The 62,737-nt window shown below is 34.2% G+C and overlaps 4 protein-coding genes across 4 annotated transcripts; 2 read left to right on the top strand and 2 right to left on the bottom strand.

Annotated features, from left to right (window-relative positions):
• Window positions 1–12,768: 12,768 nt before the first annotated feature.
• Window positions 12,769–23,368, bottom strand: LOC123666845. Its single transcript, XM_045600868.1, has 3 exons — window positions 23,269–23,368; window positions 14,885–14,984; window positions 12,769–14,131 (listed from the first exon to the last, which is right to left on the bottom strand). The coding sequence occupies exons 1-3, from the start codon at window positions 23,285–23,287 to the stop codon at window positions 13,810–13,812; spliced, it is 441 nt and encodes a 146-aa protein (XP_045456824.1). The 5' UTR covers window positions 23,288–23,368; the 3' UTR covers window positions 12,769–13,809.
• An 11,529-nt stretch (window positions 23,369–34,897) lies between these two features.
• Window positions 34,898–46,552, bottom strand: LOC123667162 (serine hydrolase-like protein). The gene is made up of 5 exons (XM_045601131.1): window positions 46,356–46,552; window positions 42,692–42,853; window positions 39,083–39,190; window positions 36,132–36,408; window positions 34,898–35,224 (listed from the first exon to the last, which is right to left on the bottom strand). Exons 1-5 carry the CDS (start codon window positions 46,405–46,407, stop codon window positions 34,912–34,914), a joined length of 912 nt encoding a protein of 303 aa, XP_045457087.1. The 5' UTR covers window positions 46,408–46,552; the 3' UTR covers window positions 34,898–34,911.
• A 1,764-nt stretch (window positions 46,553–48,316) lies between these two features.
• On the top strand, window positions 48,317–49,456 carry LOC123667039 (RNA exonuclease 4-like). The gene is made up of 2 exons (XM_045601042.1): window positions 48,317–48,725; window positions 49,184–49,456. Exons 1-2 carry the CDS (start codon window positions 48,387–48,389, stop codon window positions 49,322–49,324), a joined length of 480 nt encoding a protein of 159 aa, XP_045456998.1. The 5' UTR covers window positions 48,317–48,386; the 3' UTR covers window positions 49,325–49,456.
• Window positions 49,457–60,741: 11,285 nt separating this feature from the next.
• LOC123667273 lies at window positions 60,742–61,599 on the top strand. Its single transcript, XM_045601231.1, has one exon. It carries the CDS (start codon window positions 60,742–60,744, stop codon window positions 61,597–61,599), a length of 858 nt encoding a protein of 285 aa, XP_045457187.1.
• Window positions 61,600–62,737: the final 1,138 nt, after the last annotated feature.

Here is a 62,737-nt window from a genome sequence, read left to right as displayed (position 1 = left end):
GAGGGCGGGCAACTCGAGCAGTGAAGGTGAGCGTTAATGCGCATCTCAAAGAGGGCCTCCTTAAAGCTACACCTAGGTCGGAAGTCCTAGGAACTAACTGCTCCGAGTTTCTCCCTCTGCCACACGATGCTAATCATCGAATGCTAAGAAGTTAGTCTCCCACCTTTAACTAATAACTATCTCATGTTACCTTATAATATTATTAACCAGCGTGACCTCATTCCAACATATATTTTAGCTCAACAACTGGACAGATATTAAAAATGATTTCACGAAGAAAATCCTTTTTTTTTTTAATTGCAGGGGAACGCATTTATAAGTGATATCCAGGATGCCCGGGTAGGCAGTCCTAGACCGTATACCGACCAAACCCCACCCCTACCCACTATATAAGCGAAGTTTCACGTCATTAGCTTCATTACGCTTCGAGTAATTGAACCGTAAACATCACCGTGTCTGAGTCATCACTGCACTTAACGAAGTTTGAGCATCGCGCCGTCATCAAATTCCTCGTTAAAAAGGGGAAAACAGCATAAGAAATTTTTGAAGAAACTTCTAGTGTATACGTAGAATCTGGACCATCGTCAGCCACGGTTAAACGATGGACACGCCTATTCCAACAAGGCAGAGAGACTCTGGAAGATGACCCCCGCTCGGGTCGGCCGAACACCGCATCACCGATGAAAACATCGAAAAAGTAAAAAAATTTTTGTTCCTCGGTCACAGACTGATGCTACCATTATAAATCCTGCTTGTTGTACCTCAATAATAACATTTTTTTATCTGTTTAGCCAACTCTGGCCCTTTTGTGGCACTGGCTGAAAATGTATAATAAATGGCTTGTTTGAAGTTTTTAATCAGACCACGCACCATAAAGACTTGGGCGTGGTCAGCAAATTCCGGTTGCCTTTGCTGCCATTATCTACTACCCCTGTAATTTTATCTTTTCTTTCATTATATATTATTTGTGCTTTTAATGATACTTCATCAAATAATAATATGCACAATCTTTCTGAAATTTTCATTTTTTCAGCCTTATCTTTTAATTGGATAAATATATTTTTATTTACCCCCGGGTCGAAGATTGCATTTTTGAATCAGTTTAGCGATTGTCTCATTTGCGGGCAATATAAATATTTTTCTTAAAAATCTATATGCCTTTGGGCTCTGTTTAAAAATCGATAATGCTGCAATTTTTCTTGTAGCGAGAATTATCGTCCTTTATCCTTTTTTTTTATCGTCTCGCAACTGTATCGACATTAACAGTTTTGCCGTGCTTGAGCAATTCTCAAGTACATCTAGTACTGTCGGATTGGCAACAAATTTTTTCGCTGCCTTTATTTCAGCTGTCTGCTTTTTAATTTTATTTTTTAATTTTTTTTTTTTGACAGCCATTATTTTCATCCATACATTTATTTCTGGCCTGGAGAGCTTAAAGGTCCTAGCAGATATTTTCCTGCCTGAAAAGTAGGAAATGAATTTTGTATGAGTATAAAACTAAATTTGTTTTAAATAACTGTTAACTGTGTTGTAATGTTTTACTTGCGAATTTGAATAATAATTATACACAGTGTACACAGATAGTCATAATTTTATGTATACAATAAACAATAAGAATGTAAAAAAGAAACACAGGACACACAGTAGTCAGACAGGAAATGCTGACCTCTAGTTATCCTATGGCAATAGTTCTATTAGAGAAATAATTTTTGAACACGGATGAGTATTTTCGGAGATTATACCTGTCCACATTTTACCTCTTTATAATATAGAAAAAAACATTATAAAGACTTAAGTGGTTTGAAAAAGGAAATCTCCAGAATCCAGTTACAAAAATTCTGTCATTGAGAGAAAATTAAACTATGAAGTGACTGATATAGTATACCTCTTTATACCGGAAAAATTAACAGTTCCAGAGGGAATCTTCATGCGGGTGGACTTGCGCCTGTGCCTCTGTGTGTTTGAGCTCAAACACACATGAGCAGGAGGAGATCAAGCTTATTTTGTATTATATGATTATAAAACTTACCTAAATTTTTTTCAGTCCTTTGAGAAGTAGAAGGTAGCACTTGCTCACATACCACTCTTTCCAGATCTGAAATATGAATAAATCATTATAACTCAAGGCTGGTCAATTGTGCGTAGGCATGAATCATGAAATAACATTAGGGAAAACTGTTTGTAATATAAAGTATTTAATAAAATGTTTGTAATATAACCAATGAAAGATTTTTTTTTTTACCAAAGTCAGATAATATTTACTTAACCATGGATTTAAATTGACATCTAACAGTTTTTGTATAGAGTAACTGTCAAAAATTCAAAAATTATTCACAGAATAAGACTGTTTTGTATATATGTTTATACTATGTATAAAAGTTATGTCGATTTCGACCTTTGTGATGGTGCCAACTTTGAATCTTTTAAAATATAGACACAAACACAAAATAATTTTATGATATTGTATTTAATGCTAAATAGTACTTACCAATATTTTCTACAATGCTTGTAGATGTATACATCAACTGCTGAAGTGATTCGCGAGCTGAAATAAAATATATACAAACATATTTAAGTACCTTTATCTTCATTTTACTTGGTATGATAAAGGCCATTGTGACTGTTCGCACCATATTTTAAGATTCAAATAATGCGACATATAAAATTTAAACTGCATGCTGCGATCAACATTGAAACATGTATTTTGATACAGAACCCTAGAAGAATAATATAATAATACCTGTAGAAGTTGATGGAATTGGCTGATTTACAAGTTCTTGCAAAGGTTTTCTTCCAACACATGGTATCTTTGGTTGTGATAATCGATTGAAACCTAAAAAAATAAATAAAGGAATAACTGCATTAACAATTTTGCTCAGATGCTTTAGTTTTGTAATTAATTAACGCAACAGTGGCCACTCATATATAATTATGTGGTCAACATGTTTATAATGGTATGAAAGTCATTTAATTTGATTAAGTCTAGGAACTATACTAAATATGTTTAGTAGTTAGTATAAAAGACATAATTTTATTTATACAAAATATTATACATATTTACAATTCACAACTTAAGAACTAAATATTTACAGATAGTTTTGGTATAAATCATGTCCGCGTAGAATTGTGCCAAGAATGCTGGCAGCATTTCCCCGTTGAATCGCTATGCCGATTTTCTGGGCAAAAAATGCACCAGCCCTCTTGTCACCAGTGGAGGCAATAAGGCGAGGTGTTATTTCATTTAAAAAATTTTTAGCACTGCTACTCCAAGGTCCAAGTGTTTCGACTGCAAACGGCACAAAGATGTAATTTGGAATTAGTGACGAATATTTGTGCCGTTTAGTCGTTTCAGCTTTTTCCGCTGCGGCTCCCGCTTTCAAGGCTGTTTCCCTGACATGAGACGGAGCAAGTGTGTCAACGCAGGTTGCGTCCCACAAAAGCGCCCGTCCCCTTTCCCAGGGAACCAACGTCAATCCATCAGGTCTCTTGCCATCATTGCGACTAATTCCGGTTGGCTCGATAAGAGCAGGAACGTCGATGGTGGCAAGAGCTCTTTTTATGGTATCGTTTAGGGAACCGTGGCGGGAAAACCTACCTGAACTCTTGTTACAGGAAAGGCCGTGTAGTCCGAAAGAATCGACCTCTTTTCCGCACGGACATCTGTGTTCAAAGCACAGTGGAGCTCCCAACCGGAGACCGAGAGCAATTCTAAAACTTTCATTGTCTAAAAGTGTCCCAAGATTTTTTGACGGCATTGCGTGTAACCAGTGACCTGACTCTTTATTTGACACAGCTAGAAGCCTGGCACGGTTTTTGTCACTTGTAAGATTTTGCGTCAAACTTATATGAGTATTGTGAACTATTGGTATATCCCAAAGTTTTTGTTTTGTAACGTCCTTCGGGATATCGCCATTAGGACACATTAACTTCCAGTTTTCTATTGCATCTGTAGCATCTGTAATTTGGACTGAATTAGATTTTAAGATGTCAGAACATAAACCCTTGATACTATGCACAGAAGCAAGAAACGCAGGAAGAGCGACTCTAGAAATTTTTCTCACGCCGATGCCACCATCTCTAATATTAGTATTAGTAATTATATTCTTATAATTTAATTTAGTGTGCATTTGTAAGTTCCAAAATATCACCTCCAATTGAATATAACCACGTATTAAATCGTAATTTCTTTTTCAGGGTTCGGAAATCCATGAAGAACTGCATGTATGCCTGAAACTAATTATGCAATTATTGATGTATATTTCTGTCAGTCAATTATTGATGTATATTAAAATGTGATATGGTGACATACCTCTGCTGTCCTTGCACCCAGGAACGCAGCAGTGCTTATCCGATGACATGATTCTTAAAGTAAGGAAGTCTTTTATCTCAAACTTAACTACACACACTTCACACTGTGTGAACTTCCAACTTCCAACTTCCAACACCTCTAACACCTCCAACACCTCCAATACCCCCAAAATCTTCAACGCCCCCAACACCCCCAAAACCTTCAACATCTCCAATACCCCCATAATCCCCAACACCTCCAACACCCCCAACACCCCCAACACCGCCAACACCCCAACAACCCCAACACCTGCAACACCTCCAACATACCCAACACCCCCAACACTTCCAACACCTCCAATAACTCCAACACCGCCAACACCTCCAACACCTCCAATACCTCCAACACCGCCAACACCTCCAAGATCGCCAACACCTCCAACACCCACAACAACCCCATCACCTTCAACACCTCAAACACACCCAACACCCCCTACACCCCCAACACCTCCAACACCTCCAACACCTCCAACACCTCCAACACCTCCAACACCTCCAACGCCCCCAACACCTCCAACACCTCCAACACACCCAACACACCCAACACCGCCAACACCTCCAACACCCACAACAAACCCAACACCTTCAGCACCTCAAACACACTCAACACCCCCTACACCCCTAACACATCCAACACCTCCAACACCTCCAACACTCCCAACACACCCAACATTTCCAACACCTCCAATATCTCCAACACCGCCAACACCTCCAACACCTGCAACACCCCCAACACCTCCAACACCCCAAACACCTGCAACACCCCCAATGCCTTCAACACCTCCAACACCTCCAACACCTGCAACAACTCCAGCACCTCCAACACCTCCAACACCCCCAACACCTGCAACACCTGCATGACCTGCAACACCTGCAACTCCTGCATGACCTGCAAGACCTGCAAGACCTGCAACACCTGCAAGACCTGCATGACCTGCAAGACCTGCAACACCTGTTAGACCTGCAAGACCTGCAACACCTGCAAGACCTGCAACACCTGCAAGACCTGCAAAACCTGCAAGACCTGCAACACCTGCAACACCTGCAAGACCTGCAAGAACTGCAACACCTGCAAGACCTGCAGGACCTGCAACACCTGCAACATCTGCAAGACCTGCAACATCTGCAAGACCTGCAACACCTGCAAGACCTGCAACACCTGCAAGACCTGCAACACCTGCAAGACCTGCAAAACCTGCAAGACCTGCAACACCCGCAAGACCTGCAACACCTGCAAGACCTGCAACCCCTGCAACACCTTTTTTTACGCTGGAAAATGCATTTACGCACTGACCCCGCCACCGAGCTTGGCAGCGGGAGTGTGGGGGTCCGGGCGGTAGGTGCAATGCCGGACTACCCACTAAAAACCAGCGGTGCCTTCGTCGTCCTAGTGGGGCGCCACGGTACCACTACCACACACATGTCACATGGTATTCGCCATGACGCCCCGACGTATGACCGCAAGTGCTGCGCGGCCGCCTTCGCTTGTAGATTGCTCTCGGGCACCGGCTGTCTTCATGAACTCGGTGGCGCAACCAGTGGTCCTGGCCACCGCTTCTGCTACCATCTCCTTAGAGACGGAGTCATCCAGCCCAGAAAGTCGGAGACTCGCGAGCTTCATGGGCTGGACGACCCTCGCCGTGCCCTCAAGGACGCGGTCCAGCTCTTGTGCCAGACGCTGCGCCGCTTCTGGTGTTTGTCCCTTTGCCAATTCCAATAACCTGGCCCCGTTTGCGGCACACCGGATACTGAGACCTTCCTCGATGCCAAGGTTAGCCAGGTTAATTGTGTCGGCAGCCCGCTTCATAATGTGGCTGTAGGTAACACCCTCCTCCTTTGCGAACGCCTCCAGTGTGACCATCACTGCAGGTCGTCGGGGGGCTGCCAACCTAGGCTTTTTGGGCCTCTTCTTGCTTCGGCTCCGCTTTCGCTGCCCTGCGACTGGCGCAGCAGTGACGGCATCTAGGGCAGGGTCCTCTTCTTTTTCGCTCTCTTTGGCTTCTTCGGAGACATTTTTTGGCATTCACCGTTATCTTATTAGTTAAGTAATAATTATACAAAACGTCTAGTTCAGCATGCACACGCACCGCGCTAGCGACACTGTCACTGATTAAATCGAATAGTCTGCGGCTAACCAACCAACATAATTGTGTTTGCTTGCAAACGAAAAAAAACCGACTTCAATTACATCGACAAGTAATACAACGTAGATCGACGAAAAAATAGTCAAGCAACTACGCGTTATCAAAGATTACTCAAAAAGTAGTTATCAGATCTCAATAAAATTTATATGTGACCACATGATGAACATCAGCTTTCGATTAAATTAAAAATTATCAAAATCGGTATATCCAGTAAAAAGTTATTGCGGGTTTTCGAGAGTTTCCCTCGATTTATCTGGGATCCCATCATCAGATCCTGGTTTCCTTATCATGGTACTAAACTAGGGATATCCCATTTCCAACAAAAAAAGAATTATCAAAATCGGTACACCCAGTAGAAAGTTATGCGGTATAATACAACATAGGTCGACGAAAAAAGCGTCAAGTAAAAACGCATTATTAGATATAACTCGAAAAGTAATTGTTAGATCTCAAATAAATTTAAATGGGACCAATTGGCACACACCACCTTTCGATTAAAACAAAATTTGTCGAAATCGGTCTACCCGGTCAAAAGTTCTGATGTAACATACATTAAAAAAAAATACAGTCGAATTGAGAACCTCCTCCTTTTTTGGAAGTCGGTTAAAAATAAAGTTGATCAACTAAGTTGTAAACGTCCGCACACGTACGCAATTTAGTTGTTCGGTTGTCGGCCAACTTAATTGTAAGTGTGCGGGAGCACTTATAGTTTATATAGACGAGCAGAAAACTAATATTTTTCAAAATCATCCATAATAGTATATGAAATCAATTAAAAAAAAACATTGCACACACTACCGTTTATTTGACACACACACACATATTATACTCTTTTGTTGATTGTCGAAGTCTGTACTTCTGTAGTCAAATTGAAATTTTTTGTAAACGAAATTGTTTTGAAAACGAAATTTTTTTCTTTGATTTGTTTTTAATTATGGTCGAATTTCGACCACTAGTTCTTATAAAAATAACACGTCATGATATACTGACTAACTGAATGAATCATCATTATCAAGCGTAAACTATGTAGTCAGGTCCGTGAACTTTGGTAAGTAGGTACAGAGACTCACAGAGTCACTACTCACTACTGTAGACTGAGAGTACGGAGACACTACTAACAAAGTACTTAGAAATTCTATACCCTTAAGGAAGTGAAACGTGGTTAAATTTTTGTACAGAAATACGCCATTTTTAAATATAAATACATGAATTATTATTTATATATGTTGCAGTCAAAACTCTTAACCAGTCAAAAGCACTATTGACTAGCAAAATCAGTCAGAAGTACTTTTAACCGTTTGCTTTAGTCAATAATACTTTTGACTAAAATAACAGTTAAAAGTACTTTTGCCCAATGGAGCTGGTTAAAAGTACTTTTGACTAAATGATTCCGTCAAAAGTGGTTTTGATTGGTTGTATCAGTCAAAACTCTTAAAAAGTTAAGGTGGTCGATAAAAATAACGACAAACGCACATATCAACTTTTATATTACTCATTATTAGTGGAGAACGTGCTGATATTAGAACAAAAATGAGTGACTACAAAAAGAAAGAAGGCTTTTTGCAAAGAATTTTAGCGATGGAAGATATGAAAGATAGTCATTTCAATGTGATGACAGAAGAAAAATTTAAAAAGTTTGCAATGGATGTGGAAAACGCGAAATTTAATGAAAAGGAAACACCATTACAGTACAGTAGACTACAACGCTTTAACACATTGAAGTTTGTGGTATAAAAAATTAGTTACAAACACAGAACCTGTCAAATATTTTTGCCGGCTGAGGAAATCTACGACATTATTGATGCTGCTCATATTTCTATAGGGCATGGTGGTCGCGATAGACTTAAGAATGAAACGGCAAAAAAGTACGCTAATGTTACAAAAGAGATTATTAACATATATTTATCAATGTGCGAAGTATGCTAAAGGAAGAAAAGCAAGAAAAGGATGGGTCAGGTTTAGAAACCGATCCTGCACGCTGAAATGAACAGCCGCTGCCAAGTCGATCTGATTGACATGCAGTCGCAAGAAGATCGCGGGCATAAATTTATTATGGTTTATCAGGATCATTTGACTAAATTTATTCACATCTAACGAGTTAATAGTGCTTTTGACTGACGCTTTTTTGCAGTTAAAACTACTTTTGACGGAGAGCGTCAGTCAAAAGTATTTTTAACCGCGAATTTGCAGTCAAAAGTACTAATAACCAATAATTTTCAGTCAAAACCACTTTTGACCAACTTCTCCAGTCAAAAGTACTTTTGACTGATTTCACTAGTTAATAGTACTTTTGACTGGTTAAGAATTCTGACTGTAACATATATAAATACTAGCTGATTTGGCAAACGTTGTCTTGCCGCTAAACGCTATTTAAAAATAGGAGTTGATCGTAGAGGGTTAAAAATTTAAGTTCGTATGTATTTTTTAATATTGTATCATAAAAAATAAATAACTTAGGTATTTAAAAATTAAAAAATATATATTTAGGGGTGGACTACCCTTAACATTTAGGGGGATGAAAAATAGATGTTGTTCGATTCTCAGACCTACTCAATATGCACACGGAAGAGTACAAACACCGCGACACGAAAATTTTATATATTATATCTACGTATTTCAAGATTATATAATAGAAATTTTATCACTAAGAATACGGAATCGGGTAAAATTATTTATAGGATTTTATCATTTTTTAAATTATAAATAATCTTTGGCCAGGTTTTTTTAAGCACTGATTAAAAATAAAGAACGAAATATCTCTTGTAAGCAATTCTACGCCTAAATACATCTTTCAACTTTGTCCATCAAACTTAGTTTTAGCCTTTGAATAAATATGAAATAAATAAATATTTCATATTTATTATATTACCTAAAAGTAATATTTTAAATCAGTTACCTACTATATTAAAGGAACTCTGTAAGCAGCTTTAGTTTATTAAATAAAGGCCACCTATATTTTTTTTTGACCTGCGTATAGTCTTCTTTATCAGTCTGTTTGTTTCTTTTTACAAAATAAAAAAAAAAACAACCGAACGCATTTTCATTTGATTTTTACTAACGGACAGAGTAATTTCTCAGAAAGTTTTGAGTTATTTAGGTACAATTTATTTAGGTTGTGTAAATTGTTTGAAATAAAATAAATAAAAACTTATACGATACTAGCTGACCCCGCAAACGTTGTTTTGCCATAACACAAAATTTCAAATATTTTTCTCAATTTGATCGCAGCACCAACTGTCGGGACAAACTGAAATTAAAATATTTGATGCTGCGATGGTAGCGCAGTCTACCGGATCCAATGTAAAACATTCCAAAATTAACAACTACTGATAAATGAAAAATTAGTTAAATCAACATTTTCCAGTGGACCAAATTCTGAATCTAAACCATCCTCGAATCCCCTTGAACTCACACAAAAAATTTCATCAAAATCGGTCCAGCCGTCAATGAGGAGTTCAGTGACATACACAGGCACAAAGAAATATATATATATATATATATATAAAGATAATTAATAAGATTCGAACAGCAACATTAAAAGTTGAAGTACATGGCAAGGACGTCATTAGCAGGTAATAAGGTGACTGCATAATGCGAGATGCATTTTCCTCCTATGTAGGTAGGTACTGCGTCAGTAATTACGATAATTTAATGCAATGTCATAAAGTTTAATCAGTGATATTTTATCGTAGATATTTATAAATTAATTGTATTTAATGTGGATCTATTAAATTGTATTTATTTTGCAATTTATCTTTTATAGTATACCAATGAATATTTAATATTATCTATGTATATAAATGAAATTAATAGCGGAAACGTGTATACGCGCATAACTTTCGAACAACAGCTTTAACTCGAATAATTTATTTTTCTTTCGTGTTTCCTATTGTCAAGACAGTATTTTAGATCAAGAGCCCGGGAGGGTCAGATTTTTGTAATTTCATAAAATACTATAAAAAAAGGAGGTACTTGGTATCTGACAAAGCTACTATGAGTTTAACTTCATGTTTGGAAATTGCTTCTACCTATGTTGGAAGCATGAAAAAAACTAGGATGATTTAGACCAGAGACAGGTCCTGGAGTGGAGACCGCGTCTTGGCAAACGCATTGTGGGACGTCCTCCGGCCTGTTGGACCGACGATCTACGTAAGATTGCCGGTGTGGGCTGGATGAGGATTGCGGATAACCAGAACGTCTGGCGCGAACTTGGGCAGACCTATGTCCAGCAGTGAGCTGTAATAGGCTGAACTGATACTGACTGAACTGCTAAAATCCACCCTTTCTGCTGGACACTTTTTCATCTAATCTTCAATACAATACGGTTTCCTTTACTTCTATTCTTCATAAATTAAACAAAGGATCTTAAAGTTGATGATGTTTGGGTGCAGGTTCAAAAATATGGTCTTCTATAGGTTGTTAAAAACATTATTTTTATTGTTTTTAACAAAATATCTGATGTATGATCTGTGATAAGAGATAAAAACTTAGGTAGGTATAATATACTTTTCTATTTCACCATCAAATTCCACGTTATCTATCAGATATATCTATTCATAACCTTTGGATAACTACGGCTCTGGTATAGTGGTGCGTGTGGTTTAAACACCGGTTTACGGGTTCGATTCCCGCTCGGAATGGATGTTTGTATTTCTACAAATATTTCCCGACTTGCTCCGTACCTCGGAGAGCACGCTTAGCTGTCGGTTTCGGTTGCTATTATAAATACCTGATAGCGATCTTGACTCATAGTAGGGAATATATCTGGAGCAGCGTGGTGGATTAAGCTGCAAATATTCTCCTACATGAAGAAAAAAGCAATGCCCACCAATAGGATGTTTTTTTTTCTTTTTTTTTTATACAATTTATATACATCCACGGGCTTTTGAACCCATGTCCTTTTTTATTCTAAAAACATGCAATTTTTATTTTTATTTCTTTTTTATTTCAAGGTAGGCGTTACTCAGCAACATCGCTGTTCAAGTTAGACTAACTTAATGTCTCCAAAAGAGACGTGAGTCCACCGACCGGTTCTTATTCTAATTTATGGTACAATTTATCTATGTTTTTTTTTTGTTTTTTTTTTATTTTTTATTATTAACCAATATGATGTTACAGGCTGAATTGTGTGTGGCCTTTGAATCTAAACGTTGCAGATCAGCGTTTCCTATTCGTCGGGGGTGACCAGTGCCCGGGCCTTTAAAATAAACTACCGGGTGGCAACATTCCTCCCTTGTTTAAAAATAATACCTGCTATTGATTTTTACTATTGATAAATGTGTTTATTATTTTACCTAATGGAACCAGCTTGGGTTTAAAAGTATTAAGTGAATCAACAAGGGTACAGTATGTTAAGTACCGGGCGAAGGCACAATAATGTTTGGGAAACACTGTTGTAGATGAAAGGCCAGACCTTAAGGGTTCGTGTTACCTCCTACTGATAAAGTCTATCAATAATTTATGTGCTAGAATAAACTTTATCAGCAACAAGAGAAACAGGCCCTTCATCATCATCATCATCATTACAGCCTATACAGTCCACTGCTGGACATAGGCCTCCACAAGTTTACGCCAAAAATAACGTGAACTCATGTGTTTTGCCCATAGTCACCACGCTGGGCAGGCGGGTTGGTGACCGCAGTACTGGCTTTGTCGCACCGAAGACGCTGCTGCCCGTCTTCGGCCTGTGTATTTCAAAGCCAGCAGTTGGATGGTTATCCCGCCATCGGTCGGCTTCTCAAGTTCCAAGGTGGTAGCAGAACTGTGTTAACCCTTAGTCGCCTCTTACAACACCCACGGAAACAGGCCCGTAATAAAATATAATATTTGTATCGCCTTTTAACCGTTCTCGTGTCCTTGTTGTGTCCTTTTTATAAAAATTGCACTACACGAAACTTCCGTCAGTATTCAAGTCCGCATTCCAAGGTATTATTAATTATTGTAAAACGAAAAAAGTACTCTCATTACAAAGAAATTAATCATTTGTTATTCATGACTAGATCGAGTAGAGAATATTTTTTTGAGGTGGGGTCTAGCAGAATATATTGATAATCAAAATCTGGAGCAATCTGATTGGGGATGTAGTTATCTCAACCTTATAGAAGATCACGGAAATACAAATAACATACAAATAACACGGCTTTCAAATAGGTATAGTGTTTGTGGTGAGTAAGGTGGCCAGCGTTCCTGGGGGGTATGGGGGGGAAGGTCCCGGATCCCAAGTCTAGTTCAGGTTTAGAAAAAGATATTTAAAAAAAGAAATAAAACTATAGGTACGATATTTAGTTTAAACTTTTATTTATCAAAATTATAAATAATATTTACAATTCGTAACAAAATAATTATGTACTTGATATGACCACGCGGTGGCAGTGGTTAAATAATCATCACAATCATTCTCACAATTATAAATCAGGGCCTGTTTTACCGGTTGTGAATTACGCTATTTGACGGATGACGGTAACCAACAGATATAAGCTTAAGATATATTATACTTTTTACCATTGAATTCTACTATACTTATAAGATATTTTTATCGCGAATGTACATTAAAGAATTCTAGTTTAATAATTGAGAATTGAATATCTCCTGCTGGTTAAGTCTGTTCGTCCACAACCGATGAAACCGTTCCTTAGTCGGATATATGAAAGATGACAAGTGTACAGATTAAAAATACAATAAAAAGGTAGCCATTACTAATACAGATTATTTTAGAAGTTTGTGTAGAATGTATAATGTCTATGAATGACACTGATGAAAAATGCTCTGGGAAAAGTATAAATTAGGACAAGCGTAAATTATTAATATTTCAATTTACAAATAATAACAATAGTTTTTAACTATGTAATACTTTGGTATTTTAACAAAAACACACACACGCACACACAAGTACATTTAAAGATAAAATCTACTAATTTAATATCACTTATTCGAAACGTTAGAAAAGTAAAAAAAGTCTTTCTTCATTAATATTGTAGTGTTTTATGACCATTTGGACAGTCCATTAGGAATTTAGGACTGACATTTTAATGTTGTGGAGTAAATCACAATCGTTAAAAGTAGTAACAAACTTATAATAGTATAACTTTATACACAAAATCATTTTAAAAAAATTGGTTGTCTGTAAAGTTGGTTTACGGACGTTAGCTTAACGTGACAACGTCATAACAAAACATCTCCTCGGACATATAGGCCAATCGAGTGATAGTATCACTGAGCGTAACGGGGCAATGAGCTTAACGCAATGAGTCATCCTTTTTGGTGCATACCACCGGCGTTCATCGATTTATTAGACGTTATCACGTCAATAAAACAAAAATCACAATTTCGATTTTGTATATTGATGAAAATGTTTCCTTCTACCATTTATCAATTTTAATAAAACGCTATCAAAATTAACAAAGACGTCCTCATCTTTGACTAAACTTAAAAATACGTTCAATTCATTATTCATAAAATTCTTGCTATTAATATTTTGATTCTTACTAAATAAATAGCCTTCTATTAGTAAATCGTTTATGGTAATGTATTGGGCATCAGTGTTGTCGTTTTGTTGTTTGCTTTTCAACAAATCATTATGACTACTGGTGCAGGTAAAATGTTGTGGATGACCACCATTGCAGGTACAATATTGTGGAGACCTGAAATAAAATAAAAATAATTATATTAACATCTTTTATTCTAAATTTTATTCTAAATAATTTTGTAGTTTCGGCATGACGCGGTGAAGATACATACACACCGAATAATATCTTTTTGGTTGAATATGTCGTTAATTTTATAAATTTACTATAATAGCTTCTTTATAGCTGACTCGGCAAACGTTGTCTTGCCGCTCAACTCTATTTAAAATAGGGGTTGGTGGTAGAAGGGTGAAAATTTAGGGTTGTATGTATTTTTCAACGCCAAATCATAATAAAATAAAAAATAAATAATTTATCTAAAAATTAAAAAAAAATTGGGGTGGACTACGATTAACATTTAGGGGGATGAAAAATAGATGTTGTTCGATTCTCAGACCTACCCAATATGCACACAAAATTTCATGAGAATCGGTCAAGCCGTTTCGGAGGAGTTTAACTACAAACACCTTACAGTTGCGTGTTACGAAAAAAATTTCAGAATATTTTCAATATTATATTTTTTCTTGATATAATTTTATTGAAGTTATATTTCTTTTAGCGCGTTAGGGAAAAATGATGAGAGTTATTTCTTATGATGCGCGCGCACAACGTTATTGAAGTTAGCTAATCAACGAAACAGAAGTTAGCAACGTGAAATTAGCTAGCCAACGAAATATAACTTCTTAGGTGCGTATAAGTACACACGCACACACACACTATTTTTAAATGTTATTAATACATAAAATAAACTGTATTATATTCAAATATTACCTTGTATAACAATATCTGCTGAATTTACAAATCCAGCTGTCAAAATCTGTGTGCATTTCCTGCAAACCGCTGAGTTGTGAAGCTGCTGGGCTACAAACATCTGAAACAAATTAAATAACAATAATTTATGAAAATGTAATAAAACTTATCTCCCGCCAGACGCTTCATCCTCGTAGATTACATGATTCTTGAGGTTTTATTTTCTCTCGTTAGAATATAACCTACGTCACACAATGATAATGTAGAAGTCTACTGGAGAAGGAGTTTATTTTTGAAGTAAAACGGACGTAGGACTTAGGGGGTAAGCTGGTGAATACGTGACTAGACCGTTACGAAAAGTGTAACCGGCGAGGCGAACGGAGCAAGAGAGAGAAGTGCGGGCACACATTTTCTTTTTCTCTTTCTCTCATAGCCTTTCGTATATCTAAGACACAATGCAGGCCTATTGTGCAGGCCTATTGCTAAAGAAGTTTTACTTCAGTCGTGTGGTCTAATGCACACTCGTTTTTGAAGTAAACTCTATATTCTTTCTTTCTCGATTAAGTATGAGTGTGTTAAGGAAGAGTGACACCTTCTGGCACGGGAGCTTATTGCACTAAAAAGAAGAAGTCTACCTTTGTGTTATTATTGTAATGTTTTGGTTATTGATGAAATAAACATTTTATTTTTCTTTTTTTTTAAACTTTACACACGCTTGTCTTGAGGAGTAAGCTGGTGAATGCATGACGAAAGCGTTACGAGAAGTGTGCTCGAGCGAGGCAATCGGAGCATATATTAAAAAGTTCTTTACACAGTGTTTGTGGTCGGATTCGATACGAAACGATTTTTGTTAAATTTTTCTGTACTTTTGATAGGTATGATTATGATAATATCTCATCCATACATATATTTTTCTAATTTAACTTCCCGCCTTGGATAGTTCGCAAGCCAGGACAACGTCATAAATATACATAATACAACAATTCAACTTTAGAGCAGGAATTAAATCCACAACTATGAAGCAGAAAGCAGAATTGTTGACATCTGCGTCAAACACCCATTACGTAGTCAATGTCAAAGTGACACTATAATAATTACTTATTAATGATTACTAATTAAAATCATAATGTTGATAATTAGTTCATTAGCTAGATTGATTGTATTTCTGTTGTTTCCACTATTTTTGAATTTGTTTCTTATCAAAACAACATTTATATATATTCTGTATATGTATGTGTATGTGTATATGTATATGTAGAATTAAGTACAAGTCTGTTTCAACACATTCTTTTATAGAATAGAGAAAGTTATTTCCTTTTAGATAATCCACAGACGTAATGCTTTAGGTAACGTATTGCGTCGTCGTCTTGTGAAATACTCGTTAGTAAATTCTTTTGATGAATAAATTTTATTATAACTTGTGTTATATCTTTGATAATTATTAGCTAACCCGTAGAACTTCGTAACGCCATATTTATTTGGAGTTTACTCAAAACGATTACCACGATTTTTTTTCATATAACTTGGTCGGCAAACAAGCCTAAGGCTCATATGATGGTAAGCGATTACCGTAGCTTATAGACGCCTGCAACACCAGAAATATAAAAAGCGCGTTGCCGACCCCATCCCCATTCCCCCCCCCTAGGAGCTCTGGTCACCTTAATCACCCACAGGAACACAATACTGCTTGAAAACAGTAGTATTTAGCTATAGTCTTCTGTAAGGTCGAGATACTATCCCTAGTCGGGCTGCTCCATATTTTGAGCAAGAAATTCCTTGCTGTGCCCTACCTCAGATAAACAGAGATAAACGATAAAAATATGTTTATCTCTTTCTCGCTAGAGACGTTGCCTGGTAAAACGTCACTCAGCCCCAGTGACCAGCTTTATAGTTTTACAAGACTACACTCTCAGTATATTTTTCGGAGCTGTAAATTTTTTTTCTTTTATACCTTGTCCTGTCAATAACGAACACAATAAAAAAAACTTATGCTCGCTCATACATTTCAGCGATGTATTTTTTTTAGATTTATGTACTATTGGTACTCATTGTTCGGACATTAACGTTTGGACACATTAGTGTCATCTTAGTTTAATACCTTACATAATGCGCCTTAATCATTTTACTAATAATTGTGTTTGCTCGCAAACGAAAAAAAAATCCAACTTCAATATTTATAACGAGTAATACAACCTTTGTAGTAGATATTCGAGTAAATCTTCAACTAAATACGCATTATTAAGTTTATCTCGATAATTGTGTTTGCTGGCAAATGAAAAAAAAATCGACTTCAATACGCGGGTTGCAGACCGAAAACTAAGCTATTCCAAAGCTAAGCTAGGGAAGCTAGGCTAAGCCAAACTAAGCTAAGATAGAAATAAATGGCGTGCACACAAAGAGCTAAGCCAAAGCTCAGTTAGTGTTGCGGAGTTCAATTAGACGGACGTCAGGCGCTTGCTATGAATATAATCGATGAAGAAAGTTCCGATGATGAATACGTTACACATAGAAAAAGAAGATTAATACTGACTTATTATTATTATATAAGAAAACGACATTCTAGACCTTGGATATGTCAACACATTGAATCTCGGCACGCAAGTGGAGAGTTTAGAACTTTATTTTACGAATTAGATGATGAACATTTTCAGTTATATTATCGTGTTACAAGAGTTCAGTTTTATGATTTGTTATCATTGATTATCGGAGATATTACTAAACAAGATAATAACTATCGGAAGGCTATAACCCCAGAATTCCTCCACTATTTGTTTCCATACAACATCCTTTTTAATTAAATTGTGATAGTCCTTTAACTGTGTGTTCCATAACACAGGAAATTGTTTAACAACTTCGATAAATTGCTCCATATTCGCTACGAAACGACCGTGCGTACGACAAAGGACACTGGACAGCACTGGCGAAGGATGTGCGAAGGGCGTGCGGGGAAGGCGGGAGGGACATAGCTTAGCTCGCGTAGCTGCGCATCGGCATACACAACTAACATAGCTTCGCATATTTTAGTTAGCTCACATAGCTTAGTTCACATAGTTTGCGGTCTGCACACAAGTATGGAAAACTGCGTCAGCTATGCGAGCTAAGCTAAACTAACTTAGCTTAGCTCTTGGTCTGCAACCCGCATTATATCGACAAGTAATACAACGTAGATAGACGAAAAAATAGTCAAGTAAATACGCATTATCAAAGATTACTTCACAAGTTGTAATCAGATCTTGATGAAATTTAAAGGTGACCACATGATAAACTTAAATGGGATCAAATTTGGATGGGATCACAGAAAAGGACCGGCTTTATATTAAAAAAAAACTAAAGGGTCATTATCGGCACACAGATTAAAAATTTATGCGGTAAGACACATAAAAAATACAGTGGAATCGATAACCTTCTCAATTTTTTAATTTGTTAAAAATTGCGACATATCGTCTAGACCAGGGGTTCCCAAACTTATTTTGTCTACTGCCCACTAAGAGAATAAATTATTTTATAGTGCCCCCTTTGAACAATCTTTTAATTAATATTAGTTGATGTTCACAAGTTGTAATCGAGAGTCTTTATACATTAAATGACAAATCGCCCCCCCAGCCTCTACACAACGCCACAATTTTTTTTCTATGTCTCTTACCGTCTTTAGTACTGCAGCGCCCACAAGGGGGCGTTATCGTCCACTTTGCGAAACACTGGTCTAGACTACATTAGTTTTACTTCTATGAGTTGTTAATTACGGCATTAGGTACTAACAAATTGGAATGCATAAATGGTGCAAGTACATTAACATGCTAACGTGTTTACCACGAAGGCGTGAATGGCGTGATAACGCATGTGAGTCGTTAATGAATTCTTTTTGACTCATAAATAGATTTTTGTTTCGATTCCTTCTATGCACTAAGTCGAAACTTGGTTTATTAGTAAAATATGGATTTATTTCAACAAAACTATTGTTTTAGTAAAAAAAAAACAGTTTTACAGCCGACTGCCATGTTAATCAATTGGTGTGATTGATTAACTTTCCAAAGTTTAAACCGACTTCCAAAAAAGGAGGAGGTTCTCAATTCGATTGTATTTTTTTTTTGAATCCGTTTTTTTTTCGTTTGCAAGCAAACACAATTACTACCAAAATGGTCAATGTTTTCAAAATCCCATAGACGATTTTAGAATTGCTAGTGAATAAATGAAAAGATTACTAGAAAAAATCAATTTTGGAGTATAATTGTCGTTTCACTATTCACTAAAAGTTTTCAATTGGTTCATTCCTACGTAATTTCTATTTAGTACCACAGTAATTGTTATTTGTATCTTTAACAATAGGTAAAGCAAAGTTAATATTTTAAACTTTTTTTCCTGTTTATTTTCAACCAGTCTTGTGGGTGCCGATAGTAAAACTTTTTGCTAAATCATAACATTTTTTAACAATCGAAAAATACGTCATCATAGAATAATACAAATTAGTATATAATAACAAATAAAATACTTAATAAAAGTAGGTACAATCGCCAGCCTATCGCTTAGAGGAATTTTTCTGGGCTAACTTTGCATTGAAAATTTGTTTTTAAATATATACACTTAATATAATGTTGACATTATACATTATACTGTGTGGCTACGGTACGAAAGAATATAGCCACCCCCTCTCTTCCCGTGGGTGTCGTAAGAGGCGACTAAGGGATAACACAGTTCCACTATCACCTTGGAACTTAAAAAGCCGATCGGTGGCGGGATAACCATCCAACTGCTGGCTTTGAAATACACACGCCGAAGACGGGCAGCAGCGTCTTCGGTGCGACAAAGCCAGTACTGCGGTCACCAACCCGCCTGCCCAGCGTGGTGACTATGGACAAAACACACGAGTTCACGTTATTTTTTGGCGTAAGCTTGTGGAAGCCTATGTCCAGCAGAGGACTGTATAAGCTGTAATGATGATGATGAATGTTGACATAAAAAAAAATTGTTTTTTTTTTGTTATGTTTTACTGTATGTCTGTTTTGCCTACGGTCGTTTAACTTTGATTGTAAAACGATGGATACTCGTAATTGACCTTCACTCTGACATTTGTCTAAGAATATTTCTTAAATTCGATAATTGTTACTCTTTGAGGCAAAAAATGCTAAACTGATTTTAATTAATAGCTGGAGAACTCATTCCAAGGGATCGAAAGTTACACGGTTGAAGCTGCGGGGTATAGCTAGTTTCTAAACATTTTGTACCGTTTATGATCATTTATCATAAATTAAATAAGATTAGTATACAAATTTGTTATCATTTATTTATTTCAAATTTAAAACGACTTATCAGTGCAATGACCTTTGTAACAACGTTAGATTATCACGTAAACAACAATGATATAAATTCTATATTGTTTTATACCTTTTTGTTCGAACCTTTTCAAATATTTTTATTTCAATATGGCCAGTATTATTTGTTGTGTATTTTTAGAAATCAGGTAAAGATGTTTCATGATTTTTTTTTTAAACCTTTTATAATTATCATATATATTAATACGCTAAGGTTAAGATATTTGTCTCCCTTTTTAGAAAAAACCCCACAATTACTCCACATAAATTAAATTATATTATATAATATAATAATTATATCATTTTATAGATGCTTGCTCTACAGGCACAATAACTTACTATACAACTAAAAAAAATATTATAGCTTTTGTTTCTGTAAATTAATTAATTATTAAAATTATAATTAAAAATATACATTGAGACACAATACAGCAATTTTACCGACGGCTTTAATATTGAAACAACGTCAACATGATTGACTCTCAAAAAGCAGCACGAAAACCAAGTGCACTGCGCAGAGATGAAGATGCTCAGGACCTTCAAAGTAAGACCTATCCCAGAAAAGCTGTAGGAGAGCCGCCTGCGGCGGTACGGACACATTATGAGGCGACCATCCGACCACATGACCAAAAAAGTGCTGGATATCAAAAATAAACCCCGAGGACGAGTAGTAAATAAGAACCTCAAAGAAGCCCAACTCAACAAAGAGAGGACCCAGGACCGTGTTGTCTTGACGCACATGATACTGAGGGCCGATCCGAATAAAATTGGAAAGAGCCACGCAAAAAAGTCATGATGATTGACGGTCGGTAAATATTTTGTTCAATTTTTAATCAACTCACGTATAAATACTTTTTTGTAATTTTGTAAAGTGATAATTATTATCCTTATTTAACTTAAAATATTTTTGTTTTTTACCGACTTCAAAAAAGGAGGAGGTTACTCAATTCGACCATATATATATAATTCTTTTTTTGTTGGAAAGGAGATATTCCAAGTGTGGTACCATGATAAGGAAACCAGGATCTGTTGATGGAATCCTAGAGAAATCGTGGGAAACCCTCGAAAATCGTAATGACGACTAGTATGCGTTTGTTGATTTTTTTCGTCTACTTACGTTGTAATAATTGTTGATGTAACTGAAGTCGGTTTTGGTTTGCGAGCAAACACAATTATTATTGTTCTCTGTTATTATTTCTCACGAAAATGCGTATTTTATATCTTATTTATAATTATAATAAAATTTAAGTTATTAAGAGAATAATTCAATTCAGAGTAAAAAGCGTGGGGTGCTCGATATATTAAATGTAACAATTAATCTACTTGCAACTATCTATGTGCTAAGAGTTATAAAAACAGTAAAAAGTTATGAAAATATAGTAAAATGTACCCCACGTTTCTTACTCTGAATCGAATTATTCTCTTGATAACTTAAATTTTATTATAATTTTATTTTGAAGTAATTAATTATGATTGATTGTTCGATCTTCTACTACTGTAATATAAACTCTTTGTAATTAAAAATTATTTTCTACTTTTTAGTTCGATTAGCTATAAAAGCGTGGTTTTTTAGTTTTTTTTAAACTATAATTTTTTATATTTATATAGATGCAATAAAAATATCGCGGTCATTAATCGAAATAAAATGTAGCCTATATTAAGTTACACAAAGTTAAATATCTAAGTATGCAAAATTACATTAAAATCTGTCTGTCTTCTCCCGTTAAAATAACACCTATGTCACTCAGTGATAACGTAACCTAGTAAAAGTAATAATTGGTCTAGTATTTTTTTGAGTTTTATGTCTATTACAAATAAACAATAAATTAAATATTTCATCTTTATAATATTTATTAGTGTAGATGAAATAGGGTTTCATATTTTTATGGAGTACGTTTCTCAGGGAACATATTTTCGACTATTTTTTTGGCGCCATTTGCATTTTCTAAGTAGGGTAACCGCCAACGTACAGGGTAACGACAACGGACCTGTCATTTGACGTAATCACCTAACATGACAAAACAATGACATAGTTACATCATTTAATTAATTATTAAAATAACACCTTAATTATTCTTAATGGTGTAATTAGTGACAAAAGGATCGTGATATTTAACATAATGGCAATTTTTGAACTCCTACTAATTAGTTTACACTCTCCCTATATGCTAATATTATAAAGTCGAAGAGTCTGTTTTTTTATTTGAACACGCTAAGGAACCAGTGGCTGGAATTGAAAAATTCTTTTTGGATACAAAATCTGATAGGATAGCCCATTTACTGAAGAAGGCTATAGACTGTTTAATATCAATTTAGTACATTTTTTTTTAATATTAATTTAGTACATTTTTTCCTCAAATTAACGCAGGTGTAAGGCAAAGCTAGTATTTATATACCTTGTTCAATTTTGCAGTCGGTAAAATACCTTTTATGCGTGCACTCAACGTTCTAAAACCTTGGAAATATATTAGGTAACAAAAATTTGTACCTACATCTAAAATATTATATATTAATTTTTTAATTAAAAAAATAATAAATGAAAAAAGTTTAATTTTAATAAAAGAGAAACTTTTTAATTAAGTACTTGAAGTAACAGATAAAACAAAAATATATTTACATTGAAAATATGACAAAGAAGAATAAAATAAGCGCTTTTAAGTACTTTGTGATTTGTAAATATACCTGAATAACTAGTAAAAAAAAATACTGCCTTTAATTTTATATTTATTATATTTTAATGAAGTAGGTATTAAAAAATATATTAAATTAAATCTCTTATTAAAAATAATATACTTTTTCGACACACAGAAAGGAAACGTCCCACGCTTTCACGTCCTATCGTAAAATCATCGTCCTTCGTGAAATACTTCTTAGTAAAACATTTAAAAATTTAATTAAAATTGATAACTATATAACAAATTAAATCTCTAAGTATATATTTAAATAACATACTTTTTCTCCAAGACAAGGAAACTGGGTGTACTGCTTATATAAATAAAATTACAAAAAAACAAAAACAAATATACTCTTAAAAGCTGAAGTAAACAATCCTTTGCGAATATTAATAAAAAAAATAATAATAAATAAAACACTCACCGTTACAAATAGAATCCATTTTTAATCACAAAACGTCCGTTTTGTAAACAAAAACAATACGAAATGATAGTGTTTGTTTACAAGATGTGTATGTAAACACTGCGATAGCGAGGTTCGACGCGTCGCTTCGTAGGGTTCGTTTATCGATAAAAATTGTCGATATAAAAATATCGATACTTTTAACAGAAACTTTTAATACCAATTACGCACAATGATTGGAATCGAACGCGGTGGTTGGGGAGTAAAGGCGAACTAAACATATTTGTAATTAGCGCCCTATTTATAGACAAAATTACTCTTGTTGCAATGTAATTAGCCCCACTATTTTGCAGGATAGAAGAACCTTCCAATCAAAGATAATACAGACGTGGAGGGGAAGTGTGCGAGCGAGATAGTAGTATGGGATGTCTCACACCGAGGTTACAAGTAAATGACATCATTGGACGCTTCACAGTATGAAGCTATGCGTCATTGTGTAAGCAGTTCATACAATAAAAGATATTTTTTGCTAGATTCTGAGTGGTCAGAAACTATCAGTTATTATATAAGCAATATACATACAATAATAGATTTTTTTTTACCTTTTTTTGCCAATTTTTCTTTTTATTTGACTCCTAAATGACTTTTGGAAATTCTATAATGCGTTTGGTTTTACAAACGTACATTGTTATATATTCTAAATCTAGTTAACATAATTATTCGATATAACTAAAAATTAAATTTATGTTGAAATACTTGGTACCTATAATATTACGTTTTATGTAAGTGACAATGATGTCTACATGAGAATAAACCTTTTTCTCTGTCTTACTTAGTTTTAGGGAAGTTTGAAAGTAGCACCCGTGACGGAAAAAATGAGGAGCAATAGGTTAGCATGGTATGGGCATGTAATGAGGAGTGATGAACGCTATGTTGGTAAAAGAATGTTTGGGGATGAATGTCAAAGGACGAAGAGCGATCGGCAGACCAAAAAAGGGATGAATGGATTGTGTGAGTGTGGATATGAGAAAGAAAGGAGTAAGCGCTGAAGTAAAGAATAACAGAGAGGAATGGAATAGGAAAACATGTTTTGCCGACCCTACATATGGGATAAGGGCAGGAAGATGATAACCTAGATATTGTTCCTTTAAAAATATGCACAAAAACCATTTAGTCTTTATCATGTAGCTCTAGCGGTATTCAATGTAACCCCCTCTCTTCTCGTGAAAGACGTAAGAGAAACTGACCGTAAGAGATAGGAAAATTACATTACCAACAATAGACTCATAAAAAAAACGATAGATGGTGGGATAGTCCTTAGAATTGCATAGACTACATGGCACAAACAATATCTTTGTGTTAGTTCAATGTGGTAAAAAGTAAAATATAGAGAAAATAAATAAATTCGTCGCAGATAAACACCGTTACTTTCGGACTTCACAAGGCAGATACAGGACTGCCAATCTGAAGACTTTTAAGTGAATAATCATTTCTAGAATAAGATTAATCAAAAAAAAATCCTTTACAAAATTATCTTAACACCTTTATTTTATTTACAATGATTTTTAAAAATATACAATAATTATCGAATGATATAATAATAATAGCAAACTGCAATAATAGGTAATAACAGTCATCGCGTCGACTATACATTAGACACTGTATCTTAGCCAACATACGTAGACTATACATAAAAACCTTACGCTTTTTTTTAACGTTGTGGACGTTTTTTGCCGGCTAGTGTACCCATCCGTAACGCCCCATAAGGAACTTCGTTCTAAAAAAATAGGTATTTCATAAATTTAATCAAGGCTTATTTATATATTCTGCTGTGTGGTTACGGCATTGAAGAATATAACCACCCCCTCTCTTCCCGTGGGTGTCATAAGAGGCGACTATGGAATAACACAGTTCCACTGGAACCTTTCCTTGGAACATAAAAAGCCGACCGATGGCGGGATAACCATCCAACTACTGGCTTTGAAATACACAGGCCGAAGACGGGCAGCAGCGTCTTCGGTGCGCAATCTAATTTCTGAGCAATTTATGACTGCGATAGATGATACACCCTTATTAATGAGATACATAAACATGCCCTTATTAATGAGATACATGTTTATGTATCTCATTAATAAGGGTGTATCATCTATCGTAGTCATAAATTGCTCAGAAATTAGTTGAAACCCTATTTAAATTACAGAAAAAATAGTTCCTAATCATCTAATCATTTCTAATCAGTTAAGTGAAGTATCAAGGTATTCCTTTAAACGAGTGTATGGCTGCTCACTGGGAAGACTCAATCACATTTTATTGTAGATAATTAAGAAAAAATATTCTTTTTTTGTGTATTTATTTCTTTAAATAAATATAATATTTATTGATGTTTATTTCTTGTCTATCGATAGTCGATACATCACTATAACCGAAGGTCGTTCTGTAACCGGTTGTAGTCGTCCATTTTTACAATCATTTTTATAAAATATCAATTTCATATTTTTGTGCGTAGATATTTAACTGTGCCTATCTTGCGGTTTTCCCCGCGTTTTAACAGTAATAATAAAAATCAAGGGTCAAAAGTTGGATTCAAAAGTATTTCAAAAGGATGTTGCTAGAGATGGCCCGCTTTGAGCATGAGGAGCTCGGAGGATTACTTTTTTTATATATTTAAATATTTTTGTTTGTCTTTATTACAAATATATTTCAAAATGTAATTGATACATTACAATATTAAAATAAAAGAAATAATAATAACACTTTTGAACCATTTAGTACCATAAAAAATTTAAGTCCGTTTATTGGCTTACTAGTTTTTATACAACAAGCATTTTTCGTCATTTTAACGATACTTTGATTATATGTACACCGATTACTTACATATTTCTTATTCGATTTGCGCGATATTTTTTTTTTTTGTTCGATGTGGAATAGTTACCAGTTGCGCCTATAAAAATTTGATTTAGTTTGACCCAGTAGTTTTCAGTTTCTGAGTATTTTTGTTCACTTAGACGATGTAATTTTTACGATTCTTTGTGTACGGCCTTTTTAAGCGAATATTATACTAAAAAAAATTAAAAAAAACACGTTTAAAAATCGAATACAAAAACTAAAAAGCAAAAATAACTTAATAAAGATTAATAAGAATTAATTTGAAACACGTCTTCTTATGCAATACTACTTAGCCTTTAATCAAATATTATTGCATATTTTCATTCTGGCGAAACCGCGGGCATAGAACAGATTTATAATAAGGTACCATTATAGTAATCGATTTTTAGTAGTGTTTAAATTTATCAATAACGAACAGAGAAAAAAATCAAATTTTCCCTTTTGATAGTATTATTAAACTATATATTTTACTGTATACGCTTCAGCCTAATATCCCACAGCTGGGCATAGGCCCCTTTCCCCATGTAGAGGATCAGAACTTAATCTACCACGCTGCTCCAATGCGGGTTAGCGGATATATTCCCTACTATAAGTAATATAACAATCGGAATCGACAGCTTAACGTGCTCTTCGAGGCACGGTGGGGAGACTTACCTGGACAGACATTCAAACCGGAAAGAAATATTTGTACAAATACAAATATTCAGCCCCAGCGGGAATCGAACACCCAAACCGTCAGTGTTATAGGCGACTACTCGCAACCACTACACCAGAGCGGTTGTGTACAAGTAGCAAGAAAAGATTATTATTGCAATATGTATTAAAACAGCTTATCGGGCACGTACAGACATTTCAGTATTTTTGTTACAACACAATTATGTTATTTTTTGTAGAAATATAATTTTATAATATACAATAAGGTAATAAATATATTTTTTTTTGTATAAATTACGACCGCGTTGGCGCAGCGGCTACAGCCATGGATTGTACCTGTTGCGCTGGCGGTTGCGGGTTCGATCTCCACATATGACAAACATCTGTATTGGCCATACAGGTGTGATATCGTCCATCTCAGAATCAACAGCCACAACACGAGCCATATTGCTCTTTTGTAGTTGAAAATCCTCTTCCTTAAGGAAAAAATCTCATAATACATAGACAAATGCAGGCCAAATTCTCATACAGGGTTATGAGAGTCTATGAGATCTGAGTGCCTAGTGCGAGTTTTGTTTAATCCGTCTCGCAATAAACCGGCGTTAATTTTAACTTCATTTTGTATGGGAAATTCGGGATTTCAACCTAGTTCTCGCGTTTGCCGCTAGATGACTCTGTATCGATTGTATCGTATACTATTCTTTATCGTCTAGGCTGCACTGTTTAAATTCCCATGCAAAATAATCGTCACGTATAAACGCGTTTCTGTCATGTTTCTGTGAATAAATTTCGCCCTAGGCACTCAGATAGATCCTTATAACTCGGTATTAGAATTTTGGTCTGCATTTGTCCATGTTTTATGAGATTTTTTTCCATAGGGTTCCTTGACAACGAAGAGGGGTTGACCTTTATGTCATTCTTTGATGTTCGCCATTTAAACCGCTGTTGCTTGGATATGTACACTCAAAAACACTGTATAGGTATTAAAATATGCGCTGGTAGCGATTTTAATGGTCTCAATTGACGCCTGACCAAATGTAAAGGCAATTGTGTCGTGAAGCGATATTGAACCTGATGCTTCGACATAATATATCGCATTTTTAATATTAGTAGGACTAGCTATAGTGAACTTCGTACTGAAATTTCGCACTTGATGGTATTGACATTTTAATTTTTATAAGCACTCTAATAACGTAATAATTTTTACAATAAAAAAAAAGCAATCAAGTTGAGAGCTCCTCCTTTTTGATGATGTTCAAGTAGTGGTGAACCACCACTTGACAAGTAGGTAGGTACTAGAATTTATTATATATTATTTATATTAAAATAAAAACTACGTTTTATTCTTAATCTGCTGTGTGGTTACGGCATTAAAGAATATAGCCACCCCCTCACTTCCCGTGGGTGTCGTAAGAGGCGACTAAGGGATAACACAGTTCCATTACCACCTTGGAACTTAAAAAGCCGACCGATGGCGGGATAACCCTTAGAATACTTGGGGTGTGATCTACCATCGATACCGAAGCCAGAAATATAGTTTTTTGAATTTTTGTCTGTTTGTCTGTATGTATGTCCGGGATAAACTCAAAAAGTACCGCATGGATTTACTTCAAATTTGGCACGAATATTATTAGGAAGTCGGGTCAACATATAGGCTACATATTATCATGCTATCACTAACCGGAACGAGCAGTGAACCTTTATTTCCTCAACGCATTCTGTAACAACGTGTAGGGGAGAGTTGGATAATACCGCGCGGTTGATAATTCCGCGCGTTAGTGTAATTCAAAAACTATCCACTAGTTCTGCGATGCAGTGCGTATACATCAAAGCCGGACATGCCTACATCCTTTCCTGCGCACCGCCATTACGGTCCGCGCACCGACGGAGATACAACGAGCTGTAGATGTTTTTTTCGACACTCCTTATAATTTTTCGTGCACTTTCGAAAAGAGGTAAGTAATACTGTATTTATATTGTAATACTTTGATATTATACATTTTTAATGCTTGTATACTCTAGAATGAACGTCAGAATACGTTTTTACGTACTGTAATATTTTCCATATAATTTTGAGGTTAAAAAATAAAATGATCAAGTTTGATAATTCCGCGCTGGGGGCACGGTATTATCAGTCGAGAGCGCGAAATTGTAAACTATGAAAAGTATATTTTATTTACATTAACTTGTTTTTACCTCGACAAAAGAGTTATGTTTGATGTGTCTGTATGTGCTTCTGTTTGTGGCATTTTATATCCTAAGCGAAAAAATCGATTTTAACGAAATTTGAGTAATTTATTGAGTTTAAGATAAACAATCGTGTGTGATATCGATTGTTGTGATTAATATGACTTTTTTGATGAAAATACATGTTACATAATAAATAAATATAATACCTACACACAAGTTAAAATAATCTAGCTTTATATATTATTTTTCCGTTTTAGATGGACCAGTCTGTGCCAAAGAAAAAGAAGAAGGTATGGAACCCAGAAAATATGAAGGCTGCACTTGAGGCTATACGAAACGGAAGTAAAATAAAGACAGCTGCTAGAAACTTCAGTATCCCTGAATCAACAATTAGGGATCGACTTAAGTTGGGAGACAATTATGACCCCCCCATGGGGAGAAAGGCCACATTTACAAAAGAAGAAGAGAAAGAAATGGTCTCATTTATTAATGTGATGGCAAAGAAGTTTTATGGAATAACTCAGCAACAGTTGCGTAAATTGGCATACGACTTTGCCGTTGCCAAAAATATTAAAAATATTTTTTCGTCAGAGAAAAGGATGGCTGGAAAATGTTGGGTGTATTCCTTTTTGAAAAGAAATCCCGGAATTTCTTTAAGGCTACCCGAGCCAACAAGCCTAAACAGGGTTTCGGGATTTAATAAATCCGAAATAGACATTTTTTTCACTAACCTGGAGACACTTATGTCACAGCATAATTTACCAGCCAATCGAATCTTTAATGTTGATGAGACTGGCATCAGCAACGTACAAAAGCAAGGTAAAATTTATGCCCCAACAGGACTTAAGCAAGTTGGAAAGGCTACAAGTGCAGAACGTGGCCAGAACGTCACAGTTGTATGTGCATTTAGCGCAACAGGAATATATGTTCCTCCGATGTTTATTTATCCACGACAGAGAATTAAATCTTCCCTGAAAATTGGTGGCCCACCGAGAGCACTCTATGAATGCTCTAAATCTGGGTGGATAAACGAAGAGCTTTTCACGAAATGGTTGCACCATTTTGCTAAAAATATTGGGGCTCATAAGCAAAATCCAGCGCTCCTTATCCTAGACAATCATTGCAGTCATCAATCGCTCGACGCATATGAATTTTATCGCGAAAATAAAATCCATCTCCTGTCTCTGCCACCTCATACATCACATAAGATGCAACCACTCGATATAACACTTTACGGCCCATTAAAATCCGCGTATTCTCGCGAGTGTGATTTATTTATGAAAATGCACCCATTTGAAAAAATTACACATGACCACTTAGCTTCAATTTTTAATAAAGATTATACTTGAGTGGTTACAATGTAAAAAGACGTCAAGGGATTTAAAGTGACGGGGATATATCCGTTAAATCCCCATATTTTCGACGATGACAATATTTTAACTGCTGATCCTATCGTTGAAGAAGCATCCAGGCAAGTTAGTCAATCAGGTGTCGAAAAGAAGTTTATAGAACTAGCAATTGGCCATGACAAATCCACTTATAGTCTACCATCATCACCATCAATTTTAGACCAGTCCATCGAAATTAGATCTCATACTCCCCAAGGACAAACTGACCAGAATCTTGTTAACATGTTTGCTGAAGAAACAGCATCAGGCATACCATTTAACAGCAATAGAAATGAAAACACGCCTTTCGCTGCTTTAAGTAAAGATATTAGAAAATATATCTGAGCCGAGCACTTCACGAAGTATTTTAGAAGAGTTGAGCCCTATACCACAAAAGAAAATAAAAATACAGAAACGTGTTAAAAAACTGCACTCTATTGTGCTCACATCAACACCATTAAAGGAGCAGTTAGAGGAAAAAGAACGAAAACGACAAATGAAGAGAGCAAAAGAAAAGAACGCTGCAGAGAAGATAGCTAAAGAAAATAAACAAAGTAAAGGAAAGTCTGTCAAGAGAATATTTTTGAACAGTAGCGAAAGTAGTAAGGATGAAGATAATAATATGAAAAGCAAGAAGAAAAAGGTCAGGCAAGGAAAAAAGAAAGGCAAAGGAAAGTCTAAGAGATGTATCGACAGCAGCAGTGAAGATAGTATGGATGATGTGCCCCTAACTCATCTTTGCGATGATGATGAAGATGACGACATAGAGAATCGTGATATTTGCGCCGTATGTCAAGAATTTGGTCGTAATGGAGAAATGTGGTTCCCTTGTTGTAGATGCTCGAATTGGATACATAAGGCATGTAGCGGAAAAGATTCTGCCAAAGATTTTTTATGTGATTTTTGTTGTGATTAATATAACTTGCTGTCTGATATTTAATTGATATTAGGTATATTTTTGAGACTGACTAGTCCATATATAATTCAAAGATTTACTAAGACTTCTAGTTATAAAAAAAAAAATATTTACTTTTTGTTGTTATAAAGAATTTAAGGTTTTGTTAATACTTATCGCGTGATACTTAATATACTGATTTGAAAAAGATTTGGGTCTCCCTATCTTCACGCAAGAAAATTACTTAGAATGGTATTCATTTTTTTTTTTTATTTTTTACTTTTATTACTTACCCATTTTTGTGAAATTAATGTGGGCACGATTTTGTCAACCCTGGGCACGATATTATCAGACCAGTTTGACAATACCGCGTCTTTACTTTTTTTTGTAAATTGACAGTAATTACTTTTTGTTTATATTTTGGAAGTTTTTGTTATACGGCATGTGTATCTGAATAAATGTCCTACAAATTACTCAATTTTGTTTCTTTTAATATCATACAGTTTCCTAATTATAGGTCCAAGTCCTTAGGGGCACGGTATTATCCAACTCTCCCCTAATCTAACGACGCATATTTGAATGTTGTTATTATTATGTTAATCACCATGCTATATAAGCTAGCTTCACACTATAAAAATCACGCAATATAAGTAACTAGCCGATAAACATAATTAAATGAATATAAGTAGACAAGACAATTTTAAAGCAGCGCCATCTGTGAGATTTTTCTGTAGATATGAAATGTAAAGAAGAAACGGGTAAATGAATGTTATTTTAAAAGGTATAATCGTAGGTATTTTTGGTGCTGTATAGCGTTCACGCAGACAACGTCGCGGGCAGCAGCTAGTATTATACCTAATTGTCTTTGGTCTGGGAAATCATAAAGTTAATTTCTTGATTAGATAGAGAAGGCCATATCTTTTGACTGGGTGGACCGGTTTTGTGTTGAAGGTGGTAGTTGAACTTTGTTATCCCTTACTCCCTTAGTCGATTCTTACGACACCCACGGGTAGAGGGGGTGGCTAAATTCTAGACTGTCGTAGCCACATGCAAGGTATGTATTTTTGTATACCTTATACTTTAAAATTTCAACAACTATCTTAAAGTTCGACATAGGTACCTAATTTTTTCCGTTTTCAATGACAACGTCGAAAAAACTAGAAGAATTAAAACTCACGTGATAACAATCAATTGAAAATCTAATGAGAAAGTATTATAAAATGACAACAGAATTACAAAAAATCACAGCAGGAAACATCTTGCTCAACTTTGATGAGCGCCAAACTGGGAATAACCTCAGTCTAACTGAAGATCACAGCTAAAAAGTGGCCGCAACGCTTACTTCTGGAGTTGTAGGCGTTCATAAGTTACGGTAATCGTTAACCAACAGGCAGACCGTATGCTTTTTTGACACCATAATTTTTGACACCATAGTACAAATAAGACAATTGTCTTACTTACATAGTATAAAACAAAGTCCCTTCCCGCTGTCTGTATGCTTAGTTCTTTAAAACTACGCAACGGATTTTTATGCGGTTTTCTTCAGTAAAAAGAGTGATTCCAGAGGAAGGTTTATATGTACAATACATTCATAATATAGTAGAGGAACACTGATAGTTTTTGCTACCGTGTGAAGCCGGGACGGGTCGCCTAGTATTTGTATAAAAAAGACATTTGAAATAAGTCATAACAACAAAAGATGGTTTTAACTTTTTTATTACAACCAATAATTCATTTCCCTTCACGTTACAAAAACACCATGAAATAAAGAACAAATTGATATCCGATAACAAGAATAAAACTAAATTTAAAATTACATACAAACAATGTTTTATATTGCTTCCGCTACAGACTGACTACCCGCAGGAACTTTTTTTTTACAGAACTACCCTAATATTTTAAACAAGAATTAATAATATTGGATGGCATTTGAGGAGGTAGAACAACAAATCGACCTCCTTTTTAATTAAAGTCTACTAGAGCACAGCCTTTTCTTATTGAAAATTTGTAAATTTTTATAAAAAGTATATTTCTTTTTTATATAAAAGATAGATAATACCATTATACCATAAATGTCATAAAAATCTATAAAAAAGAATTAAAAATAGTAAAAATAAATAATCAAAATAGATGCTTTAGACTCCTCCTAAGCCCTTCCTTATGTCACCCATGTCCCTTCTTTATAAAAAAAAAGTGCGTCCGTACAAATTACACACGTCAGAATAGAAACTTCTTTGGCAAAACTAATTTTTAAGTCTCGTTTATATTTATACAAACCTAAAGCCTTAGATTTTCGTTCCAGCGCCATCTAGTTAGTTTGCAATGTAATACTATCGATATTAATGTAACAGCCTTTGTAGTTCCTACAGTACACGCTAGGTGGATCTACTTACCAAAAACAACATTAACTGTTGTTCGACAAACACGTTGCCGTTTCATCAAAACGTTGCACGTTTCATTGGTAAAAAATTTACCCTCATGCGCCTAAAAATGTTTGACTTCAAAAAAAAAAAAATTAAGTTTTAACTTATTTTACGACAATTATATATTTTAGGTTTATACAGCAATATTATTTGACTATTGTTGCTTAACGGCGAACACTCAACTGATCTCCACACAAAAGGGTTCTCTGTACCTCTACTCTCTCGTATATATTTCCAAGAACATTTTGTGACAGTCAAATTTTTAATATAATTCTGCATTCATTTAAAAAAAAGTTTTATTATTTTATACTTGACAGTTATGTTTTCAACATAATAAAGGGGGGTGATAGACGAGCGAATAAGGTCGCGAACTTGTGGCTCGACGACCTTTTTCGCTGGTATGTCACCCTAAGTACGCGTACTTTAAAACCGCCAAGTTCGTTGGGGATCCGAAAATTTGAAATTTTGCTCGTAACCCGCCTTCGCTCGTACAAGTGGCAGCACTGCGAGCCGCAAGCCGCCATTTGTAACGAGATCGAAGATCAACATGAGTAGGTATCAAGTACTTTTGTGTTTCTACTCGATACCTAGAAGTATCGATACTTTTATGATTACGATACTTTTTTTTCGATACTACTCATGTATAGTACATTATCGATACTTTGTATTCGATACCGTGTCCCTATTCACGTGTGTCAGCAACGTCGAGCCGAGAAGTTCGCGATATTGAAAACCACGTACTTTAATTTCGCACGTTTATCACTCCCTTAAGGGTCTACACTACCTCAGGTCGAATTCAGATTTCACCCGTACTAAATACACATGAGAAATGAGAGCGCTTGGTTGTTCATCGCGCGAATTATATGTATTTTCTCCCCACAAACATTATCAATAGTTATTTTTTAAAAAACGCAACATATAAAATGTTCTTCATACTTATTTCAATTACTATCCTTAATCTCAAGTCCATAACTTCTATATTTACTGAGATATTGTGGTTTTAATACAAAAATAGAGGTAACTTTGCGATTTTTTTGTATCGAGAAAATTTTATGGAATCGTGTTTTCGAAACATATGAAAGATAGTTTATATAGTGAACTTTACCATACATAAATTTCAAACTTAAATATTCAGTAGTTTGGAAGATATGGACATCCTGCCGAGTGGAAAATAAGCAATTTGAGGTAGCATACACTCTTAAGCGTTGCATTCACAAAAGAGTCTTCACTATAACTTAGATTTTGTTTTCGTGAAATCTCGCTTTAAAAATTCACACACATCCTCTCCGATGAGTTCCGGATTCAAGAAATGGAGATCATGCCCCCCCTCAACGTGGACTATGAAGAAGTTCTTGACATTTCTCGATACTTTCCTTACAATTTCATCAGCTACCAGTCTCTCCTTCGTGACTTCGTACCTCTTGTTCTGATCTGCGATTATATACAGCGTTGGCGGTGAACTTTTAGTAAATAATTCGTAGCAATACTCCGGTGTGTAGTTCATTAGCGCATAATTGTGTAGTCGTCTGTCCCACGACAATCTGAAAATTTAAGTGATTACATTTCAAGATTTACAGATGTAGAGTTCCTTGGTGATTCATTCCCGCAGTATCAACATTTTAATCAGTTGTAGCATTTACTATATTTCACTTTTAAAAAAACTAACATAATTATAATTTGTAAAATGATGATTCAAAGGTTTTATTTATTTATTTATTTATTCTTAATGTACACCAAAATACAGACACATATAAAGAAAGATAAAGATAGATAGGTTTTAGAGCATTGAATAAAGACATTTTTTTTTTATTAATAACAAAAAGTTACTTCATATAATTAAATTAAGAAACTACTAATGTAATCTATAACTAGCAATATCCGTGCGAATAATTCGCACTAAATAAGTAAAAAATTTACTGACCGTCAATCATGTTGACATTGTTTCAAAATTAAAGCCGTCATATATATATATATATATATATATATATATATATAATTTTAATAATTAATTAATTTACAAAAACAAAAGCAAAAATATATTTTTTAGTTTTGGATGCCGGTAGAGCAAGTAATTATCTATAAAATGATATATAATTTATGTGCAGTAATTGTGAGGTTTTTTCTAAAAAGGGAGGCAAACATCTTAACCTTAGCGTATTAATATATATGACAATCAATACAATCTTGGACGACGCGTTAGCGCAGCGGTCACAGCACTGGCTGTTGCGCTGGCGGTCGCGGGTTCGATCACCGCTCACTACACACATATGTATTGGTCATATAGATGTTTATCGTGGTCTGGGCGTTTGTGCTCGTGTGTTGTGCATGTTTCCGTGCCAGGACATAAAAAAATCCTACTGGGGGCTGAGTGTGAAAATGACAATTAAAAAGTCCTTTAAAACCTTAAATAAAGATTGAAAAAGAATTTTAATCAATTTGATTACTTACCTATACTGATCTTCACCAACTTTCCTAAGATTTCGAGACAATATAACTTGAGCCTGCTTCTTTGTCATGCCCCTCGCTCTCATTACCGCTTGCAAAGCCTCCGACATTGTGTAGACACGGTTGTGTGAGTTTATCTTTGTATAATTATTATAATAACCCTCATACGACGAGTACAGTTTACTCAAATCAAGTGTTACTAGATACTGGAGGGCTGGACCTGGGTCTAATAATACCATTTTCTTTATTTGTCCTGGATAAAGAGCGTTGTAGAATAGCGCTGAAATGATACATACGAGAGGGATTAAATTAAACCAGATATACTAGACACTATTTATAAGATATATCTATACTAATATTGTAAAGCTGAAGAGTTTGTTTGTTTGTTTGTTTGTTTGAACGTGCTAATCTCAGCAACTACTGGTCCGATTTGAAAAATTCTTTCAGTGTTAGATAGCCCATTTATCGAGGAAGGCTATAGGCTATATATCATAACGCTAAGACCAATAGGAGCGGAGCATCAATAAAGAATGTTTCAAAATCGGGTTTTTCCTTTTGAGAGCTTCCGCTGCGTGCCCTGCGTAAACAGTAAAAGTTTTGCAAAAATCATGTATGACAGAATTGTTACTATTCCACGCGGACGAAGTCGCAGGCAAAACCTATATAAGATATACAAAATTAGCGAAACGGGCTGACTTCATCCCGCCCGGGATAGCAGCCAATTTTGAATACCAAATATTGATTTCTTCACAAAGCGACAACAGCGCCAACTAGCGAGTCCAATTGTTTTCTAGTGTTGTTTAATTATAATGAATCCAATTTTTTTATCCACAAACCCGTTGAAATATACACACGAAACTTCAAGCGAATCAGTCCAATCGCTTAAGAAGAGTTTGGTGACAAGCACACGTACAGAAGCATCAATAAATAAATATCATATAACATACACACACGACCGTCTGTTCCTACGGCAAACGTCTAACAATATAGGTAACAGCCGACTGATAGGTATAGCTAAATTTAATAATACAAATATTACACCCAGGCACAGGCGGGAATCGAACCCGCAACCCGCGGATCAAAAATCAGGGCCACTACAAATTACGCCAACGGGACAGTCAAAATCAAAATTACACAATATATTAAGATATCAGTCAAATAGATGCTGTGTGGCTACGGCACTAAAGAATTTAGCCCCCCCCCCTCTCTTCCCGTGGGTGTCGTAAGAGGCGACTAAGGGATAACAAGGTTCCACAACCACCTTGGAACTTAAGAAGCCGACCGGTGGCGGGATAACCATCCAACTGCTGGCTTTGAAATACACAGGCCGAAGACGGGCAGCAGCGTCTTCGGTGCGACAAAACCAGTACTGCGGTCACCAACCCGCCTGCCCAGCGTGGTGACTATGGGCAAAACACATGAGTTCACGTTATTTTTGGCGTCAACTTGTGGAGGCCTATGTCCAGCAGTGGACTGTATAGGCTGTAATGATTGAGTCAAATAGAACCAGTAGTTTAGGCATAAGTTTTGTATAAATAAATAATAAATATGTAGTCCAATGTAGTCTTATTTGCGTTAAGAATGTTCGTCATTGTTGTCCCTTAGCACCATCCCTTGAGACCCTTGACCAAGCACCTGTCTGAACCTACTTTAACTGGTCAATTTGTTGAACACGCCATTCTAATGCCAAGTGACAGCGATGACACACAATTTTGCTTAACGCGAATAGTACTATAACAAAATTTATTAGACTCTAAAATAAAAATATTACATCGAACAATATTGTTTGTTAACTAGCTGTGCCCGCGACTTCGCCCGCGTGGAATTTAACAAAAATGTTATTGGTCAGTTCGCACAGTTCTAAAATAAATAAATTTCAAAAATAGAAGTAGCCTAAAGTACTCCCTACTAAATCAGCTGTCTGTCAGTGAACGTCCCGTCAAAATCAATCCAGCCATTTCAGAGATTAGCCGGAACAAACAGACAGACAAAAATTATAAAAAATATCATTTTGGTGTATGTACCGTGCATACGTTCCATATGCATTTAGTAAAAAGCAGTTATTTTAATATTACAAACAGACACTCTAATTTTATTTATTTGTATAGATATATCTCTGGTGTGTTCTTTTAAATTTCTTTTAAGTATGTCATTGTTATTGTCGTTGCAGTCGATCGGAACATGCGTGTTACATTTCAGTATTTTAAATAATAATAATAATAATTTTCTTTATCGTACACCATTAAAAGATACAAAAAATAGTACCTACAATTAGAGTAAGTTGTACAAAGGCGGTCTTATCGCTAAAAGAGCGATATCTTCCTTTGGGTATAGGACAGGGAATAGAAAAACGGTTGGGAAATGTACAAATATATTTTTTATAAATTAAAATAAATTACAATATAATATAAAATCATACACATATACATACATACATACCATATACAAACATATATTCATACACATGAATACATAAACATATAGATATATTGTTTTCTAGTGTCTACACGAATTTCACTATTTATACTCACTCATATAGATATACATAAAATATATAGAAATAAATAAAATTGGAATGTTTGTTTGTAATATTAAAATAACCACTTTTAGTAAATACACATGTATGTATACACGGTACATATACCAAAATAACATTTTTCACAATTTTTTGTGTGTCTGTCTGTCTGTTCTCTCTGAAACGGCTGGACCGATTTTCATGGAACTTTCACTGATAGATAGCTGATGTAATAAGAAGTAACTTAAGCCATTTTTATTTTAGGAATTTATTTTATTTTATAACTGCGAACTGAACAATACATTTTTCGTTACATTCCATAGGGATGAAGTCACGGGCACAGCTGGTATATAAATACATACAATTCATACACATTTATATCAACCAAAGGTAAAAAGACAATCATATTATATAGACTATATGAAATTTCTCAACTTACTATGTGCAGCGCCCATTGAGTGTCCGATACATTTAAACTCTTCCCATTTCAAATGTTTTATTGTTATATCAATAACAAAAACACCGAAAAATCTTGTCAACGCTGTGCCTGAAATTATAATTAAAAATTTTAAGTTAATAAACTTAGTCCAGACCTGGGCAAAATGTAATCAGAGTAATACAACTTATAATTTTCATACAATTTTTATCTGGGTTATCTGGATCCAGAATTGTTATACCGAATGCTAGAAATTTCTACAGAGCTAGAATGTTAAACACCATTATACCTGCATTTGTTAATGAACTTCCCGGAGACCTACAAAAGTTGTACCTGGCCAAACGCAAATATAGAAGATCACTAAAGAACATTTATTGAAATTTTTAAGCGTTTAATAGTCACAAAACTTTGCTAATTATGTTATATGATAATATGGTATGCGACGCGGCTGTTTGTCCGGATAATCTCTTATAAGTTTTCGTGGCAGGTTTATGAATAAATGTTAAGTATGTGTTTTTTGTATTTTTGAACAAATAAAAAAAGATAAAAACAAAAATATTATAAAAGTTGTATGAAACATTTGAATTCAAACACACAACAGTTCACAATAGCTTCCCATACAAATCATCGTTTTTTTATTTGCAATTTTCAGCAGCGGAGCAAGGATTACGATTCTAGTCTGTAATCATGAATACAGATTACAAAAAGTAATTTAAAAAGTAATCATATTTGGTGACTAATGATTACTACTCTGTAATAGGAATTTTGATTACTTTTTCTGACTGAGACCAACAGTGAGAATTTTGATATATTTTTTTTTTCACAATAATAATCTTTATCTTTGTAATCAGTCTCATATATTGCAATCATATTTGTGTTTCTTTGCAAACGAAACAAGAAATGACTTCAATCACATCGACCAGTAAATACAAGGAGGCCGGTACCTACAGGAAGCAATAACGCAAAATTTTATTATCAACAAAGCGACTATCGCATATACACAGCACAGTATGTCATTGTTGAAACAAAGGAACCATTTTTTACGTCTTACCTCCGGAACAAAGCGTCTTTCATACGTTTATAGATTACGTAGAATTTGCCTTTGACCCTTACTAAGTAATTAATTTATTTCTGTTTAATTTTTTTTTAAACAAAACAGTCTAACAAAGTAACATTGTTGATGAATTTGAATTTGCGCGTTTAAACAAACTTTTCAGCTTTATAATGTTGGTAATTAGTATAGTTATTTACTTATTTATTATTTATTTAACACTTTATTGTACACCAAACAAATAAAATAAGCTAGCAACATTAGTTTTGTAGAAAAAAATATATAAAAAAGGCGGCCTTATTGCTTAAGAGCCATTTCACAATTTTACGCTCTGCAAGTTTAGGTAAATTTGGTTGCATCGCGCGAGTCGTACGAGCCGCGCGATCTTTGTGCTAGTACGTATAGTGTGACAACCAAAAGACCATCGTGATCATTTTCTGATGTATAATAAAAATTATAACTATGGTATAAAATGTTTTTTACATAATTAATTTGTTAAAAATTTCAAGTATGTTATATAACAACAGTCAATAAATTTAAAATAAAATTAAAAAAATCAATTTTATGAAACAATTTTTTTAAATTGATTGAGTTTTTTCAGTTTACGAATGAATCTAATATTTACGATATGAATAAAAAAGCATTTAATGACATCGACACCGACAAACATATTAATTAACAAATAACAAGACAAACAGATTGAAATGCCTATTTGTATTGATAGTGTGAGAAAAGAAAATTAAATTATACATTTGTTTACAGAAATTATCATTATATTATTTTACAGTCTTTTTCGTAATATGTTTATTTTATTCATATTTTATTATGAAAGTATCAAATGCGTTTTATCCGCTATAACAACAGGCACTTGGCGCGTGTGAGCGAAAGAGACGGCTGCGCAGAATTTGGCGTGGACCTTACCTCTAAGAGCGCTAGCGCTCGACTGATTTACCGGGCTTGATGCGTGGCAATATATACTATCTTTTTATTATTTAATATAAAATGTATTAAAAATAATTACATCTTTTAATTATTTTTTTTGTATTCCTTAATGATGTAAGTTTACTTTGATGAAGATAGTTCGTTAAAATTTCTTAGTTTTCTAAGAGAAATATCGCATTTAAAATTGTACTTATTTGGACAATATTCGTAACTTTAAATTTTTTTTATCGTTTAATAGAGATACAAATGGAATAAAAATCTATGATAGTGGACAACAAAATTATATTCCACATATTATGATATTTTTTTTAAAATGGTTTCAACGTAGAGGTTATTGAAAAGTAGGACTTCAAAGTATACATTGCGACCGTTTACCCAGGGAGGAGGCTGATGAAAAGGTTAATAATTTTATACACATAATATAAATCAAAATTCTGATCTGACTATGGACTACAACAAAGGTTGCTCTATTATATTTCAAGAATATAAATTACATTATTGAATCCAACACTGAGATTAACGACGTCAAAATATTACAATTTCGCGGATTGTTACCGATTTTTGTGAAATGGCTCTTAAGAGCAATCTCTTCCGAGCAACCTTAGGGCAAAGGAGATGGTATATTGACGGTGTAGGCGTAGAGTATAATTTTATAAAAAAATAATAGGAAGCAACTCAATAAATAGACATACATACTTACATAGATAGTTTGTTTATATACATACAAACACACACATACACACAGACACACATACATACATACACATACACACAAAAGTTACAATACATACTATATAACTAAGCTGCATACAAGTCACATACTAGATAACTAAGAAGTTTTTAAACAAGATTAATAGTGACAGAAGAAGATAATCATAAGACTGGAAACCTAAAGCAAAGGAGTTATAGACAAATAAAAAAAAAATAAAAAAAAAAAAACGAGTGTGCTTTCTACTTTTTGTGAGTGTGACCACACGACTGAAGTAAAAATTCTTTAGCAATAGGCCTGCACAATACGCCTGCACTGTGTCTTTATATACGAAACGTAACTGGCTATGAGAGAAAGAGAGAAAGAAATTAACACATGCAAATTGTTTGGAAATAGGTTACTTTGATAATTTATAATCTTATATATCAACTAGCTAATCCCGCAAACGTTGTTTTAACATATATGTTATTAACTCCCTTAAAAAAAAATAAGTATAGGTCCTAGTATAATATAATATTATATTAATTGATTGCTAATAGTCAATCGGAGTTACAATAATCATGATTATTTTACTCTGAGTAATTAACTGAGGTCGGGCACGGCAGGAAAATTCCTTCTCAAAATATGGAGCAGCCCGACTGGGGGAGGTACCCCGACCTTACAGAAGATCACAGCTAAATAATACTGCTTTCAAGCAGTGTTGTGTTTCCTGTAGGTGAGCAAGGTGACTAGAGCTTCTGGGGGGAAGTGGGGGTTAGAGTCGGCAACGCGCTTGCGATGCTTCTGGTGTTGCAGGCGTCTATAAGCTACGGTATTCTCTTACCATCAGGTGAGCCGTACGCTTATTTGCCGACCTAGTTGTATACTAAAAAAGTAAACTCTAACAATATAAATACTCATAGATTCTTACCGATTGGATACTGATCAGATTTCCCATGACCCGGCATGTCGAGTCCAACATAATAATGATCATCAGGTAGGTATTCTAATAAGGGCAGGAATGTGGCCGCGCTGTCCTGACGACCGTGAACCAGCAGTACTGGTGCACCATTTTCGTTACCCCAAGATATTACTGGAAATCATTAAAATTTAAAATAATTTAAAGCCTTAAAACCCTTGGCTTTATAATCCGCAATTGTAAAGATTTCAAAAACGCCCAGACAAAAATTACTATTTACTCAGCCCTAGTTCGTAGCAACTTGGAGTATGGTAGTGTCGTGTGGAATCCTTATTACGATATCTACTGTAAAAGAATTGAAAAGGTAAAGAAAAGATTCCTACAGCACCTCTCCTTTTATCAGGATATACCTAGGCCGCTCAATAGTTACGAGGAAAAACTAAAGTATCTTAAATTTCCACCACTTGTGAATCGAAGACGTCTCCACGATCTTGTGTTTCTGCACAAGTTGGTGAATGGTGTCATTGACATTTCTTACTTATTAAATAAATTAAACTGTCATGCCTCTTCAAGATCAGCAAGACCATCTTCATTTACTTCTTTTGTAAAAAAATTCACCCATACTCGTCAGGGACGCCATTCACCAATTAACAGGCTGATGATGAGTTTTAATTCGTTTTACAAATCGAATTGCAGAAAAAACATTGAAAAAAAGGTAAAACAATGGTTTCTAATGTTTCTATTGACATTTTTTCGAGTAACTTATCAATATTTAAATATATAATTGCTGATGATTTTTTGCATGACATAGTTCATTAACGTTTTTTTTTTTTTTTTATTCTCTAATTATTATATATCATTTTTTTTTTTAATTTATATAAATAGATTTTCAATTATCAATTTTAGATTATACTATTTAGTTTTAAAATAACTGCAATTTAATCATTAATGTTAATTTAATTTTATAATCAAATCATATCAAATTGTTTTTCATTTCAACTGTATGGTCAATTGATCGGGACTTTATTGAACTATGTTGGAATTTATTTTTAATGTATTTTAATTAATATTGTTTGTTATAATAATCTTTATATATGTGCTTAAATTAATAGAATGAGTGTAACACCTATAATTAAGATAATGCTTACTTTTTAAGATACTTTGTTTATGATTATATCTGTCTATTATCAGTGTCTATCTTGTTGGTGTTAAATAAATAAATAAATAAATTTGATTGAGGATTTCCTGCTAAGAATATGGAGCAGCCCGACTGGGGTAGTACCTCAACCTTACAGAAGATCACAGCTAAATACACTGTTCACGAGTATTGTTGTGTTCCTGGGATGAGTACGGTGGCTAGAGCTCCTGGGAAGGCTCGGGAGTAGGGTCTACTCTTATTTGCCACATTGTTCATAAATAATTGTGTTTGCTCGCAAACGAAAAAAAAACCGACTTCAATTACATCGACGAGTAATACAACGTAGATCGACGAAAAAACAGTCAAGTAACAACGCATTATCAAAGATTACTCAAAAAGTAGTTATCAGATCTCGATGAAATTTAAATGTGACCACATGATAAACATCGGCTTTCGATTAAATTAAAAATCATTAAAATCGGTACACCTAATAAAAAGTTATTGCGGATTTTCAAGAAGTTCCCTCGATTTCTCTGAGATCCCATCATCAGATCGTGGTTTCCTTATCATAGTACTAAACTAGGGATATCTTCTTTCCAACAAAAAAAGAATTATCAAAATCGGTACACCTAGTAAAAAGTTATTGCGGATTTTCAAGAGTTTCCCTCGATTTCTCTAGGATTCCATCATCAGATCCTGGTTTCCTTATCATGGTACTAAACTTGGGATATCTCCTTTCTAACAAAAAAAGAATTATCAAAATCGGTGCATCCAGTAGAAAGTTATGCGGTATAATACAACGTAGGTCGACGAAAAAAGCGTCAAGTAAAAACGCATTATTAGATATAGCTCGAAAAGTAGTTGTTAGATCTCAAATAAATTTAAATGGGACCAATTGGCACACACCACCTTTCGATTAAAAGAAAATTTATCGAAATCGCTCCACCCAGTAAAAAGTTCTGATGTAACATACATAAAAAAAAAAAAAAAAAAATATACAGTCGAATTGAGAACCTCCTCCTTTTTTGGAAGTCGGTTAAAAATAAGACAATGTTGCAAATATCAGATTAGCATATTATATAAAGTAGTCATTTACTACATACAAGTTTGTATATAAGTGCAATTTTGTAATTTATTCTTAGTTCAATATAAAATATTTATTATCTATAAAAAACGTTATTAAAAAATTATTGTTTCAGTGTGTTGTTTCTGAGAGCTTCAATATTATATATATTTACTAGCTCACCCTGCAAATGTTATTTTACCATATATTTTTTCAGACCTACCCCATAGGCACACAAAACTTCATAAAAATCGGTCCAGCTGTTTCGGAGAAGTATGGTGACTAACATTGTGACATGAGAATGTTATATATAAGATGTTAACTGTAATGGACATTTTTGATATCTGTGTGCTGAAGAAATTTGTAAATGTATGGCTAAATAAAGAATTTATCTGTCTAATAGCTCTAATTGCCGCTGATAAAACCTACGCTGCAAATGCAACTTTAATTTCCATCCAGAGATATATCTAGACCAATATTTTTTTCTAGTCTGGGTATGTGTTTCAATTGAGATAGGGCACAGCAGAAATTTCCTGCTCAAAATATGTAGCAGCCCGACTGGGGTAGTACCTCGACCTTACAGAAGATCACAGCTAAATAATACTGTTTTCAAGTGTTCCTGTTGGGTGTGACCAGAGCTCCTGGGGGGATTGGGGATTGGGGATTGGGTTGGCAATGCGCTTGCGATGCTTCTGGTGTTGCAAGCGTCTATAAGCTATGGTAATCTCTTACCATCAGGTGAGCCGTAAGCTTGTTTGTCGACCTAGTGGTATAAAAAAAAAATGTGCACTTTTGGGTCTCTTTGTGCCTCAAACAGCATGTAAAGCTATCAGTCCTGGTTGGCATCCAAGACATCCGATGGCAATCATAACTCATTGTAATATACCAACCCGCAGTGCAAAGCGAGGTAGATTAAGTCTGGGCCCTTCTACATGAAGAAAGAATTACTGTGGGATACTACAAGCTGAATCAGCTAATTAATCAATTATATTCTAAGCATAGGTACTTTCTACATTATAACCTCATCACTGGTTTGCATTGTTCAATATTATTGTCAGTTCAAATTAAGAGTATAGGTATTTGTACAAAAGAAAACATTTTTACATACATAGTATAAAAGAATAACTTATACGTTTTTCTCTAGTCATCCTAATTTATTTGAAGTTAGAATCAGATTAGAACAGTCATTCGAAAAGTATATTTTTGAAACGATTACAGTGTATGGGGGAGAGTTATGGGTAATTCAATAATAAGTTAATACAAAAATATAAGCTGAAGCAATATTATTGATAGTTTTTTTTTTTTTTTTTTTTTAATTAAATACTTTTTAAAACTTAAGTCTCAAATGTCAACAGAATATGATAAGTTACAGGGCACAAATATTCAATTAACGATATTTGTAATAAAATATAAATAAATAAATCTGTTTTTAGTTTTGGTTAGTATAAATAAATTATTAATAAATAATAACTTACATGCAATTTTACCCCATGGTGCATCGAAAAACCACTCATTCAATAATCGCATTTTAGACTTTACTTTTAAGACACCTTTTTAGAATTTATAAGGATTTATTGCATTTATAATATAATTCGTTTTATAAATAGTAAAATTAACCGTCTATTTTTTTTGTAAAACAAATGTCACACTAAGCCCATGCACTAAACTAAACCTAAACCTAAACTATAAGCAAGTTACTTTACTCTTTGACCTAAACATAACAATTTGACAGTTCCGTATCGAATAGAGTAGGTTGACTTAGGGCCGTAGGCCGTAACATTTTAATAAAACAAAAATAAAACTAAAAATTATGTGGTGTCATGGGACACGGTCGGAACGAAGTTCCTTCGGATAGTATAGAAGCAACACAAAGAAAATGTTGAAATTTATTTATATTTTCTAGTTCTTGATTTATTTATTTTTTGTTGATTGGTTTTTAATTAAGAACATAAAAGTATTTAGAAATTTAGTATTTTAGATAATAACAAATACCGTAAAATAAAATAAATCAAACCAAATAATAATAATAATTCAAACTATTAAGTGAAATAAAAAAACATGTGTCTTTATTTATTTTTGTCGACAGTATAAAATTACATAAATAATTAAAAAAAAAAGTTTACTAGTAATATTTTAGTTTTACGAACGTCATATTAAACAGTCGTGTGTACCCGTATATTCAATGTACTCTGTGGTCGTGTGACTGATATTACGTCACTTTTTTACGCTTTTTTTAGTATATATCACATTTTTTCAGTTTGGTCGCCCAGCCAAATGTCAAGCCTGCCGTAAGAAACTTCGTTCTAAAATTACTTTTATTGTTCCTTCACATGTAAAAGTAAATTTTCTTTATTATACAGATGTTAATTTAATTATATCACTTGAAAAGTTGAAAGTTGAATTGAAGTATATTTATATTATTCTCGATTTGTCTATGAAAAATTTATATAATGAAAAAAATTATCGTTGTATATTATATACAACTATAATATTTTCATATTATCTATGGACTAGAAATTACCGTTTCACTTACGTTTGTGCCTAAAGCAGTGTTACCAACCCTACTGTTTTGATGCCCCCTTTTCTATTTCATTTCTAATTTTTACTGTTTTTCAATTAGCGTTCAGCGTCATCACTATGTGATATGTTTTGATGACCACTAAATAATTATACACAATGATACCAGATGGCAGGAAATTCCTGACCACTCTTATGTGATTGACATTCATATTTTATACACGGAGAAATCATGTACACAATTTTTACAAAATTATGTACAAAATTCTCCAAAATATATTTTTTGGATACTTCAAAACATTTCAAGCATGTACAAATGTTAAACCTTTGTGTTAACTGTATGAATTGCTGAAAAAACTTTTGTGCTTATTTGCAGCGCCACCGTGGAAAGATAATCTTCTGCTATAAATTATGAAAACTAAATTACGTATCAAAATATTAAACTTACACATTAAATCTTCAAATGAGTAGCAATCGGTTAAATCCTAAATAACTGATTGCAACTTATTTAAAGGAACAAAAAGGTACTAAAGAAAAAAAAACAATTTATGATTTTAAGAAGGAAATAAAAAAGTCTGTAAATTCTAAAGATTGAGGCAATTGAGGATGAAAGTAGAAAATAATGTTACTTTGGTTTTTGTTTTTATTTTATTGTGATCAAGAAAATATAACAATGTGTGTGTGTCCCGATTAATAATTAAAAGTCCTAATAACTAAAAAAAAATATTTTAATTATACAAGGAAGTATAAAATCTACCTTTTTTACTTTAACTACCGTGTTCTCCTGTTTTTTTTTTTGGTGAGCTGCTGTTTTTTTAGTTTCTTGGGGTTGGCAACACAGGCCTTAAGGAAATCGGTTAATCACAAGGGGCTTTGATAATACTAAGGGGTATAAAAGCGACATGGCATCACACGCGTTCTCATTCTTATTGCTAATTTAGAAGCCCTTGCAAGTTATAATTTTATAATATTATAATTTATCATTAAAAATGCCGCGCATCTTTGCTATGGACTGTGAAATGGTCGTAAGTGGAAACCGGAGCATCCTTGCCCGTGTGACGATTGTCGATGAGACCGGCAGGGTGGTTTTAGACGAGTACGTAAAGCCTACAGCCACGATCACAGACTTTAGAAGCTGTTATAGTGGAATCAAGAAGCACCATCTAGAGAACGGCAAAGACTTTTCTGTAGTCAGAAACAAAGTGGAGAATCTTATAAATGGATGTATTCTGGTGGGCCACTCTCTTCAATTCGACCTGGAGGCGCTTAACCTCTCTCATCTGGAGTGTAAAATCAGAGACCTGGCCAAGTACGAAGCTTTCAACAGGGTAAGTTAATAAGTTTTTGAGCTTCTTTTTGAGCTTCTTCGTTAACAGAGTTATTTTTAAAAATGATTTCAAACTTCCAAAGTATTTCGTAAATCTATTTACAGTATTTTGTTAATGTTATTATTACAATTATCCGACTAAAAATTGTAAAGTATTCCGATTGTTATAATTTTCAAGTGTTAACATAAACAAATTATTTTCTGTTCATTGATTGCGGTCCCAACTAGTTATTGTACCGATACGATAACACAGTCATGTCTAGACTTAATAACAATTTGTAATTTAAAAAAGTGCAATGATCATCTATATTCACACGGATTAATTTTTTGGAATGTAATTTATTTAGTGTTAATTTAACAAAATGTCAAAAAAACTTTTTTACCTAAATTAAACGAAATTTATCTCTTATTTTTGTCAGGTAAAACGTAACCTTATTATAAATTTGATTTCTTACTCAGAATAATGGCGGGCAACCTGTGGCTCTAAAGACTCTCGCAAAAGATTATTTGGGAAGAATCATCCAAAATGGCGAACACGATTCATCTGAAGACGCCAAAGCTTGCATGGACTTGTATCGTAAATACCCAAACAATTGGTAAAAATATTTATATATCTAAAATTTTTTTTTTATTGTAACTTGTTGATTGTTTTGTCATGTAAAAAATAAATAAATAAGTACATACAAGTATTTTGTTTAAGGTGGTATTTCAAATATATAATTTTCTATTGTACTTTCTGTTTTCTTATTTACCTCGTTACCTATTTATGTATTTCAGTTATAACAAAGTAATTTTTTTTTCGCAAACTTCACTAATATCAAAACATCAAATACAAAGTACAAGTGATTTCGACTAATTTAAATTATAAGTTTGAACTTTTTGTGTTCTGTTGTCAAAAACTATACTTTTATAATAATAAACAAAGTATATATCCGTGTGTAGCGTGTAATGTTTTTTTAATCGATTTATACATATATTTTATTATTTTAAGCATAACTAAAGATAATACTAGCATTCTACACTCCTCTATATAAACTATAAGTATGCGAAATATACTCTTCCGTTCGCGCAATTTTCGCAAGAAGGTACAGTTTTTGCTTCACGTATTAATATATAAATTACACACTATTTCTCTTCAGACAAATTTTTTTTAATACGATTTTTCTCCTAAAATAAATTTGTCACGTTTAGTTTTCACATCGAACGAGGAAAAAAATCTAAACGAAAGTTCTAAGTTGGTTTCTAGTTTTCCGTGTCAAATGTCTTCTAAATACAGTTTTCTTAACAGTAGTGATGTCAATAATTTAATATTTGTTTATTTGAGATTTTTAGATTTATTTTATGTATTCGCCGGACTTCGTACCGCCATATTTTTTCTTTTGTTAATGTGTCGATCTTTTCAACTTTTTTTTATGATTCCTAATATTATAAACGTGAATATAAGTTTGTTTGTTTGTTACGCTTACACGCGAAAACTACTTAACCGGTCATCATGAAATTTTATACATATCCTTGGAGGTAGAAATAACATAAAAACTTTTTATTAAAAAAAAAAATGAAATGCGACCGAAGCCACGGGTAAGAGCTATTATTTTTATTATGGCGATTATATTTTGGCGATTCATCTTTATTTATTTATATAGATTATTAGACATTATTTTATCAAACAATCTAAAAAACAAAATTTTATCAGGCATGGCAATCTCTTTCACACAAAGTAAAATTTAAAATAGAAGTTCAATTGGGTATAGGAAACAATGTAGGTAGTAAAAGTGTTTATTTAAAAACGTTTATGTGGGACATAAGATGGAATTAGGGATGTGAAAATATAAATAAAGCCCTCATGGCGACTTAAAAAAAATGATCAGCCGATAAATTCCTTGCGTTTCTTAAATACTACTAATATTATAAATAATAAAGTTTGTGAAAATGTATGTATGTTACTCTCACACAAAACCTACTGGACCGATTAAAATGAAACTTGTGCCTAGATAGCGGGAGATCTAGATTACATTGGCCACTTTTTATCCCGACGTTCCTCGGATCGGAAATTAAGCGAGTCATAACGTGTGGCACAGCAAGTAATCACACGAAACAACTCTTTCATGTAAAAACAGCACCATATAAAACGGCGACTGTAAAATAGGCAACCGAAAAGAAAAAGGTGAGACGAAAAATCGCGTCATTGTCGATTTAACCTTTTGACCGCCGTAGTCACCTATACTTGACAAGGGCTCGCGAGTCCTGTGCGCCAGCGACGTCTATAGGTGACAAAAAACCCGGACCACAAAAATATTAAATAAAATTATTAAAAAAATATTTCTAGTATTTTAATTCAACATTTATGAAAATAGAATATCCCCGCAACATTTGAGTATAAAAAACAAGTCTTTTAGAGCTACACGTACTGAGAAACATTGAAATAAAAACATGCATTTTTATTCCACGTAAATGATATGTCCAGAACGCCGAAGTCGTCTATAGTTGACCGCTAGGGATGTGACGCAAGAGGTATAAATAAATAATAAATAAATAAATATTTACAACATACACACACGGTCATCTGTTCCTAAAGTAAGCAACTTAATGCTTGTGTTATAGGTAACAGCTGACTGGTATAGCTATATTTTTTTTTTGATAAGCATACATATAAATAATACACATATAAATAAATACCAGACTCGGGGTGGGAATCAAACCCATAACCTCCGGAGCAGAAAGCACCTGCTGACCTGTAGTCACTACAAACTGCGCCAACGGGCTAGTCAAAATGGTATAGATGACTTATATATTCTTTATTGCACTTTAAAAAAAAATCATAATTACTAGTCATTTTTGCAATTAGCTATTCAAAATTCAACTCAAACGTGTTATATTTTCTATAAATAATTTAATATTTGAATAAAACAAAAGGTAAAAAACATAAAACTATCATCAGCTAACACATAAATAGCAAATGAATAAAAAATCAAATCAACTAAAATCAATCAAATCGCCATAATAAATCTGATATCTCAAATCTGGCGCATCTCTAGCGCGTAGTCATTAATCCGTTCTCTACACGCCGTTGTCAAGTATAGACGACACGCTGATGACGTCATAAGCGAATAGCGAGAAAACTAGTGAAGTGCAAGACGAGACCTTAGAACATCGTCGCATTTTGGAAGGCGTCGATGATTTTAATAATATACAATAAAAAGAAATATTTTTTTTTTTCATTTTTTTTTATCTAAGGTTAAGAGCGAAATTACGATTTTTTTTCTCATTCTCAAAATCATCTGGCAGCATCAATATCATCTCTAACCCCCACTCTCATAAAAGCTTTTTTTCTAAGACCCATGTCGTGTTGTGTGTCGTGAAATATTTGATTTGAAATATTGCTACTTACTCAGTACTGTTTTAGTACTATTTGCTACCTAAGCAAAAAAATATTTAACGCATGTAAATATTTCTTTTAAACTAAGGCTGGCGTCGACCGCACCGATTATATTAATTTGCTTCATCGGATCAACTACTGAGTTGGGGAACAATGGAACACGGGGCACTATGGAACAGTGTCAACAAAAATTTGAATTCTAAACTAATTCGTGTGGTAACGCTTCGGCCAATTACAGCGCGTAGGGACTCTTGAAAATTCGTAATAACTTTTTACTGGATGTACCGATTTTAATAATTTTTAATTTTATCGAAAGCTGATGTTTATCATGTGGTCACATATAAATTTCATTGAGATCTGATATCTAGTTTTTGAGTAATCTTTGATAACGCGTAGTTACTTGACTATTTTTTCGTCGATCTACGTTGTATTCGAGCAAACACAATTATTCTTGTTCAAAAGTTGAGATTTCTTTTCAAAGTACTTTCTTTTTAGTAAAACAGTTTAAAGAATAGGTAAATGATATTTTTTTTTCATTAATTTTAATCATTTGAGACAATTGTGTGGAAAGTTCAAAAAATAACCTAAGTTTTTATAAAACTCGTTTAAAACGTTGGCCTTATGGGGCACTATGGAACGGGGCACAGTGGAATACTGTTCTAATGAACCTTAAATAATAAACTATTATCTAATAAGATAATAATTGTGTTTGCAGGCAAACGAAAAAAAAACTAACTTCAATTATATCGACAAGTAATACAACGTAGGTAGACGAAATAAAAGTCAAGTAAATACGCATTATCAAAGATCAATCAAAAAGTTGTAATCGGGTTTGGATGAAATTTAAATGTGACTACATGATAAACATCGGCTTTCGATTAAATTAAAAATCATCAAAATCGGTGCACCCAGTAAAAGTTATGCAGATTTTCGAGATCTCATTATAAAATCCTGGTTTCCTTAGCATGGTACTATACCGGGGTTATCTCTTTTCCAACAAAAAAAGAATTATCAAAATCGTTTCATAAACGACAAAGTTATCCCCAAACATAAATAAAAAAAATATAAAATATATATCGAATCGGTCGAATTGAGTAACCTCCTCCTTTTTTGAAGTTGGTTAAAAAATTACAAATTTGAATTAGGTTAATTTTTTTCTAAATTACTTTTCATGTATGTATCGATTCGATTCGAAATCGTTATATAGCCTGCGGCTTCCTTGCGTGCGACACAGCACGTCTCTAAAGAGAGTTTCATAACCGTAGGTCAGCTGCGCCGTAGTCGTCCAGTCGTGACAATGACGTCATGGCGATAGAAAAGAGTGTTGTGCTTTACTACGATTATTTTTGTAATGTTTGTTTTTTATTTATGTTGTTGTAAGTATATATAACGAGTGCAAGATAACACAAGAAAAATATTAAAAAATAAACCTTCCTAGATTATATAAGTAGTCATTTATTGCATAAAAACCAGCAAAAACAAGTCACTGTGTGGTACTCGATAACGACTCTTGGCAGCACTATTTTTTTAGTAGGTATTTTTGTTTATTTTATGCCTTGGCGTACAGGGCACGGGAATGGTTTTGAGGCGTGGCGGTCAAAAGGTTAAATCTGATTATATCAAAAAAAAAAAAAAAAAAAAAAAAAACGAATTTTTAATCAGTGATACATACCGACTTAGGCTCGATTCACATTACTGTTGCTCTCAGTTTGTTCTCGGTCCGGTAAAATATTGTCAAACAAGAAAAAATGAGTGTACTCCATGTGTAATGTGTATTCATACAGTCCTTAACATTGAGATCAGACCGGGAACAAACAGATCAACATTTGACATGTGTAAGTAATGCAATTGATACATTACGCGTGATATTACTCGAACATGAAATATGGCATCACACATTACGCGACGAAATGAAGTATTACACATCAAACTTGACATTACGCGCTCTGTTCGGTCGGAATGTTGGATTCCTTATCTATTTGCTCTGTCTAACTTCACTTACTGAATGAGACACGGTGATGCGCGGCGCACTTTTGCAACCAGTCATAACCTCACTCTCTAGCTCTATATTATTTTCGTTAGTATGAGTGAGAGCGAGCTACTGAGCCGTGGCGAGTTTCCGTCATTTTTTTAAGTGAAATATGAATCGTATTTAAAATACTAAGGCATATTATAGCACAACACTGTACGTCGTCATCATCATCATCATTACAGCCTATACAGTCCACTGCTGGACATAGGCCTCCACAAGTTCACGCCAAAAATAATGTGAACTCATATGTTTTGCCCGTAGTCACCACGCTGGGCAGGCGGGTTGGTGACCGCAGTATTGGCTTTGTCGCACCGAAGACGCTGCTGCCCGTTTTCGGCCTGTGTATTTCAAAGCCAGGAGTTGGATGGTTATCCCGCCACCGGTCGGCTTTTTAAGTTCCAAGGTGGTAGTGAAACTGTGATATCCCTTAGTCGCCTCTTACGACACCCACGGGAAGAGAGGGGGTGGCTAAATTCTTTAGTACCGTAGCCACACAGTACAGTAGTACACTGTACGTAATACTTTTTAATAATGCGTTACGCACTTGACTGCCGCTAAAATTCGAGTTCAAATTTCTGCTTTTGCATTTATTAAAATGTTTTGTTCGTTTATGTTGCTTGTGAAAATAAAATTATAAATGAAGTATTGACATAAAAAAAGTAATCATTGTATGTATATAAAGTTGATTTTTAAATACGTATTCATGGTCATTAGTTTATTCCTAACTTATATTATAAACTAGCTGCGTCCCGCGGTTTCACTCGCGTAGTTCCCGTTCCTGTGATGATTCCGGGATAAAAAGTAGCCTAAGACTCTCCAAGGTCTGTTTTAACTGTATACCAAAATTTGACAAATTCGGTTCAGCCGTTTTGACGTGAAAGAAGGACGAACAAACAAACACACATTTATAATATTAGTAGGGATGCGAAAGTAGCTCTATCTACCTTTTACGTTTTCTGATTTTGATGAAATTTGGTATAGTGATCGATGGGACATCCGAAGAGGATCAATAATCACATGGAGACCGAAACTGAACGGGTAAAATCGCGGATCACGGCTAGTATCAATTTAGTTGTCCATGTGTATTGCCAGTCCTAAGCCTGGAATAAATATTCCAATTTTCCTTGGGGTTTACTTAAGTATGAAGGGAAACCAACTTTTTTTACAAATCAAAGCTAATTTTAGAACAAACTTTTAGAAAACCAAACAAAAAAAAAAAAACAAAACAGATATTATGAATTTTTAGCCACTTTCCACCTCTCATTTATCATTTTATGCTAAAGTGATGTTTGGTCTGCTACGTAGTACACCGAACACCGTACACTTAAACATACTATAAGTACAAAATCTCATGGAATGTTTGGTGTGATGACAATTACGTGATATATAGCATTTCATAAGAAATATCTCACGCCGAACAGTACACATTTCGGGTAATGTTCGGTGTGATGGTGTGATGCCATATTACTCAGTACGAAATGTAATGTAATATTACATTACATTTTGAAGTACTGTTTTGCGCAAGTCTATTCCTAATGTTACTAGTTCACTTTTTTAGTGGAATGTACAGAGTACAAGAGCCACGGCAAAAATTTGTTTATGATAACAACCGGGACCTTAGACGGTCTGACAATACGACGGTAAAATTTCGTTATACCAGTCGAGTTTGAACAAAACGCTAGCGCGATTTAATGTGCGTGTGGCGCCATCTAGTTTTATAATAAATCACTATTCTTACTATTGTTACAATAAACAATACAAACTTATTATTAATGTTAGTGTAATTGTATTTTTATGTTACATAATAGTAATATAATCTTTATTGAACACCAATAAATAGTAAAAAGTTAAAAAAAAATGGATTAGGAAGTGTACAAATATTTGCTTTAAAATTTTTATTTTGAACTGTTAAGTACGAGTACTAAATAATACTCAAACATGTATTTGTTATATAATTATGTTTAATTATGCATCGTGAATTGTATTAATTAAAATTTATTTTTTGTCACTGTTTTCTTTCCAAAAGAAAAAACTTTTACATTTGCCGTTGACATTAAAAGGAACTAAAAATATATTATACTACCTAGGTGTGGCGAGCGGTTTCATCGGAGTTATTTTGAGAAAAAAACCTACTAAAATAATATATAGCCTATAGTCTTTCTTGGTAAATGGATAGTCCAACACAAAACTAATTTTTTAATTCGAACCACTACTTCTTTATAAATGTAATTAGTTAAGATTATGCGTATCATTACACGTATAATTGTGTTATCTGGCAAACGAAAAAACCGACTTCAATTACATCGACAAGTAATTCAACGTAGCTACCTAACCTTCCGAAAAAAAGTCAAGTAAATACGCATTATCAAAGATTACTCCAAACGTTGTTGTCAGATCTCGATGAAATGTATACTATATGTGAAATTCATGATTCATATACTAAAAATGTGTTATTTTTTTTTTTTTGAAAGTGAGCGATTAAGATTATAGTGTAATTTATAATTGCGACTGTGATAATAATTATCCAAAAAAAAAAAAATGATCTCAGACTGAATACTATTGCGTGATTAGTATCATTATTTATTTTGTATGTACGGCACTACGGCGCATATTTGTTTAATTTTCAATAAAGACGATTATTCAATAATAATTTATTTAATTTATTTTCGTGCATGATAAAATTACCTAGAGCTCTTGGTTAGCTTAGTCAGTTACGATGTTACGTTTGGTAATTAATCGTATTATATTGTATCATTATTGTAGTATTGTAGGTAATTTTAATAACTAAGATAGAATTTCTATAATCGAAAAAATCATAATAAATGCTCAGGTAAATTTTCTTGATTTATTTTAAACTATCAGATCTTTTTAGATCAATCTTTCTGTATCAAAATTCTAAACTAAGTAAGTTTACCTATTTTTGCATGTTAGTGCACATATTACAGTAATTATTTAGATAAATTTACCTGTTAATCAAATCAAAAAATAAATTTTATCTAACCGACACAAACCGGTGTTTATAGAAGTGTCAGGTATCCTATTTTAACAATGTGGATAGCTATAAGAAATGACTTCTACGAGTGTTAACATCATTTTAATCAAACAGTTAGGTAAATTTTTATGATTTTTTTAATTTATATTTGAACTTTAAATCGCTTTCCTGTAAAGTTTACTGAATGTCGCTTAGTAAGGGTTGCCTTTCAAGCGTCGATATCAGAAAAACGTATAGATATTCGTTTTTAAGATTTCGCAACCAACCGACAGCAATTAACCAAAACTGTTATTTTCGCAGGTAATTAAATTTGTAAATAAAATTATGTTCGTTATAATGATTTGTCTATTACAAACAAATAAGTAAAAATGTTAAATCTTACTTTATTCAGTTATTACACAAACTTTTTGAAGCTCAAGTTTCGAGAACTCATTACTTTCTACACTTATCGACATCTAGTGTGAGATAGCTGAACTACGTAGTGACATCGATATATCGATGTCAGGTCGCTGTGCGAGTAGTTTTGCTACTAACCCGCAGATGGAAAATTGAGAAGTGAGCGACGTTCCACAAACCCTCACCCCGCAAAATGTCAATGCAAAATTGCAAATTCATAAGGAAACCTACCAAAAAATCAAATTAATCAGTAAAAAAATTGCGCCTTGTAGTGGTAGTAGATACCGAAAAGTGAATAATTGCATAAAGATGATAAATATCCTCTCCCAGATATAAAAGATTATAGAACCACTGTCTGGAAGTGTTTATTTACGCATTAAGACTTCCCTATGGAAAAAATTCTCATACCGAGTTATAAGAATCTATCAGATCTCATAGACTCTCATAACCCTGTATGAGAATTTGGTTTGCTTTTGTCCATGTTTTATGAAATTTGTTTCATAGGGTTATAGCAAAGATATTACAACGCGAATTAAGATAAAAATGGTCGAAGATTTACAGCTTTCAACTCAGGTCAATACCAAATGACCTTCAGTTTAAAAATACAATTGTATTGGAAATTTCCAACAAAACATTGTATTGGAATTTTTTTTACATTTATTTTATTTTTTTCAACAATTTTCCAATCTTTTTTAATAGGTACCTATTCTGCTATTCGGGGCGGAGACAAATCGTTCATTTGGATGAACAGGGTATTATCTCAAAAATCTCGACTTTTGGATAAGAAATGGAGTACCACTTATTAAGATCTTTCTAATGAACAGGGACTTGTAACGATCGGACGCGAAATGGCGCGGGGGACAGGGTAGTATCTCCATCTTTTTCGCTCGTGTCACATGTAGCTTTCGACCAACACAGTCTTATTCAGTCTTACGCTGGACGTTGAATCGAAAAGTCGCTGTTGTTTCCTAGAACACGGTATTAAAACAAAAAAGTGCCGTGTTTGGTATAAGGTAAGTTACTTATTGGAATATTGTTTTGTAGAACACGGTATTAAATCAAATAAGTTCTGTTTTTGTTATAAGGTTACTTAATTATTGAAATATTGTTTTGTAGAACACGGTATTAAATCAAAAAAGTGCTGTTTTTGTTATAAGGTTACTTAATTATTGAAATATTGTTTTGTAGAACACGGTATTAAATCAAAAAAGTGCTATGTTTGTTATATAGTTAGTTAATTATTAAAATATTTTAATTGGAAATACTGGCTACTTTTTATGTTAAAACCGTATTCGGGATATTTTTTTCAATAATTATTAAAATTTGTCGACAGTATAGATAGCTCCTTTTGAGATGCTACTAAGTTCTATACAATTTTATTCATTTTTGTTTAAAATCTTAAAGCATAAATAGTTCTTCGTTCTTTGTATTTTTACTTTAGCGTTAATTTATGTTTATGGGAATGAAAAATTGTTGTCTAAACTTTTTATAGAATGATGTCAGAACGGCTTATGAAAATAAGAAATAATTTTAAGAAGCCACCAGATGCAATAGATAAAACGGCTTCTGTTTCTTCCAACGAATCGTTAAAAGTTCCTGTTGAATGTGAGTGTATCTTTTAAAAAACTTTTGAGTTTGTTTCTTAACAACTTATTGTTTTACAATTTTACATTGTTTTTATTAAAAAAGGCCTATCTAATAAACTTATTTTTTGCAAACAAAATTATTTACGAGTGAATATGATTCAAAAATTTCACTAGAAGTAAATTTGAATCAACATGATTCAAATTTACTTCTAATGAAATTTATTTAAATGTATTTTTATATTTCAATGTACTTGTCGGCGCCATCGTCATATTTGTAAACGACTAGCACATCGTTCGATATTCCCCTACCCTCACTCGAGTCATTCTGACAACTAGCACATCGTTCGATATTTCTACCCTCTCTCACTAAAGTCATTCTAACGTTGTATAAAAGGACCTTAGTAACCGCGGCTAAGTCAGTACGGCTCTGGCGTGGCATGATATAACTTAGACTTTATGATGATGAGCTAACTTAGACTCTTTGATAGTTAATTGATGTACACGAATTGATTGTCAGATACGATCTATCGGGTAACTCGGGCAGTGGAGGCGAGCGTTGATACATATCGTAAAGGGGGCCTCCTTAAACCTACACCTGGGTCACAAGTCCTAGGCACTGCTCTGAGTATCTCCCTCACCCTTTCGATCTACTATTGTTACCTAGCTAACTGTCTGTGTTGCCTTACATTATTATTAATCAGTCTACCTCCCTTTTCCGACATACTTATTTGTTTTTTATCTGTTTATTTTAGTGGAAAATCAACAAATGTCAGTTGTTGAAAATGAAACAGTGTCGTTCCATCAATCTAGTCTTGAAGTTCCTTATAATATTTATTCTACTCTATGTCTTGAAGAGACAATGGAAGTAACAAATGATTCTCATGAACATGATGTTAAAACTGTTGAAGTATTAACCGAAGGTAGGTATAGTTGTACGACTGTTCTGCAATATTTATTTATTTATGTTTAATTAATTTTACTATGTACTCTTTGTTTTGATATCCTAGAAATAAATCAAAATACTACTTGTCGGGCCTGTAGTAACACTTCATCAACATCTTCGTCATCATCTACCAGCGATAGTGAAGACTCAAACAAGGATGAAAACCTAGGTAGTTTTTTTATTTTATCGTTGTTTAATATAAACAAATTAAAAGTCAACAATACAAGTCGCAAACAATAATGTACAATAAAAAATATAATCAGTCACAAATAGGTATGATAATTATTTATTTTATAAACTGTAGGCTACCTGGCATTTATTATTTGTTTATGTATATTATATTAATTTGTATTTCACATATATTAACTTTTATTATTTAATTTATAAAATATTATTTTATATATATTTAATAAACAAGCATATCCGCACGATACCCGTAGTATACGGCGTATTTGACATTACTTATTTCTCTCACAATTTTTAAATTCAAACTATTTTGTCATTTCTAAGAGAACGCTCTAGAAAGAGTACAGAGCGCATGATCGAGAATTTTGACAAGGGCTAGCGAGAAAAACGTAATTTGATTTTGTAATAAATAAAATTGTGGATATCGGATATTTATATTGTTCGAGTGCTAAACTGTTAATAAATATATTGTTTAACTCCTAAACTGGTGACCCCGCTTTTGAACGATGGATAAAGAATATCAAGATGCACGTAGTGATACCACGCCGACAGAAAAATCTATCGATAGTGATACTAAAATTTTTAAAGTCAGAGCTAGACTCCCCCCGTTCTGCCCGGAGGAACCTGAACTTTGGTTTGCGCTAGTAGAAGGGCAGTTCACAATATCTGGTATAACAAGAGATGCTACAAAATTTTATTATGTAGTGGGCCAGCTTGACAACGAAATTTCCAGAGAGGTAAAGGATATTATTATTAGTCCACCACCTACTAACAAATTTTTAAAGCTGAAGACCGAGCTGATTAAGCGGCTAGCGTCATCTAAGGAAAAGAAAATTAAGCAGCTTTTGATGCACGAGGAACTTGGAGACCGTAAGCCCTCTCAATTTTTGCGCCACTTGAAGAGCCTTGCTGGTGTCAATGTTCCTGATGACTTCCTACGGACCATTTGGGTTAGTCGTCTCTCGCACGGAATCCAGACAGTGCTCGCAGGCCAACCATCTTCAACCTGCATCGACGATTTGGCAGATTTAGCTGATCGTGTCCACGAGTTGGCTACTCCGTCACCCGTGGTGGCGTCTGCCAGCCAACCCCAAGCCAGTTCCAGCTCAGCCGTTGAAGCACTAACTAAAGAAGTCGCCGAACTTCGGAGACAGTTCCAGCAACTAACATCAGAAAGAAGAAGTAGATCCAATACCAGATCCGCAAGATCATCTCAGCGCAGATCGGCATCCAGGTCTAAACGATCGCAGTCAAACTTCAGGAAGTACCCACTTTGCTGGTACCACTGGAAGTTTGGAGTGAAAGCCAGCAAATGCATAAAACCATGCGACTTCAAGGAGGGAAACGCCAGGGGCGGTCAATAATGGCGACTGCTGACTGCCCATCCTCTGCTACTGGTCGCCTATTTCTCACAGATCGAGCTTCGAAGGTGCAGTTTTTGATCGACACAGGAAGCGATCTAAGTGTCTACCCTCGGTCCCTTCTTCGATATCGTCGTGCCAAAACGGACTACAATCTGTGTGCTGCAAATGGTTCTATTATAGCTACATATGGTTTTGTACATTTTAATCTAGACTTTGGCTTGCGAAGATTGTTTAATTGGCGATTTGTTGTAGCCGATGTAAATAAACCTATAATAGGCGTAGACTTTTTGAACTTTTATGGTCTAATTGTTGATTGTCGTAACAAACGTTTGTTAGATAGTATAACTTCACTTTCATCCACAGCCAAAGTCGTTAGTTGTAGTAATATAGCCTCTGTCAAAATCTTGACCGGTGAGACTCGGTATCACAAAATTCTTGAGGAATTTCCCGAAATCACCCGTCCAAGTGGTACATATCGCGACATTAAACATAATACTGTACACCATATTCGCACCACTCCAGGCCCTCCAGTATCTTGTACTCCACGTAGATTAGCACCCGATAAACTAAAAGTTGCTCAACAGGAGTTCGAGGCTATGCTTGCTAATGGGACGGCTCGACCTTCACAGAGTCCTTGGGCATCTCCTCTTCACCTAGCGCCTAAAAAGGACAACAGTTGGCGTCCCTGTGGTGACTACCGTATGCTAAATGCCCGAACTGTACCTGACAGGTATCCGATTAAACACATCCACGACTTTGCACACAATCTCGTGGGCTGCAAAATTTTCAGCACCATCGACTTACTGAAGGCATACAATCAGATACCTGTCGATCCAGCAGACATTCCGAAGACCGCGATTACTACCCCATTCGGTCTATACGAATTCCCTTTTATGACCTTCGGACTCCGGAATGCGGGTCAGACCTTCCAGAGGTTTCTAGACGAAGTCACTAGAGGTCTAGACTTTGTCTTTGTTTATCTGGATGATATCTTAGTCTTTTCTAAGGATGAGCAGCAGCACGAACACCATCTCCGCCAAGTTTTCACCAAGCTCAGAGAATATGGCTTGCTAGTGAATACGGCAAAATGCGTTTTCGGTGTGCCCGAGGTAAAATTTTTAGGTTACTCAATCTCCGA

This window comes from Melitaea cinxia, chromosome 27, assembly GCF_905220565.1.
Source record: "Melitaea cinxia chromosome 27, ilMelCinx1.1, whole genome shotgun sequence".
Taxonomy (NCBI): Eukaryota; Metazoa; Arthropoda; class Insecta; order Lepidoptera; family Nymphalidae; genus Melitaea; species Melitaea cinxia.
Note: the sequence above shows the minus strand (reverse complement) of the source record. Positions and strands in the feature narration are given on the sequence as shown.

Coding starts and splice junctions, on each gene's coding strand:
- LOC123666845 (XM_045600868.1), bottom strand. Junction 14,132..14,884: donor AGCAGATATTGTTATACAAG/GTAATATTTGAA, acceptor ATTTTATTTCAG/GTCTCCACAATATTGTACCT.
- LOC123667162 (XM_045601131.1), bottom strand. CDS start 46,407: ATGCGATTATTGAATGAGTGGTTTTTCGATGCACCATGGGGTAAAATT. Junction 42,854..46,355: donor ACCATGGGGTAAAATTGCAT/GTAAGTTATTAT, acceptor AATGATTTCCAG/TAATATCTTGGGGTAACGAA. Junction 39,191..42,691: donor ATCTGATCAGTATCCAATCG/GTAAGAATCTAT, acceptor TTATAATTTCAG/GCACAGCGTTGACAAGATTT.
- LOC123667039 (XM_045601042.1), top strand. CDS start 48,387: ATGCCGCGCATCTTTGCTATGGACTGTGAAATGGTCGTAAGTGGAAAC. Junction 48,726..49,183: donor AGTACGAAGCTTTCAACAGG/GTAAGTTAATAA, acceptor TTTCTTACTCAG/AATAATGGCGGGCAACCTGT.
- LOC123667273 (XM_045601231.1), top strand. CDS start 60,742: ATGGATAAAGAATATCAAGATGCACGTAGTGATACCACGCCGACAGAA.